We start from the raw sequence: 72,089 nt of genomic DNA, 5'->3' as shown, positions 1-72,089 counted from the left end.
GTCTTTTCAATAAATACTGTGCTATTGGGACACCTGGGTTGCTCAGTTGGTTAAACTTCTGACTTCAGCTCAGCTCACGATCTCATAGTTTGTCAGTTCAGGCCCCGTATTGGGTTCTGTGCTGATAGCTCAGAGCCTGGAGCCTGCTTCAGATTGTGTCTCCCTCTCTCTGCCCTTTCCCTGCTTGTGCTCTCTCTCTCTCAAAAATAACATTTAAAAAAAATAAATCCTATGTTATTTAATAGGGCTCTTGGCTATAGTAAAGGAGTCCAATCTGAACCAGTTTAAGTGAAAAGAGGAGTTCATCAAAAAGACTCATGGTGAGAAGGGAAGGGGGGAAAAATAGTTACAAACAGAGAGGGAGGGAGGCAAACCACAAGAGACTCTTAAATACAGAAAACAAACTGAGGGTAGGTGAAGGAGTGAGGGAGAGGGGAAAAAGGGTGATGGGCATTGAGGGCACCTGTTGGGATAAGCACAGGGTGTTGTATGTAAGCCAATTTGGCAATAAATTATATTAAGAAAGAAAGAAAATAAAGAAAAGAAAGAAAAGACCCATGGTGTTTCACAAAAGTCAAAGATAGAAACATGGCCCCCAGAACGGAGAAGCAGCCTGGACCCCTATAGGAACCTGGAAGTCTCTCCACATCACTCCCTGTTTTCCCTGTGCATCTGCTCTCTTCTTCCCAGTCACCACAGACAAGCCTCCTCTACCCCTCTAGCTGGAAGATGACATGTGGCTACCCTGCTCCCAGGATATATACATTCCAGCTCATGCACCCAACAAGAAGCCCATCTCATGCTCTTACTCCCAAAACTAAAATTTCAAGGAAAGGACTGATTGACCAGCTTGGGTAAAATGCTCCAGCCGAGAAAATGTGGGAGGGTCAGGATCATCTAGAAATGGCAACTGCTACTGTAATCACGTTAGATGGATGAGGGAAGAAGAAACCAGTGGAAAAAAAAGATGGTGGACAACAATTTGATGGGTATCCACCACATGGCCTAACTTAAGCAATCCTTTGGCCATAGTGAAAAGCATCAGCTTTGGAGCTAAAAGGACCAGCTCTACTATCTACCAGCTGATGCTGGGCCAGCCTCTGCTTTCTCATTTGCAAAGTAAGGGTAATACTATCTACCTCACGGTGTCACTGAGAGAATTAAGCAGGGAAGAGAGAATATGTCAAGTACCTCGTACCCTGCCTGACACACTCAAGTATAGATTATTTCTAATTTTATTTTGAAATCAAAACAATCATAGGAGGAGAGTGCCTTGCACATACTGAATTGTTTTTGCTCAAGTGGAGATTTTCCTATCGTATGCAGTTTGCTAATGTACGGCATTTCACTGGGTTATCTCATGCTTTTGAAAATTTGTTTTGAAAAAATGCATATAAGTTACCTTGTCACAAAAAAGTGAAAGGCAAGAGGGTAACACGCTGCAGGTACCCGGGCTAATCCCTCCCTGTGAAGCAGACAGCAGCAAACTGTGTCCTTAGGATGCTTGTATTTGCTAAGGATGAGCACTAAGTGTGGACATTTATCAGTGAGAAGCTATAAATAAGAAACTTCTAAAGAGGCCAAAAAGCTGATGGGACTGTGGCAGGAGGGGAACTTTCTAGCTGTCAGGGAAGGCAGGTGGGAAGTTCCTCTGTTTTTTTCTTTCCACAGAGCAAAGAGAACAATGTACTATTTGAGGAAATACTGGCTATCTTAAACATACATCCTTCCGGGACTGATTTAACACCTTAAACTTCATGTTATCAGTATCAAGATGGTATTTTCAAAACACAAACAACAGATACTGACTTTGATCACTATGTCAAGGCTTTGTGAAAGTGTCTTGTTAAAAGAAAAGGCCAGTCTCTTGAAGTTTATCAGTTTGACCTATTATGGCTTAGGATTCCCAGCACAGTGAGCAACCGACTTCTGGCCCCCATGGGTATCCGAGAGAACTCCCGTTCCCTGCGGCTGAATAAAGAAGGCTGGAGAAAGTGCTCCATCTATAGTGCGTGCTGGAAATCAGCAAAGGTTGTGTAGAGTATTCAGATTTAGAGTAGGCTTTTGTTTATAAAAAGTTATAAACAATAACCCACATACAATTAACATCTTATATGGAGTAACTGTTTCTCAGTTATCTGAGAATTTATCTGCAACCTAAAATTTTACCCTACATTTTATGATATGAAAGGACTCAAGTCTTTAAATTAAACCACTTAAAATTGAAAAAGTTCTCTTTAGCAACATGAAAAATACAATGTGCTCACATGAGAATCATAGCAACCCTCCCAGCAGAGGAAACTCCTTACAACAGTCCTGCAAATGATCATCTGGCCTCTCAATACTTTGAGATGAGCTACTCACTAACGTAGGGGGTGTTCCTGCTATCATTTGTCCCGTTTACATTTACACTCATTGGTACTTAAGTACAATCTTATTAAGCTTTGAAAGAAAGCAACGTGAGCCTATCTTTCATACTTAAATACCCTTTCAAAGACAGGACAATGGTCATCATGCCCAACCTTACCTTCTTTATGCCCAGCTAAACTTTGGCAATACTCTAAACAAGATACTTTTTCCAGGTGCCTTCACCTCATGAACACCTTCCTCTAACTTGTTACCATGGTTCCTAAAACTGCATAATGGGAACTGGACAATGTGGCACAACATATGAAGGAAGTTTATGGTTGTATGATGTAGCCAATGGCTTCCAGCGTGGTATGAGCTTTCTTTAGAAACTGCATCGCATCATTACTATTGCTTTCAACACATCAGAAAATGAACTGCTTTCTGAAAGATGCTTTTCATTCGCAGTCTTATACATTATTTCCATTTTCCTTTAAAGCTGCACTTATTGAAGTAGTTATAGGCCAACACTGACCTTAAACTAAATCAACTGTAAAGGGACCAATTGCTGATGCTGGTCAGGAAATGGTTCTTTTGCTGGCAAGCAGAAAGGTCACTAGAGGGCCTTTATAGGAGTAAACTAAAGAAAATGTCTTTCAAATTGGGCATTCTCTCAGAGAAAGAGGGAAAAATGTGGGCAGCAATTTCCTACACTGGTGGAAGAATAATGAGCCATGAAGAAAGGGAAAGTCACAAAATTACATTTGTTGTGTTAATTAGGTGACACATCATGCGAAAGACTGGATAACATCCAAAAGAAGAAAATGCACCATGCCATTTCTGATGTTAACCCTCTGATTAAAGGTGGGGGCGGGGGCAGCCCAGTCACCCACTCACCCAGAGGATTTGCTGAAGGGAAGTTGCAGTTAGGCAGATGGGTTTTGTAATCAACCTCAGGACAATGTGACGGACACAATCCAGGGAGAATATATGGTGAGAAGCATGTTCCAGGAAATGGTCTCCAATTTTTAAAAAATCTCAAAACATTCTCATTCTTTTTTCTATTTCTGTTTGAATATATTTCAGCTGCAGTTGGTCAAATCGTAGGTAGAAGGATAAGAACTATGCTTCAAGAAGAATAACTGAGGACACACGAGCACAGGGCATGAAAATTACAAAGTCATGATGGTTGCTGAGTACTAGGCACTGATGATGTCACAGACTGAAAGTTTGTGACCCTCCCCCTGAAATTTCAGGTGCTGACATCCTAACCCCCAATATGACGATATTGGGAGGTGGGGCCTTTGAGAGGCAATGAGGTCATGAATGGGATTAGTGTCCTCATACAAGAGGCACCACAGAGCCTGCCTCTTCTGCCATGTGAAGATACAGAAAGAACTAACCCAGAAAGTGGGCCCTCACCAGACACAATCTGCCAGCACCCTGATGTTGGACTTCCAGCCTCCAGAGCTCTGAGAAATAAATGTTTGTTGTGTAAGCCATACAGTCTATGGTACTTTTGTTAGAGCAGCCCAAATTGACCAAGACAGATGGTAACCTAGTGTGCTGTGGACATTTCCCAGAAGAGAACCGTGAGGCATGTATTCTCACCACATCCACAGCCCTTAGAGATAAAGACGGTTTCTCTTGTATCATGAGGATAGATTCTGGTTAGCGTACCATCACGTGAATTCTCTTACCATTTGGGTAAATACCTTTGCCCTCTCCCCCACACACACTCAAAACCACCTTTTAACACTCCTGGGAATAATTACAGTCTAAGAAAAACATCTGTACCTGAGTGATTTCAAGAAGAATAACTACAAAGCCCCAAGTTTATGCTCTATATCCACTCTGAGAATTCATGGGCCATTGTGGTAGTTACCATCTTCTCTTATAATTTTCCCTCCCAAATATCACCACTCTGTCACTTGCCACCAACTTTCAGTCCCCTCCACTCTCCTCTGGGACCAATCTGGCTCTCTGCCTGAATCCCAGACCATTACCTGAAATTTTCTGTTTTCCCATATATCCTGTAATATTAAACACAGGTATCCATATACTTCTGAAGCCATGGATTTCAACCCCAGATGCACATCAGAATCACTTGGAAAGCTTTTTAGAAATACAAATGCTCAGAAACTCTAATATAATGGAGGGCACTGACATTGGTGATTCTTAAAAGCTTTTCAGGTGATTCTGCTGTGTAAGCCAAGGTTAAGAATTATAGTTCTAATGCTCCAACATACCCGGGAGCTGTGATACATGCCATCAGCAGTAGGTTCTCATAGCTGTGGTTATTTTGGGGGCAGAAGGGAAATTCCTAGAGATAGATAGCTTCTAACAAGAAGTCCTAGAATGCCTTCAGGAATAAAGAGAATCAAGCATTAAATGTCTGACAAAAGATAATCCTAAAATTCACAAGGAAAAATAAGAACACAAGAATGGGTAAGAAAACACGTGGAAAAGTTCTGAAGATTAGCCCAACCAGATATTAATACATATTGCAGAGCTTCTATAATTAAAGTAGTGTATTATTGGCATGCAAATAGACAAATCAAAAATAGACTGTAAACAGACACAATTACATAAAAATAAATCAAGCATATGATAAAAGTAGTCTCTCTCAAAGCATTAGAGCAAAGATCACCATTTGAGGTAAATGGTGTTAGGATAACTGAATAGCCATTTGGAAAAAAATTAAATCCATTTCTCCTACCATAGAACAGCCTAAACTACAAATGGATCAGAGATCTAAATGCAAAATATGACACTAGACGAGCATGAGGAGAAAATTAACTTTGGAGTACAAAAGGCTTTTCTAATTATGACTCAAAATTTAGAGGCAATAAAAGATTGACAAATTTAACTACATAAAGAAAAAATTAGAACTTTTACATGGTCAAAAATACCATAAGCAAAGTCAAAAGGCATGAAAAACTAGGAATAAGTTTTTGCAACATATTTCAAAGATAAAGGGTCAATTTCCCTTTTTTAAAAAAACCTTTAAAATTGAGGGGAAAATGACCAAAAGTTATAAATAAAATGAGCAAAACAACAAATAATTCACAATATAGATATAAAAATGAACTTTCTGGCACAAAAACAGACACACAGACCAATGGAATAGAATAGAAACCCCAGAACTAGACCCACAAACGTATGGCCAACTCATCTTTGACAAAGCAGGAAAGAACATCCAATGGAAAAAGACAGCCTCTTTAACAAATGGTGCTGGGAGAACTGGACAGCAACATGCAGAAGGTTGAAACTAGACCACTTTCTCACACCATTTACAAAAATAAACTCAAAATGGATAAAGGACCTAAATGTGAGACAGGAAACCATCAGAACCTTAGAGGAGAAAGCAGGAAAAGACCTCTCTGACCTCAGCCGTAGCAATCTCTTACTCGACACATCCCCAAAGGCAAGGGAATTAAAAGCAAAAGTGAATTACTGGGACCTTATGAAGATAAAACGCTTCTGCACAGCAAAGGAAACAACCAACAAAACTAAAAGGCAACCAACGGAATGGGAAAAGATATTTGCAAATGACATATCGGACAAAGGGCTAGTATCTAAAATCTATAAAGCACTCACCAAACTCCACACCTGAAAAACAAATAACCCAGTGAAGAAATGGGCAGAAAACATGAATAGACACTTCTCTAAAGAAGACATCCGGATGGCCAACAGGCACATGAAAAGATGTTCAGCGTCACTCCTTATCAGGGAAATACAAATCAAAACCACACTCAGATATCACCTCACGCCAGTCAGAGTGGCCAAAATGAACAAATCAGGAGACTATAGATGCTGGAGAGGATGTGGAGAAACGGGAACCCTCTTGCACTGTTGGTGGGAATGCAAATTGGTGCAGCCACTCTGGAAAGCAGTGTGGAGGTTCCTCAGAAAATTAAAAATAGACCTACCCTAAGACCCAGCAATAGCACTGCTAGGAATTTACCCAAGGGATACAGGAGTACTGATGCATAGGGGCACTTGTACCCCAATGTTTATAGCAGCACTCTCAACAATAGCCAAATCATGGAAAGAGCCTAAATGTCCATCAACTGATGAATGGATAAAGAAATTGTGGTATATATACACAATGGAATACTATGTGGCAATGAGAAAAAATGAAATATGGCCTTTTGTAGCAATGTGGATGGAACTGGAGAGTGTTATGCTAAGTGAAATAAGCCATACAGAGAAAGACAGATACCATATGGTTTCACTCTTATGTGGATCCTGAGAAACTTAGCAGGAACCCATGGGGGAGGGGAAGGAAAAAAAAAAAAAAGAGGTTAGAGTGGGAGAGAGCCAAAGCATAAGAGACTGTTAAAAACTGAGAACAAACTGAGGGTTGATGGGGGGTGGGAGGGAGGGGAGGGTGGGTGATGGGTATTGAGGAGGGCACCTTTTGGGATGAGCACTGGGTGTTGTATGGAAACCAATTTGTCAATAAATTTCATATATATAAAAAATAAAAAAAAAAATGAACTTTCAGCACATGAAAAAATGTTTAACTTCACTCATAATAAGTAAAATGCAAATTTAAACTTTATTGAGATAGCATTTGTCAAAAAAATCACAAAGTTGCAGTACACTCTGTTGTCAAGGCTGTAGGGAAACAAGCACTCCCATACTTTGCTGATGGGAATGCAAAATGGCATAGTCTCCGTGGAGGGGCATTTGGCAAGATCTAAGAAACTACATATACAGTTACTCTTAACCACTAATCCCATTTGTAGGAATGTATCCTAAAGACATACCTCCAGTAACACCAAAATATGTGTGCAAAAGATTATTCATTACAGCATTACTTTGTAACTGTGAAATATTTGAAATTTCCTAAATATCCAAACAAAGGGATTGGCTGCAAAAACTGTGGTATATACACACAAGAGTACCATGCAGCTCTAAGAAGAATGAGGAAGATTTCCTGAAAAGACACAAATACATGGAGGTTAAATAAAATGTTACTAAACAATGAATGGGCCAACTAGTAAATCAAGGAAGCAAAAACACATGGAAACAAATGAAAATGAAAACAAAATCATCCAAAACTTCTGGAATGCAGTAAAAGTGGACCTAAGAGGGATGTTTATAGTAATATAGGCACACCTCAAGAAGAAAAACCTCAAATAAACAATCTAACCTTACAGCTAAAGGAGCTAGAGAAAGAAAAACCTATGAAGCCTAATAAAGCCGGCAGAACAAAGGAAACAACAAAGATAAGAAAAAACTGATATAGAAACTAAGAAACAAAAAAACACAGTAGAGCATATCAATGAAACCAGGAGTTGGTTCTTTGAAAAAATTAATAAAATTGATAAATCTCTAGCCAGACATCAAAAGGAAAAAAAGAAAGGACCCAAATAAATAAAATCACAAATGAAAGAGAAGTAACAGCCATCACCACAAAACTACAAATAATCATAAGAGGATATTATGAAAACTAGATCCCAATAGATTGGACAACCTAGAAGAAATGGGTAAATTCCTAGAAAGAGATCAACTACCAAAACTGAAATAGGAAGAAACAGAAAATTTGAACAGACCTATAACCAGCAAAGAAATTGAATCAGTAATCAAAAAACTCCTAACAACAAAAGTCCAGGACCAGATGGTTTCACAGGTGAATTCTACCAAACATTTAAAGAGGAGTTTAAGGAATTTAAATATTCATTTAAAGAATACCTATTCCTCTCAAACTTTCCAAAAAAATGAGGATGGAAAACTTCTAAATTCTATGAAGCCAGCATTACCCTGATCCCAAAACCAGATAAAGACACCACTGACAAAGAGAACTACAGACCAATATCTCTGATGAACATCGATGCAAAAATCCTCAATAGAATACTAGGAAATGAGGGGGAAATGGGTGATGGGCATTACGGAGGGCATTTGTTGGGATGAGCACTGGGTAAGCCAATTTGACAATACATTATTTTCTTTAAAAAAATACTAGCAAATAGAATCCAACAATACATTTAAAAAATCATTCACCAAAATGAAGTGAGATTGATTCCTGTGTTGCAAAAGGGTGGTTCAATATTTGCAAATCAAGCAATGTGACACATCACATCAATAAGTGAAAGGATAAGATCCTTATGATAGTTTCAATAATGCAGAAGAAGCATTTGACAAAGTACAACATCCGTTCATGATAAAAACCCTCGGGGCGCCTGGGTGGCGCAGTCGGTTAAGCGTCCGACTTCAGCCAGGTCACGATCTCGCGGTCCGGGAGTTCGAGCCCCGCGTCAGGCTCTGGGCTGATGGCTCAGAGCCTGGAGCCTGTTTCCGATTCTGTGTCTCCCTCTCTCTCTGCCCCTCCCCCGTTCATGCTCTGTCTCTCTGTCCCAAAAATAAATAAACGTTGAAAAAAAAAAAAAAACAACCCTCAACAAAGTAGATTAGTGGGAATATATACCTGAACATAATAAAGGCCATATATGAAAAAACTACAGCAAATATCCTCAATGGGGAAAAACTGGGAGCTTTTCCTCTGTGGACAGAAACAAGACAGGGAGGTCCACCCACATCACTTCAATTTCACATAGTAATGGAAGTCCTAGCCACAGCAATCAGACAAGAAAAAGAAATCAAATGCATCCAAATCAGCAAGGAAGAAGTCAAACTTTCACTATTTGTAGATGACATGATACTGTATATAGAAAACCTGGAAAACTCTGCCAAAAAATTGTTAGAACTGATAAACAAATTCAGTAAAGTCACAGGATACAAAAATCAATATTCAGAAATCTGTTGTGTTTCTATACACCAATAATGTAGCAGAAGAGAAGTTAAGGGCTTAGTTCCACTTACAGTTGCACCAAAAATAATAAGATACCTAGGATTAAACCTAACTAAAGAGGTGAAATACCTATCCTCTGAAAACTAAAACCACTGAGGAAAGAAATTGAAGGTGACACAAGGAACAGAAAGACATTTCATGTTCTTGGATAGGAAGAAGAAATATTGTTAAAATGTCTATACTATCCAAAGCAATCTACACATTCAATTCAACCCCTATCAAAATACCACCAGCATTTTTCAAAGAGCTAGAACAAACAATCCTAAAATTTGTATGGAACCAAAAGACCCTGAATAGCCTAAGCAACCTTGAAAAAGAAAAGCAAAGCTGGAGGCATCACAATTCCGGAGTTAAAGTTATATTACAAGGCTTTAGTCATCAAGACAGTATGGTAATGGGATTAGACCAATAGAACTGGATAGAAAATCCAGAAATGAACCCACAATTACATGGTCAATTAATCTTTAACAAAGCAGGAAAGAATATCCAATGGCAAAAGGATAGCCTCTTTAACAAATGGTGTTGGGAAAACTGGACAGCAACATGCAAGAGAACGAAACTGAACCTCTCTCACACCATACACAAAAAATAAATTTAAAGTGGATTAAAGACCTGTGAGACCTGAAACCATAACAATCCTAGAAGAGAACAGAGGCAGGAATTTCTTTGACATCAGCCATAGCAACATCTTTCTAGATAGGTCTCCTGAGGCAAGGGAAATGAAAGCGAAAATAAACTATTGGGACTTCATCAAAAGTCTTCTTCACAGCAGAGGAAGCAATCAATAAAACTGAAAGGCAACCTAAGGAATGGGAGAAGATATTTGGAAATGACATATCCACAAAAAGGGTTAGTATCCAAAATCTATAAAGAATTTATAAAACTTAACACTCAAAAACAAATAACCCAATTTAAAAATGGCCAGAAGACACAGACATTTTTCCAAAGAAGACATCCAGATGGCCAACAGACACATAAAAAGATGCTCAGTATCGCTATCAGGGAAATGCAAATCAAAACTACAAGGAGATACCACCTCACACCTGTCAGAATGGCTAAAATCGACAACACAAAAAACAACAGGTGTTGGCAAGGATGTGGAGAAAGGGGAACCCCCTTGCACTGTTGGTGGGAATGCAAACTGCTGCAGCCACTCTGGAAAACAGTATGGAGGTTCCTCAAAAGGTTAAAAATAGAACTACCTTATGATCCAGCAGTTACACTACTGGGTACTTACCGAAAGAATACAAAAATACTATTTTTTTTTTTTAATGGTTCAATTTTGACTTTATTTTATATTCAAGAAATGGTTAAATATTCAAATCAAACCCTGAAGTGAATCCTATTAGAAGTTCAGTTGAAGAAAAAATATATAAAATAGAGGAAGAAAAAAAATCCCGCATCCCTTTGTAATTAAACAGTTCTAATCCAAGGAGAAGGGGGTGGGGGTGGGGGTGGGAAAGTAGGGTAGAAAGAATTAGAAGTTTAACTTCACACTTCTCAGGATTGGATTTCACAGGCATGCTTTATAGTCTTAGTCCTACCAGTCTTTACTGGTAGGTGGTAGTTGACATGCCATAAACTTTAATCCGGAAGAAGGATAGAGCACATGTCACATGATATAGCATCCTCAAAAGTGTATACATTAATGAAAATAAATTGGATTAACCATCTGTGTTCCCATAACTTCCTAGAGACATTTAACTGATGCATGTTTTAAGCAACATTTAATCATTAGTTTCTTGAAACAAATGTGAGAGGAGTATTGGCTTTCTCCCCATACTGTTTTATTTTTTTAATATAACTTACTGTCAAATTGGCTAACATACAGTGTGTGAAGTGTGCTCTTGGTTTTGGGGGTAGATTCCCATGGTTCATCACTCATATACAACACCCAATACTCTTCCCAACAAGTGCCCTCCTCAATGTCCATCACCCATTTTCCCCTCTCCGACACGGAGGACAGATTCCATATGTTTTCACTCCTATGTGGATCCTGAGAAACATCAGAAGACCATGGGGAAGGGGAAGGGAAAAAAAATGGTTAGAGAGGGAGGGAGCCAAAACATAAGAGACTCCTAAAAACTGAGAACAAACTGAGGGTTTATAGGGGGGGAGGGTGGGTGGGTGATGGGTATTGAGGAGGGCACCTGTTGGGATGAGCACTGGGTGTTGTATGGAAACCAATTTGACAATAAATTTCATAAATAAATAAATAAATAAATAAATAAATAAATAAATAAATAAAATCATCAAAAAAATAAAAGAATGAGGACAATTTCTATAAAATGATATGAAGTGATTTCCAGGAGGCACGGTTAAAACAACAACAACAACAACAACAACACTGAACCAAACTGCAAATACAAGACTCACGCTTCTGAGAATAACTTTTTGTATAGTTTTGACTTCTGAAAGCATATTGATGTCTTGTTCAAAAAAAAAACATTGAATCAATAAGAATGGGAAGGAAAAAAAATCCCTGAAATTGAAAGCAAACTGAAACAAATAAATCTAATTGTATTTCAAATGAAAAATACAGCCACACTGAAGGGGGAAAAATAAACAACGAATGCAGGTGGTTTATGAACACAGTCTGGCAAAGTCTTTGTTATAGTCCCTCAGTCTGAGGCAGGTTAAGGTTAAGATACCCGGTGAGGAAAAACTGCAAACAAATTCTCCACTTTTTTTTCAATGTTTATTTATTTTCGAGAAAGAGAGACAGAGCATGAGCAGAGGAGGGGCAAAGAGAGAGGGAGACACAGAATCCGAAGCAGGCTCCAGGCTCTGAGCTGTCAGCACGGAGCCCAATATGGGGCTCGAACTCACAAACTGCAAGATCATGACCTGAGCTGAAGTCGGAGGCTTAACTGACTGAGCCACCCAGGTGCCCTGAAATCCTCCACTTTTTTTTTTGTAGATTTTCTTATGGTAGTGGTGAGGGCAAGACACTACTGAAACAGTTTTGGATGTATTATCCGACTCCTCAAAAGACTAAGTATGTTCATATTGTTGAAATACAGGATCCTCATTGTGGAAGGAAGGACATACAAATATTGATTTGGAACCAAAACAGGACTCTGAGGACACCTGAGTGGCTCAGTCGGTTAAGCATCTGGCTCTTGATTTCGGTTCAGGTCGTGATCTCACAGTTCAGTGAGATGGGATTCTGTGCTGACAGTGCGGAGCCTATTTGGGACTTTCTCTCCCTCCCCCACTCTCTCTGCCTCTCCTCTCTCTCTCTCTCTCTCTCTCTCTCTCTCAAAATAAATAAACTTTTAAAAAATGCTCAAAAAAGCGTTCTGTGAAATGGTGACCATTCATTCCTTTCTGTTGTCACCTTGAAGAGGTACATTTTGTTGGGCCACTTATGCTTTTCATGGGTCACTTTACATCTATGTCACCGTTCAACTTAGAAAATCTAAAGCTTAAATCGAAACCTACACCTTTCCTGATGTCCCCAGGGCATCTGCCCACCTCACCACACCGTGCCCTAACCATAGCCTCATCCATGTGGAAACCACATTCTAGTAGAAGTAGAGACTTTTCCTCCCCTTTTCCCCTCTCAGCTCTTAAAATGGCAGAGATCTTGGTCCTGCTTGTATCCCCAGTTCCCACGAAAGAATCTAGAACTTGACAAACATTGGTTCGCTTAAACCGTACTGCACGTCTTTTGCCGTAGGCCACCAAAATCCTTCTGTGGGATTATAAGTCTGAAATATGAAATTCATTAGGCAGTAGGTCTACCTCTCAAGAAAAGGAATAATCCTTGCAAATGCCCTTTGGTGAATCTGAGGTGGCACGGTAGAAACTAAGGGAGGGATCTCTAGCCGGTAATGAACTAGCTGCTCTGACTTGTGGGAAATAAACCTCAGGTGCTGTCTTTCAGGGTGACTGAGATTTTCATGGGAGAAAAAGCAGCCAATTATTGGCTGCTTAATTATAAGCACAGTCTTGTTGAGAAACAGAAAAAAGCAGCATATTGAGCTATGTTGACCTAATGTGACAGCTTCCAGGAATATTAAAGCAAATTTTAAACACAAATCAGATTCTCTGTAAGTTATTTACTACCGAAACTTGTGTTCTTTGCTGATTAAGGGCACAGCAGCAATGAACTGAACTGCTGGAGTTACTTCCAGCGAAAGACAGAAGACATCTCTTATCCTTGCAAATTCATGCGGAGATGCTCATTTGATTCTGCCACCTGTGAGGGGTTCCTGCCTCCTTCCTTCTCACAAGTTCTGATGTTCTTCCTACTTCTATGAGGTGCTGGCAGCTTTGGGGGGAATGTGATTATAAAAGCACTACCCAATGATACATTTGGTGTCGGAGTCCTTAGCCAGTATTCCAGCTTTGCTAGAGCTTACCACGCAGCATATTTTCCTTTGCACGAGTTGTTCTCACCACCTCCTACCTCGGGGCATAAAATCTACTGCTGGAGCAAATACATTTCAGTTTGGAGGCTTGAGGAGCACGCTCATCATCGTGGCTCCTCTGCAGATTCAGACATACTTTGAGTCTGCCCTCGGCTCCTGCCAACGTCAGTGAATGCTTGAGGTCTCAAGTCACAGAGCTTTCCACTCTGGGAGGTTAAAGCCTGTGCATCAGCAGAGAAGAGCAAAGAGAAAGTTAAAGAATAGAGAGGAAAGGTAGGCCACTGGAAGAAAAGAGGGGAAGGAGACGTGTCCCAGGAGCTGCCCCTGCCCAAATCCTCCTGGAGAGGGGACACTTCTGAACTGAGTTTAGGGTTCTTCCAGAAACTATTATCAAATGACAGAATATTCTAAAGCCTAACATCACTTCCACTTTAAGGTCAGCAAGGTATACAGAAGGTATGTACAAGTGTGGTATGAATAACACAGGTTTGAATTACAAGACCCAGTTCAAGAAACCCATGGGGGAGGGGAAGGAAAAAAAAGAGAGAGGTTAGAGTGGGAGAGAGCCAAAGCATAAAAGACTCTTAAAAATTGAGAACAAACTGAGGGTTGATGGGGGGTGGAAGGGAGGGGAGGGTGGGTGATGAGTATTGAGGAGGGCACATTTTGGGATGAGCACTGTGTGTTGAATGGAAACCAATTTGACAATAAACTTCATATATTGAAAAATTAAAAAAAAAATTAAAAAAAAAAAGAAGAAGACCCAGTTCAGGGAATAGGACTCCGACACCTTACTTAGGCCACTCGGCCTTCTTTGCATCTCCTTATCTGCTCATTGTCCTCATCTGCTAAATGGGGACAACACCTGCCAGTGACATTGTAGTGAGCACCGGACAACGATACACATGAAAGAATTCTGGAGACTGATGTATCAAGCAAGGGTAAGTTTTCATTTCAACCATGGGTGGAGGGCTGGTTAACAGCCTTCTACTTCAGGGATTCTGAGAACTAAAGAACAAATACACATGACAAGCACAATCAAGATCCCACTGATTTACATTGTTAACTTACATCCACACTCTCATGGATCTATGCATATTTCTCACATCGAATAACAAAATGGGGAGCCTTAAAAGGAACGTGAGCAGTTTTCAAATATTTGAAGGGCTGCCATGTGAAAGAGGGTTTAGATGTATCTAGAGTGGCTCAGAGATAGACCCTCAGACTGGCAGAAAAAAGCTATAGAGAAACAGATTAGGATCAATACATTTCAAATATTTAGGACTGATTGAAAACGGGATGGTTCCCAGTAAGGGAACGAGCTCCCTGATGTTGAAAATGTTTAAGTTGAAAGGAACATAAGTGAACTCATATCTGCTTTGTTGGCTTATGTCCCTCCTGTGTCCAGAACAGCGTCTGGCATGAAGAAATCACCCAGATATGTTGCACAAAGGCATGAGCATACCCTGTGATCACTTTGACTCAAAGACTACGATTTTGTGATAGATGTTCAATAATAATTCTCCATTCTGCCTAGTCTATGTCGGTTCAGCAGCTCAGCTGGGAGTTTCAAAAGTCATAATCATTTAAAGATTTTCTTCAGGTCAAATTCACAAACCCAGAAGGGCAGCTCTGTATCTTCAGACAAATGGGTACCAAAAGGCCTGAGCTCATTGTTACACCAAGAGTATGGGATGGAAAACAGATAAAATAATCAGGCCTACACAAATCTACCAACAAAATCAAATGAGATTAAGGAGAGGGAGAGGCTGCTCTTCAGGTACAGTTCCAAGAAACTCTGCAGTCAGGAACATTCTCCTGCCCATCTCTGTATCTCTAATACTCCGCACAGTGTCTGGGACAAAGTAGGCACTTAAAAACCATCTGCTGCATTCAGTTGAACTGGAATTTATATCTGACCATCATTAAACTCTTTGTCGTCTCTTTTCACATTAGATTCACATTCAGTTCTATGTTTATTCATATGCTTATTTTTATTTCATTGTATAATGTCTTTCTCCCCAGCTACATTATGAATACCATGAGGGATGAGGCCTTTTATTTATCGCTGTAGGCCGGTGTAACCTTGATACATTGTATGACACATAGGAGGTGCTCTATTATTATCTGTTGAAGGAACTGAATGAATACTGGAAGTAGATCCCTGAAATAATTGTGTACATGAAAGAATTCTAGAATCACAGAATCTTTCCATTAGAAGAGACCATGGCAATCCTTTCAGTTACTTATTATCAAGTATTCCCATTTAGGCCGAACAATTTAAGAAATGAAACAATTTAATCTATGTAAAGTAACACTTAATGCAATAGTAATTAATATCAAGGATACTTCTTCTTTTTAAAAAAAAAAAAATTTAACATTTATTTATTTTTGAGAGACAGAGACAGAGCATGAGCAGGGGAGGCGCAGAGAGAGAGGGAGACACAGAATCCGAAGCAGGCTCCAGGCTCCAAGCTATCAGCACAGAGCCCAATGTGGGGCTCGAACTCACAAACCTTGAGATCATGATCTAAGCCAAAGTCAGACTCTTAACCGAGTGAGCCACCCAGGCGCCCCTCAAGGATATTTCTTCTATAATGACGTTCAAAAGTATTCATTAGAGTCCCAGCAAAAACTCAGCTTCAAAGTTCCTTGAGGGAAACATTTGACTCGTCTACACTTCCATCCTCAGATTTCAGTCAATCCAGGAGTTGCAGATTAACTAAGTTAGTCCTCTTCTCTGGGCAACATATTTTGGTTTTCTCTTCTCATTGCCACCTCCACTGGAGGACAGACTACGCAGGGAAAAGAAACCAAGCCAATCACCGGGCATGAGTTTCGGCAGCTTTTATAAAAGCCACTGGTGAAGCAGTGTTGGTATTTGGTTCCTCTGCGGTTGTCTCTTGGGAGCTTTTCCACTCAGAGTCTTATCTCTTCACTCAGAGTGGTTTGTTTTTACCCCCACAAGGTTCAAATGTCTATTAAGGCAGCGCTACTCAAAGTATGGTCCCTGAATCCATTTGTTACCAGCAGGTGACAAGTTAAGAACTTACACCAGCTCATAAATCAAAACACTGAAACTTCCTTCATTGGAAAAATATTGCTGCCAAGACAAAAATATTTATCAGGAGAACTAGACTGTGTGTGTAGTGACATAATTGACTTAAAATCCTGGCAGAAGATCCTTACCTGGTTGCAAATCAGTAACAAATAGCTCAGAGACTGGCACTTTCAATAGCATTATGGTAGGCATCAAATGATGGCTTTTTCCTGGGGTATCTAAAGGACAATAGGAAACTTCAAACCAAAAGGGACAATTCCCTAGGTATGGGTCCTAACACACACATATATTATTTCTAGACTGGGTGAACAGTATTTGAGGTTTGGGAGGGAACCACCGAAATGAGGTATCCTGGCATGACCAAGTCTGGTACACAGTAGGTGCATAAAACAGTATCAACTCATCTTCTCCTATCCCTGCCCCAATCCATTGTTTTTCAAAGGACCACCTGCATTAGAATCACCTAAGGAATTTATTAAACCTGCATGTTGCCAGGTCTCCTGCATTAGAATCTCTGGTTAGGAGACCTAGGAAACCACCTGCTTAACAGGCATCCGAAAGATTTTTTTACGTACACCAAAACCTGGGAACCACTGGACGAGGTCAGCTGAGACTGCAAAAAAGACCTTATTGTTCACATGATTTTACAGCTGCCAAAAAAACAAAAGCCAAAAGTAAGCATTAAGAACTTTCTGTCCTTGCCGCGTTTTCAGAAAGTATATAACCACAGTGTAGCTGATCAACTAAAGCCAATACTGCTCATACAATAAACAGGCTTTGCCCTCCAGTCTGTCTGTCATTTACTGCTGAAGCAACCCAGTGTGTGGTGTAGGGAAGGATAAATTCTTCCTCTATCCTTCAAGGTCTTCCAGCTGGACTGAGAATTAAATTTACATGAGACAGACTAACAGAAATAATAATAATTAAAAAAAAAGCTTTATTGCATGTGTGTGGAGCCCTAATAATGAAATTGAAACCTCAAGAAATGACCAAGGCATGCAGTTTTTATACTTTTTAGACAAAGAGACGATAAATTTGTGAGGAACTGACCTGATAAAGAAAACAGGTGTTTGGGAGCTTTAATTAGTAAGAAATTCTAAGCAGAATTTGGGCTGTAGATTAGTTAAAAAAAAAAAAAAAAAAGTAGCAAGGTTTGTTTCTACAGCTTTCTTGGCTTTAAAGTTCCTGTCTCTGGGGGCGCCTGGGTGGCGCAGTCGGTTAAGCGTCCGACTTCAGCCAGGTCACGATCTCGCGGTCCGTGAGTTCGAGCCCCGCGTCAGGCTCTGGGCTGATGGCCCAGAGCCTGGAGCCTGTTTCCGATTCTGTGTCTCCCTCTCTCTCTGCCCCTCCCCCGTTCATGCTCTGTCTCTCTCTGTCCCAAAAATAAATAAACGTTGAAAAAAAAAAATTTTTTAAAGTTCCTGTCTCTGGCAATAAGGATGTCTTTTTTACCACTTCGTTCAGGGAGGGTACATTTCATATGGAAAATTGATTTTTGCTTTCAGGGGAACAAAAGAGGATCTAAGGGTCTCTGCATGGACGGTTTCTTAACTTTCATTTACAGTAATCAATCAATATGCCAAGGTGGCACATTTTGGGGCAGCCTGCCCTTGGCCCCTGTTTAACTGCCATTAACCTCATAGGATTCTTGCCTGTGGGTAGCCCATTGCTCAGTACAATACTGGATTTTCAATTATGTTGACTTGAGGAACAATGGGTCCTTCGGTTTTGATTTCTTATTTTAACAGAACTTCCTCATCTTAGAAATAGCCGGGATTTCAATCAACATTTTTCTCAGTGAGGAAATTTCAACATAATGGACTTCCTTCAAATGGCATTTCTCTCACAATCCCATAACTGACTGGCATGCCAGAGCCTGCTCAAGTAAGCAGGTTCGGGGACATGGCTAGAAGTTAAATCACCTGGCACTGCAGTGACAAAGTAAAATGGGCTATCAGTTTTGAAAATCCCCTCACTACAGTGCCTTAACAACGGTACCTCTAGGGGCACCTGGGTGGCTCAGTCGGTTAAGCCTCTGACTCTGGATTTCAGCTCAGGTCATGATCTCACGGTTCGTGGGATGGAGCCCTGAATCCAGCTCTGTGCCTACAGTGCAGAGCCTCCTTGGGATTCTCCCTCTCCCCCTATCTCTGCCCCTCCCCTGCTCATGCTCTCTCTCTAAATAAATAAATAAACATTTAAAACACAAACAAACAATGATACCTCTGTAAGATGGGCACTAGGCCAAGTGCCATACCGTAAAAATTACATTTGCCTGTTGTGGCATTAATGCTCAGCCAAGCAACTGATCTCAGTACACAGTCAAGTACACCAAAACAGGCATCAAGAGCAGAATCTAAACCACAGGGTGAACACCAAGGAGGCAGAATAGGCACCACAGGTCAGGAACGCTGGGTCTGTCAGTGGAGAGGAGTCGGCTACAGCCTCTTACCTGTTCAGCGGTCTCCGCAAGGGTGAATGTTTCACACTGACGTATGATACCAAACACATGAGAACCGACAGCCTGGGCAAGTGAAGTCTCTGGTTTTTAAAAAGTTGACTCATAATGAAAAAGCTCTCACAAGCTGAAAACATGGTCCATATCAGTTGAATCACACTTTTGAAGAAAGCCATGACCCACTTGTTTATACCGGTCCTTTGGCCATCACTCTTCAGTATCCTTCCCAGAGTAAATGGTGGATCACAAACTGACTCCCAAACACAGAGGGACAGGAGAGCCTGAAGAAAGGGACAGGCCACTCCAGACTGGTAGGAGGCTGTCTCAATAAGCAAGGGGACTTACTTACGAGGTTTATCTTGGGCAAACGAGAGATGTTCACACCTGCCCACCATAATCTTAAGTTTATATAGAGGCCGGCGCTGGGTTCAGTCACATATTTAGTCCAGATGGTCTCAATTACATGTTACGCTTTCACGGCGGCGTCCTTGAAAATGGCTCCAGCTGAGGGAATGGCCAACAGGCAAAAGGTATCTTTCAAAGATGGGGAGCAGGTGAGGAGCCTCTGATGGCTTAGATCTAGTTCAGAGATCAACCAGTGGTCATGTCCTTTCGTTGACCTCCTCCAGCAGTAGGAAAAGATCAGATAAAAAGACTCAGATCTATGCCTTCTCACTTCACAAGAGTTATGCCACGCCAGACACAAAGTGGATCAACACTCAGACCAATTATTTCCACTTCTTCCTTATCAGCCCCCACTGTCTTATACATCTGATGTACCGTAGCTTAGTTTTCCTCCAGTGGAATCTGAATCATCAGAATGAGGAAATTTCAATTTTTCACACACAAACGCCATTAGCTTTGATAGCTAAATGACTGAAGGGGGAAACGGGCTTCCCCTGCCACACCCTGTTATGGTTTCAACACTTTCCTACCTCCTAGCCCAAGTAAAAGTTAAATAAAAAGTGTCCCTGCAAATGCTAACTTCATATACACCTAGGAACACACAAGAAATTGGTACCTGAAAAAGATGGCACTCCAAAACTGGTAGGGAATGGGTGAAATAGCAAACAGTGTTTGGGAAACTGGCCAGCCATGTAGGGAGAATTAAAATCCGCATTCCCATAACTCAAGCTCAGAACTAATACCAAAATAAGTGCAGCCTTTTAAAGTATATCATGAAAACCATAAACCATAAATGTTGGTACATTTGATTGCATTAAAGATGACATGTGTGAAGGATAAATGCTATATGATTCCACTTAAATGAGGTATCTAAAATAGTCAAAGTCATAGAAACAGAGATTGGAATGGTGGTTGGCAGGGGCTGGAGGGGAGGGGAAAACAAGGAATTGCTGCTCAATGGGTGTAAATTTCAGTTATGCAAGATGAGTAAGTTCTAGACATCTGCTGTACAACCCTGTCCTGTAGTAAACGATGCTGTATGTGCACTTAAAAATCTGTTAAGAGGCTAGATCTCATGTTAAGTGTTCTTACCACAATTTGTAAATATCACATATGATAAGACATGTAATATATAATAGGCAAATGGTTAATCTCAAATATGCAAAAAGTTCTTAAATATCAGTAAGAATGAACAGCCAATAGAAAAATATTTGAGGTGGGCGCCTGGGTGGCTCAGTCGGTTGGGCATCCGACTTCGGTTCAGGTCATGATCTCACGGTCTGTGGGTTGGAGCCCTACATCAGGCTCTGTGCTGATAGCTCGGAGCCTGGAGCCTGCTTCGGATTCTGTGTCTCCCTCTCTCTGCCCCTCCCCTGCTCATGCTCTGTATCTATCTCTCAATAATGAATAAATATTAAAAAAAAAAACTCGAGGAACGTGAAATGGAAGTTACACACACACACACACACACACACACATATGCTCCTGCACAAATGACTAGTAAACAGATGAAAGCCTCATCAACATTAAACAGGAAAGACCTGTCTTTTGCCCATTGGAATTAGCAACGCACTGTCGTCAAAGATGCGGAAAAACTGTTATGCACTGTGAATGGGAGAGTAACCAGTACAGATTTCTTGCAAAGCAGTTCAGCTACTGCCATGAAAATGGTAAGTAGAGTTATGCTTTTACACAGCTAACCCACTTAGGGGTTTTTATCCAAAGGACAGTTTATGCACCAGAACCTTCACCTCTTTCATTCAGAACGTTAAAAATGTGGAAAACAAATTTCAACAGTGCGAGACTGGGTAAGTAAAACAATGGTACACGCATTCTGTTGTGTGTGCGGTCATGAAAAATGATGTAGACCTCTATTGGACGTGACGGAAAGATGTCTAAGTGTTTACTGAAGAAAAGCACGTGGTATAGAATTTGATCCTATTTATGTAAAAGTACATTCATATATCTGTGCACATATGTTCACATGTAGAGAAGACCAGAATATTTACCAAACTGCTAACAGTTGTTATCTCTGGGTTCTGGTGTTGTGACTGAACTTACTTGTCTTTGTACTTTATGTATCAGTGGGGTTTTTGTTTTTACAATGACTGTGTGTCATTTTCACTGAAACGATGGTCTCTTTTTCCAAAACGAGGCTGGTTTCATCACACACATATATCAGAAACAGAATAAAAAGATGCTTTTCTGCTTTTAGAACTGAGCATAGGAAAAATTCTAAACCATTTAAGGTTTGTCTCTAGTTCCCAGATGATGAAATGTCCATCCCATCACCCTGGAACTATCACTCTGAAATGCATGACTGCAAGGTCTGAAGTGGTGGTCGGTCAATTCCTCCCAAAGACAGTGACCATGTTACTGTTCAAATTAGCAACATACAACCCAGACATGAAGCTCAGGCCACCCTTTCATTGTATACCCCAACTTGCCCAACTGATCTTCTGTATTGGCATTGACTAAACGCACCAGGGCACATAGCCGTCTGTGGCTTTTTTGACTGATGGCAATTGCTTCACAAATTTACAAAGCTGTGAGTACTATCGTATTGACTAGAAACTATTCAATGCTGAGCCTCTCAACCCTAGATGTGTTTACATCCTCCTTCCAATTCGAATGTTTACATCCTCACAACTGGATGTGAGGGAGCTTTTCTCAGTCCTACTCAAAATGTAATCCGTGGACTGATGCTGATCTGATCCACAAACAGTTCAGAAATCTGCAAGAGAAAAGCGGTTAAGACTAAACACTTGGACACTTTTTAGCAATTTGAAGTTTTATGCTATCAAATAAAAGCAAAGAATTGGGGCTCATGTTTTGTATGTAAAAAATTCATTTCTTCTAGTAATTGATTTTATTTTATAAAAGGATCAGTACATGACAGATTAGAAAAATTTAAATTTCTAATTTTTACAAAATGGCCCTTCACCTCAGTTTGAGAAGAGTTCTCTTTTATAACTAATATGTACTAGTATGAATAGGTTAGCATATTAAGTTTCCTACTGCTGCTATAACAAATTACCACCAATTTAGCAGCCTAAAACAACACATATTTATTATCTCACAGTTCTGTAGCTCAGAAGTCCAGATAGGCTTTGCCTGGTTTCTCTGTTCAGTCTCACAAAATCAAAATCAAAGTGTCAGCCAGCTCAGCTGTCATAAGGAGGCTCTGGAAAGAAGCCACGTCCAAATGCATTACAATTGTTAGCAAAATCAAGTTCCTTTTAGCTGTAGGACTGAGATCCTCATTTCCTTGCTGGCTGTCGGCTGAGGGCTGCCCTCAGCTGCAGGCCTCTCTGTGGTCCTTGCACATGGATTCCTACATCTCAGAAGCAGCAATAGTATCCTGAATTCTCCTCATGTTGGAATCTCTCAACGTCCCCTTTGGCCACACCTGTCTTGCCTCCAGCTGGAGAATGTTCTCTGCTTTTAAGGACTAGCAATAAGATTGGGCCTTGCTATAGACTGAATATTTGTCCCTCCAAAATTCCTACGTTGAAACTTGGATATTATGGGGATGTGGGACCTTTGGGAGACGCTCAGATCATGAGGGTGGAGCCCTGAATGGTATTAGTGCTCTTTTAAGAGACCCCATGGAGTTCCCTAGCCCTTTCCTTCTACCATGTGAGGATATAGTGAGAAGGCATCGCCTATCAACTAGGAAGCACGCTCTCACCAATCACCAAATCTGCCAGTGCCTGGAGATCTTAGACTTCCCAGTGTCCAGAAGTGTGAGAAATAAGTTTCTGTTGCTTATAAGCCACCAGTCTCTGGTATTTTGTTGTAGAAGCCCAAACAGACTAAAACAAGCCTACAGGGATAATCCAGGATAATCTCCCTATTTTAAGGTCCACAGCCTTAATCACAGCTGCAAAATCCCTTTGCCATACAATGTAACGTACACATTGTTTCCGGGGGTTAGGGTGTGGATAACTGTGAAGGGACTGTTATTCTGTCTAATGGACAGGGTCAGGTGAAGTCCAGGAGTCCTCACATATTTGCTTGTTCGTGTAGGTAAAGCCTAAAGCCAGAGGAATGAAAGCAGTAACAATGGATGACACAGGAGGTGATGTGGAAGTTTGCCGCTGACTGCACCATCAGTGAGAAGGTCAAGAGAAGGAAGGGAAATGGGGGTGGCTTGCACGGCAGTTACCCCTCCCCACTAAACATGTAGGGGAGGCAATACACAGGAAAGCCACCGCGTACACACAAGATTGAAAGACACGAAAAAGAGAAACGGCTGGTTACTGGGGAAGAAACAGAAGTTGTTCATAGTCATCTCCTTCTGAGGCCAGGTCATGAATAACAAAGACCCTCAAATTTCCTCAAAGTGGAAAAGGAAGCTGACAGAGCTAGATTTTTTTTTTTAAAGGAGAACAGAGACTGCCCTAGAGTCCATCCTGAGAACACTCAAGCAGGTAGGGGCGGTGGGGGGAGGGAGAGGAGGAGGGCATAAAATGCTGGTGCCCCGGGATGCCTGGCTTTATTACCTCAAGTCCCTCCCGTGCCCAGTCCTCTCCTCGGGCCGTCACTTGGGATACCAACTTTTAAATAATTATTATTTTATCCCTTCACCTTCACCTCTTTGTTTTAAATCAAACTTTAGACAACTGAATTACCAACCTTTTGTTCTTTCCTCATTTTACAGTGCAGACCTCTAAATCTTTAGATTTTCTACTACCACCCAATAAATCACACAAATCTGGTAACTGATTTTTCCACAGGTCTTATCTCACCCGCTTCCTTGTGTTTCAACAGGACAAAAGAGCATGATAGTAATTACAGTACACTTGCCCCCTAGCCTGCTAACATTTACGCCCATGCTCTTAACATTTCTTTAAACAGAATTCTTTCTGAGTGCCTGGGTGGTTCAGTCAGTTAAGCAGCTGACTTCGGCTCAGGTCATGATCTTACAGCTCGAAGGCTTAGGAGTTTGAGACCCACATTGGGCTCTGTGCTGACAGCTCACAGCCTGTGTCTCCCTCTCTCTCTGCCCCTCCCCTGCTCATGTTCTGTATCTCTCTCTCTCAAAAATAAATAAACATTTTTAAAAATTTTTAAATAGGGGGGCGCCTGGGTGGCGCAGTCGGTTAAGCGTCCGACTTCAGCCAGGTCACGATCTCGCGGTCCGGGAGTTCGAGCCCCGCGTCAGGCTCTGGGCTGATGGCTCAGAGCCTGGAGCCTGTTTCCCATTCTGTGTCTCCCTCTCTCTCTGCCCCTCCCCCGTTCATGCTCTGTCTCTCTCTGTCCCAAAAATAAATAAACGTTGAAAAAAAAAATTTAAAAAAAAATTTTCTAAATAAAATTCTTAGCCAGGCAGAAACGACTCACCAAAATATTTTTTAAAAATTAAAAACTTCAATGTCCTGCTAAGGTTGTTGGGGTTGTACTGTTTGCCTGCCTTCCTTTTTCTTTTTCTTTCTTCCCTCCTTCCCTTTGTTTTTATTGTAACATGTCCCCCTCCCCCCCCCCTTAATGTGTGGATTTCTAAAATCCCATCTGCTACAAAGTATGAATATCTATCAGGCTTGGTATCCTAGGTTCTGCTGTAAGGCTGATATCATAGTCAAAATTGGTTATATTCTTTGTAGAAAGTAGTCGTTTATATGGATTTACTCAACTGTAACAGAAAGAATTCACATGTTAAAGTAGGCTTTTTTTCATGCGAAGCAGGTAGGGCTGTAGAGACAGAAGTATCAAGCCTGTAAAAAGAATATTCAAGGGTGAAGTGACGCTTCGGGGAAGCAGTGGGAGGGTGTCCAAGTAGCTACCAGGTAGTTGTTTCAACTCCCACATCCTCCACACCATTACACTGCAGTCATTCTTACCAAGCTGTCACATCCTGTTTCAGTTCCACTAGATACTGTTTCAATTCCACAGACTTCTTGGCTGTATTTGCCACCGTTGATCACTCTATCCTAGAAACAGTTCATTCCTTGCCTTCCCTGATAAACGTTCCTGTGGTTCTCCTGGGACCACCACTGAGGCAGGGTTTCCCCATGCCAGCCAAGGCACTCTCCTTATCAGGGCCGCAAGCGCCAGAAGCCTTCCCAGCTCCCAGATTCTCCTCACTACCTCAGTCTTAGCTCCAAGTTAACTCAGCAACCAACCTGCTCTTTCAGGTTCCCAGCGTTAAGTGGTGATGGCTTTAAAATATGTTGATAAACTCTTTGATACTTCTCCCTTCAAGAATGGAGCTGAATTCCCCTCCTCTTGTGGACTGGACTCAGTGACTCATTTCTAACAAAGAGGGTGGCAGAAGTGACAATGAAATGAGAACACAAAAGGGGGACACCTTGGTGGCTCAGTTGGTTAAGCAGCCAACTTTGGCTCAGGTCATGATCTCCCGGTCTGTGGGCTGGAGCCCCGCATCAGGCTCTGTGCTGACAGCTCAGAGCCTGGAGCCTGCTTCGGAATCTGCGTCTCCCTCTCTCTCTATCCCTCTCCTACTCATGCTCTGTCTCTCTCGCTCTCAAAAATAAACAAACACAAAAAAATTTTTAAAAAGAACACAAAAGGCATCGTGGCTTCCAACCCTTGTTCACTTGGATCACTTGCTCTGGGTGAAGCCAGCTGCCATGTCACAAGGATGTTAAAGCAGCCTTGTCAACAGGCCCATATGGGGAGAAACTGAGGCCTTTGGCCAACAGCCATGTGAGTGAGCCATCTTGTAAGTAGGTCCTCTAACCCTAGTCAAGCCTTCAAATGACTATGGCAGCAAAACCACCTAAACTGCTTCCAAATCACGGACCCACTGAAACTATGAGGTAAGTGTTGGCTGAAAATCACTACATTTTAGGGCCATCTATCATGCAAGTCTAGATAACTGAAACACTAGTATTACCCACAGCCTATGTTATATCCTCTCCAAAATACCAAGCATTGTTTTAAATTCCTGACTAGACCCCAACTAATACAAAATGCCAATCTCTTCTCATCATTGGCTAGCATTCTTTGGAATATTTTTTTTTTAATTAAAAGCCAAAGTTTTGGACTTTTAATTATGACTTTATCACAACTTTCAATAGTTTTATGGCTCTAATTTAGTCTCTTAATATATGAGCAAGAAAGACTAATAGATAATGATATATGTATAGTTACCTATTCTCTTTATATAATTTTTCTCCTTTCTCCTTCCCCCTCCACCACCCATTGTCCTTTCTAACCAGGATGAGAAAGGAGCTAAGGAAACTGAGATACACTGAAATTTAAAAACTTGTCCAAAGTCTTATAGGTAGTAAATAAGGGAGCCAAGATTCAAACCAGACAGACTGCTTTCAAATTCTGTGCTCATAATCACTATGCTATGCAGTCTCTCATAGTGTGTGTGTGTAATGATCACATATTAAGAACATCAAAATAGGTAGAAGTCCTTATATTCACCAGTATGGTTACATAGTCATTGCTGGACTGATTTTTCCTTCCATGGTATCTACACAGTTAATCACATGATATGAACACTGTTAACAGTTAAATATCAACTGTTCTAAGCAATGAACAAAAGCCTGATACATACACACACAAGGACACAAAGGAAAAAACATGTTTGTGTTTTTTTTTAAAGAAAGTACTAGATGATTCACACATAAATATCAGAATTCAAGGGAAATATTTGTAGGTAGCTCCATAATATGTAATGTCATGCCCCAGTACGTGATCTACAAATCAGTTCCTTGGAGATGTTTAGTGCAATGATGAACACATCACCATCTACTGTGTTTACTTAGAAAAGGAAAAAGAAAAAAAAAACATTAATCCGAGTTACACTGAGAGATTTTTATTAACTTAAACTGACATTATTAATTTTGTCTGCCAAGTCCTTAGTGAATATACCTTTTATTTGATATAAACCTACAGGTTCTTATCAATACCACAGGATCATGAAAACATACAGTAATCAGTGTTTTGTAATGGTTAAAACAATGTTCAAATAACAAGTTACTTCACTGAAATACTTAAAAAGAATATTTTGGGGAGTGTTTGAAGGCTCTGTTTATAAATAGTAATTGATATATTTAGATAGGTATTTGGTTCTGAAGATAAACACTTCTTATATAAAACATTGTTTTAATACATTGCTCTACTAATGAGGCTAAATTACATATATTTCTAGAGCTAAAGAATAAAGCTTTATCTTCATATTTATTTTATTCATAGGACTCTTATCACTGAAGAATGTTGTATCTAACAATAAACTGGCATACTGCGAGTGACATTCCATAGAAGTAAAAAAGAAGGTTGCAACAAAAAAAAGAGATCACTGCGTTACACATTCTTTATACAAAGAGCCCACTCTGAACAGAGAATTAAATGCAGAGCAAATGCTTTTAAAAGTTTTTGTGCCGAGCTGGCAATTACAATCTCCACACAATCAAGAGAAAAGGAACAATAATAATACAGAACACAGTATTTTTAACGATTATATCACATTTAAAACCTTCAGCCATCCTCTGGGTTCTCAGATCAGATTGGCAACTGAAATTTCACATCCACTTGGGCTTGCTTGGCTAAGGTCACTATTTCAGAGAGCTTTACAACCTGAAAGGAAAACACAAAGCATCTTTTATCTCTTCACGAAACCATAAAATGAGAACTACTAATGAATGTGAAATTAATGCACATTAAGTCTTTTTCATTTAAAACATCTGGGCTATTCTGACATTGTTATAAATCACTTCACACTCTTACAAGCATTTGCCACTCTTGAAGGATAGTCAAATCTGACACGATTCACAACTCATGCCTCAGTTCAATACTTACTGATTTTATATATATTCTGATTGAAGATGTATATATATTTTATACATATTCCAATTGAATATATATGTGTGATATATGTATATAAATCTTTTTTACTGCTTAAATTTTTTTCTCTTTTAAAGATAGAAACTGTAATTGTCTTAGCTGGATGCCACACAGTGCAAAGCACATCTCAATAAAAATCTGTTTAAATAATATGTACACACCTTAACTTGCAATATTGGGATAGGAGGTTGGGTTTAGGGAGTTACATAGTATTTTACTTTTCATCAAGCTGAATTGCAATGTTGTCTCTATAATCTAAGACTAACCAGCTGGTACCATACAAAACATTACACAAAATAAACATGTCAAAAAACAAACAACAAATTCAGCTTCTCTCCTGCCCAAGAGTAGTAAAGAGAAGGTTTTGAAGTTAGGCCCCTTGGGTTCAGATCCCATTCCAGTACGTATGATGTGATCTTGATGAATAATTTATTTAGCCTCTGTTTCCACATCTATAAAACCAGAAATTATATAACCACATTTGTAATGAGATAATACCTGTAGAGGAAGCTTAGCATTGCATGCACAAAAAGCAGTAAATGGCAGCAGCTGCTACTATCATCATCATCACCATATTATCATCTATACTATTATAACCTCCATAATCTCATAGTCAGAAGAAAAACACTAGTCACAAATTAAACCACCTGCTCACTTTTATCTGTCAGGGGTCTATTTAATCAAGATTCTATTGATTCTTCTACTTTCTTTCCATGTCCACAAAGCTTTCTGGAACACCTTCTGTCTACCACTTCTTTGCTCAAAATCTTAAACTCAAGATTAAGTGTAAGTCCCTGTGTCACTAAAGTGCAATTGATTTTTATTTACCAGTGAGTACTTTCCCAAAGTATGTCCCAAAGAAGGACAAAAGACCTTTATTATTTTTACAAAATTGTAACATACTAACTTAGCAAATCTCAAAAGCCTATTGCTGATTAAACCATATAGCCCCAGAGTATTCCGTAAAATGTCTATAAACAAAGGTAGGAAAGAATCAAAAGTTCTCATTTTCAAAACACCTTTATGTCTACTATGGAGTGTGCTTCAAGATAGGTTATTAAGTAAAAAAAGTGAGGTAAAATACATATTACCATCAAATAATGTGAGAAATGTAGACAGACAGATAAACACACACAGATACACACACACACACACACATATACACACACATTATTTGCTTATCATTTTAAAAATTGGAAGGATGAACTAAAGATCTCTTTTAAAAAGTGGTTATGTGCGGGGAAAGAAGAAACAGGGAATGAGTATAAAAGCTAGATTCTCTGAATATACCTTGTTTTATAGTCTTGACTTTAGAACCACGCAATATCTATATAATATAAAACAAAAAATCCTTTAAAAATAAATTAATTATGGGTGCCTGGGTGGTTCAGTTAAGCATCCAACTCGACTTCAGCTCAGGTCATGAACCAGTGCTGTGGGATTGAGCCCTGGGCTGGCTGAGGCTCAGTGCTGAGCATGGTGCCTGTTTAAGACTCTCTCTCTCGAGCCAAAGCATAAGAGACTGTTAAAAACTGAGAACAAACTGAGGGTTGATGGGGGGTGGGAGGGAGGGGAGGGTGGGTGATGGGTATTGAGGAGGGCACCTTTTGGGATGAGCACTGGGTGTTGTATGGAAACCAATTTGTCAATAAATTTCATATATATATATAAAAAAAAAAAAAAAAAGACTCTCTCTCTCCTGCTCCCTCTACCCCTCCCCTCCCCCACCTTCCACGTGCATATATGTGCGCACTCTCTGTCAAATAAATAAATAAATAAATAAATAAATAAATAAATAAAACTTAGATTCTAAAACGAACAGGCTAATATGGCTAATAATGAGTGTTTTAGCTGCATATTAGGAGCACTGGACCCCTTACACCTATCATCCATCTTACACACTTCGCAAATCTGTCCCTAGATTATCATAGCCTGCTTACCATTTTAGCAGCTTCATCCAAGTCATCACAAGCAAGAATTTTAAGTCCACTGTCTGTTATCAGGGCCTTAGCATCATCAACTCTTGTACCTGGAAATGATTTATGCAAATATAAAGATGTTTTAAATATTTACACAAAATCATTTAAAATGTCTGTCACAATATGAAATTTCAACATAGGAGTACTTCGATTATTTAATATAAATGCTTCTAAAATCAAAGAAAATACTGTAAAATTCCAGAGTTACCTCATGAAATATCTTGGTTTACCATGTCAATGGTAACTCAGGAAGTCAGAATTCAAAACAAAGCACAACGAATAAATCATGTGCCAAATTATACCAAGCAAAACTATAAATATTTTTGCCCCAATGTCAGAATTTTTTTTAAACCCACATTTAAAAAAATTCCTATTACATAACATTTTTATTTGAAAGACATAGCTATTTGAAAACTGTATTTTAAATGAACTGAACTCCTTGGAATTAGGAACTTTTAAACAATTCGAGTTCAAGGAACAACTGCAAGATATCTTTTACACTCACCTTGTAACCGTACCACAATTGGTATTTTAATTTCCAAATCCTTTACTGCCATAACGATACCCTGTGCAATAACATCACACCGCATGATTCCTCCAAAAATGTTAACCAGAATAGCCAGTACCTGTGAATAAAATGCTTTTTGTAGATTAAAACTTAAAAACCAAGGAGTAGGTATCCTTCCTTCCCAAGAAAATACTAGTGTCTGTGCCTTAGGATACAAATTAATTCCATGGTAACATTTTCAGATCAAACCATCATACTCTCCGTACTCTCATCACTAAAATTTATGCAGCCCACCACCCACCAGAACTTATTCTCCCCAAGCTGGGTAATTTCAACGCCTGGCTCATATTCTCTAGTCTCCTCCCATACGACAAAGACTTCCGGACTGCATTTACTCGTTTTCTATTAAGCATAGCCATACACCACACCAACAAGACTGCCCCAGATCATGATTTAAGATAATGTCACATGGGGCGCCTGGGTGGCGCAGTCGGTTAAGTGTCCGACTTCAGCCAGGTCACGATCTCGCGGTCCGGGAGTTCGAGCCCCGCGTCGGGCTCTGGGCTGATGGCTCAGAGCCTAGAGCCTGTTTCCGATTCTGTGTCTCCCTCTCTCTCTGCCCCTCGCCCGTTCATGCTCTGTCTCTCTCTGTCCCAAAAATAAATAAACGTTGAAAAAAAAAAAATTAAAAAAAAAAAAAAAAAAATAATGTCACATGCAAGATCTCCAATTTAGTGTTCACTACCTGACTATCATTTGTTCTTCATTTATCCCCATCAACTCAACCAATTTCTCACACAAAGCAGAACCTCAAAATCACTCAACTTCTTCTGAATACCTACTCCTGGCTACACTTCACATCCAAACCTCAAGGCCCGTTTGGATCAGCATTCTTTCATCATCACTGATAAGTCTGAATCACTGTTCTTTGATCATTTCCTCCCCCCAAATCTTTTTTATTTCTCAAAGAGTCTTAGTTCAGGAATACCTGGGTGGCTCAGTTGATTGAGTGCCAGACTCTTGGTTTCAGCTGAGGTCACGATCTCACAGTTCATGAGTTCAAGCCCCCCATCGGGCTCGCTGCTGTCAGCATGGAGCCTGCTTCAGATCCCGTGTCCCCTCTCTCTCTACCCCTCTCCCACCCATGTTCTCTCTCTCTCTCTCAAAAATAAAACATTAGAGGGGCGCCTGGGTGGCGCAGTCGGTTAAGCGTCCGACTTCAGCCAGGTCACGATCTCACGGTCCGTGAGTTCGAGCCCCGCGTCAGGCTCTGGGCTGATGGCTCAGAGCCTAGAGCCTGTTTCCGATTCTGTGTCTCCCTCTCTCTCTGCCCCTCCCCCGTTCATGCTCTGTCTCTCTCTGTCCCAAAAATAAATAAACGTTGAAAAAAAATAAAAATAAAAAATAAAATAAAACATTAGAAAAACAAACAAAAAAAAAGCCTTCATTCACCTATACCAGAGCTTCCAACTAGTGAGCTACAAATGATACAAATGGGTTACAGACATACCAAGATATTGTTCCCCCTCTACCCTTTGGGCAGCTAGGAAGGTTCTGGGACAGCTAGTGCCTCTGGGCCAGTGGTCTCTGACTATAAGCAACCTTCTCTATTTATCGCCTATACCCCTTTGAAATATCATCTTCTGTGAATGACAGGACATTAAAAAGATTGAAAAACACTGAACAATGCTATCCATTCCTTAACTTTACCACTCTTATTTCTAGACCTTTAAGAAATGAAGAAACAGACTAGAATTCATAATGACCTTGGCACCCTCTTATCTCCCTCCCTCCCACCTCATCCTGCATAGCTTCAATGCATACCACAAGCATCATCTAACACTCTGGACTTAAAGTTACTAGATCTCTACCATGTCACTTTTACCTCCAGTCCATTTCAACTAATTACCACCAAAGCCAAATCCCTGACTTGACCAGAATGAATGTTTCTAGAATATCAGCTATGTAAATCACATTCTGCTTAACCTCCTCTCCTTGTGCCTATTATCTCGAACTCCATCAAAACCCAGTCTTTTCCTCTTAAAGGCCTCTACTCCCTGAACCTTGTTCTAATTCCCAGACTCTCAGCAGATCTGACTTTTTTAAACACTACCGAGCCCAGAACCTGTGGCTGAGCAATCCAATGATACTGTCAGCTGCATGCTTAATTCCTCCATACCCTACCTCTGTCAAGACCAGTATGCCTCTGCCATCCCTTCAAAGAGTGCACCATTGGATGATTTCAACCAATCAGTTTACTCATTCCAACTTCAAGGAAAAGCAAAAAAATGAGAACAACAACAACAACCCTGATACACTAGCATAACCTGAAGGGCGGCACAATAATGACTCTTCATCAGCAACCCTTTCTCTAGTGGTCTGTCTCATACATCTCACTTCCCTCATAAGTCTCCTATCCCACTTCAAGGACTCTAATTTTTAACATGTGATCTTCCTTTCTCCAATGACACCTCAAGGAGAGAGTTGAAAACTAATCTCATCCCCTAATTACTGTGTTGTATCTCCCCAGGCCTTTACTCTGTTGACTATACTCACTCTCTTCTTCATCCTCAAATCTCTTCTCTCTCCAGCTAGAAACAGCTCATCTTCCTGGTCTTCTAAACAAACAAGCAAACAAACACACACTAAATAGCTCTCCTCGACCCCACCTCCATTCAACTGCTAACACTATGTTCTTCTGTGCCTTCAGAAAAAGTACCCTGAAAACGTAATTTCGCCTGGATGTCTCCATTCCCTCAATTCCTGATCACAGTTCAACCCATTACAACCTGGTCTCTGCCCCCTTCTCCCCTACTGTTCTTGTTAGGGTTCCCAATCATCAGTTCAATCCTTACTCTGGTGCCCATCCCTTACTTCTCAAAACCCTCCACCTTGCCCTTGGATGTCACCGCTTTCTCCTGATCAGCAACTATCTGTCGGTTTCTTTTTTCTCTTTTATTGGGTCTTCCTTCTCTATTCAATCCTTCATCCGGGAGAGTGGGGAGGGGAGGAGAAGGGGAGAAGGTTCCATTCTTGGTTTCCTCATCTCACTCACATGGGTCATGTTACCAACTCCTAACACTTCAACTTTTCTCACAGTGCTGAGGACTGTCAAATATACATCCAACCATTATAGGAAGTATAGTATCCTTACCACTGCCTGCTAGATACAGTCACCACAACCCAAACTTAACACATTCATTCAGAAACACCTATTTCTCTACTTTGCCTCTGACAGCACAAAAGGTATCACCACCCAATGATTCCCTCCAACCAAGAGTCCTAAAGTTAACCTAACCAACCCTTCTCCATGGCCTCCCAACACAAAAAGGGGGAAAAATGAATTTAATGATTCTATTTCAGAAATGCCTCTAAATCAGGTTTCTTTGCTTTATTCTTACTGACACTGCCTTTGTCCAGGACTTCTTAATATTTTTGAACAAGTAGGTATAACAACCAAATTGATCTCTCCTGACAGTGCCTCTCTTCTCTCCATTTCACCCTATAGTAGCAGAGTTACTTTCTTTTAAACATATATTAATATTACATGTTTAATATAATTATTATATATTATATAACCATAACATATAATATATAATAATTATATAATTATAATTAAATATATATTAAGTCATATATACAATTAATAAATAAAGAGGAAGGGGATGGAGATATATACATACACGCACACACACACATATATATATGATATATATATGATATATATGGACTAGGGTAAGGGGGTTAAAATCCAAATTCCCTAACTACAGATAACAGAGATCTTTACAGTGTGGTCTCAATTGCCAACATTAATCATTCATTCCAATAATGCTATATTCTTATGCATAAGCATCTTCCCATTCCATAAACACAGTGGTCTTCTTTGGACTCTACATGCCTTTGTATATTCTTCCTCTTGCCTAACTCATTCAATTTCTCAAGACAGCTCAAGGAATCATTCATTCAGTGAAGGCCACCCTGATTCTCCCAGTTACCGGCTCAGTCTTCTGTTCTTCCACAGCACTACACTCACTTTATCACCCCAGTCAGACTATAAATGCCTTGAGCAAAGTAACCATGTATTCCCAAATGCCAAGTACAGTGTCCAACACAAAGAGACATGGTAAGTATACAGCTACTTCAATGCTATCTACATTGTCTCCCTAGGTTCCTGGCCTGTTTCCAACTCCAATGCCCTTCCTGTCAGCCCACAACACTGGAAGTCTTCATATGCTTTATTCTTGTCCCTAGGCCCTAAAAGCCATACCTAGAAAAGTAATTAGAATTTTAGTTCACGTTAGTAAGTATTCAACAGTTAAATAATTAGATAATACTCTGCTTTTTAGAGTTTATGCCAAAAGAAGCTACAGATATATAGTTCTAATAAGATTTGTTTACTTTTTTGAACAGTTATTAAACAAGGGAAATAAAGCACTTTTATTTCTCATTTTAGTTCAATGCTTTTTGTAAAACTAAATATGGCAAATAATTCTACAGGCTCAAAGAATGGTAAATTAAATTTTTAAAAACAATTCTAGAGTCTAACATCACAAGTAAAATGTACATTGTCGGCATCATCAATAACAAATATTTATCAATGACCTCTGTGTACTAAGCATTATTCCAGCCACAGGAAAAGGAAAGAGTAAGAAATTATCCTTACCAATGAGGAATTCTCAGTTCTAAATTCAGTAAAACTAGTTCTAAGGTAGCCACTATCTTATTTTTCTATTAAGTCTTACAAAACCCACATTGGTCACATAGTAGATATACTTCTTTAAAAAATGATCGATAATATGTCTATCTTTTGGATCATGTTTCACATCTCTTGTGTTCTGATAATCATTTATAAAGTCAGAGTTCTAACTTATGCTATATCTACATATGACAGATTTATACAAACATTAAAATGAGTGTTTTACAAGCACACCATAGTAAATGGAAAAAGTGGCTCAAAATATGTTAGCCAAAAAATTCAAAGTATGTATTTTGAAAGATATATATGAATGAGTGAACTTGATGGCATGTGAATTATATCTTAATAAAGTTGTTTCTATAAAAATATATATGCAAATAAAGTTGTTTCTATAAAAATATATATGCAAACAGGAAGAGAGAGAAAGGAAAATAGGAAGTGTGTGTATGAGAAATTTTGTGTGTGTGTGTGTGTGTGTGTGTGCGTGCGCATGAGTGTGAAATATACAAGAACTAACAAGTCAAGAAAAAATGATCAAGTCAATAGTAACAAAAATTACCTGTGAATAGAATTTAAAATAATTTTAATTTTCTTGTTTGTAGCTTTGTAGATTTTTGAGATTTCTGGGCTTTTAGGGTCAACTAGCATCTCCAGAATTTTTCCACAGGAATGGCTTCTACACCAGATCACTACCATTTATAGTATTACCTAATACCATCTAATATATCTTCATCTTGTTTTCTAAATTAGAGTGGGAATCTTTATCTTTTTTTTTCTAGTTAACTTTTATTGCATTGATTTCAGGAGCTTTTTACAAACTAGTGATGTCTTTTTGAATTATAACGGTATACTCTTGTAATGACCACATCTACTAATTAATCAAGTTACTTCTCGTCATTCGAATTTTACCTTTTTATCTGAAGTGATGAGCTTAAATGCTTCTGTTACTTGATGGACTGTAGCACCACCACCAACATCAAGAAAGTTCGCTGGAGTCCCTCCATGAAGTTTTATTATATCCATTGTGGCCATAGCCAAACCAGCACCATTTACTATCAAGAGGGGAAAATGATTTGTATAAGCAACAGACCCAGAGAAAACAAACTAAGCTCAGCCAATCCAACTTTAACATAAAAACACACAGTACCTAGACAGCCTATATTTCCATCAAGGCCAATGTAGTTCAGATCTGCCTTAGCTGCATCTTTGTCCCTTTCGTCTTCCTGGGTCCAGTCCTGTAAGTCAAAGATTTTCTTCTGACGATAAGCTGAATTAGAATCAAAATTAATCTTTGCATCCATGCACAGCACTGTAAAAGGAAGAAAAAGAAAGTGATCTTAATTTCAAGACAGACACAATAAACTAACCAATAATAGTTCTTAGTTTAGGGGAAAATTAGGTTTTGTTATTTATTGAAAGTATTTCAATTTATGTTCACAATGCATTCAAACTGTTTATTAAAAAAGAATATTTGGGAATTAAAACTGCCCCATCAAAGTTAGTAGTTCCACACCCACCCTAGGCAGATGATAACAGATAAAAGAGAAAAAAAAGTCCACTTCAAAAACACTTAAAATTTGTTTTAAAATTGCCAAAAATTAACCATCCATGCACCTGGCTAACCCCGTCACTTGCACCCTGGACCCCACTCCCTCTCACTTACTCAGACACATTGTTCTGGCAATTCTACCTTTCCTGCATTATAAAGTGCCCCCCCCTTTACCTACTGGCTAAATCCCAACAACTTGCAAAAATGCTGTTATTTTTCCCACCTTAAAAAAGAAAGAAAAATATATTTTGCAACCTCTTCCCCCTTACCCTTCACTTCATGTACAGCAAAAGTCCTTTAACAAACTGTCTGTTTAAACCAAGGGTCAGCAAAAAAACAATATGGCCCATGGCCCAGATATGGCCTATGCCTATTTGGTATTGCCTGTAAGCAAAGAATGGGTTTCATATTTTTACATATTTTTAATGGGTTGTGAAGAACAAAGAAGGGAAAAGAAAGAAGGAGAAGAACAAAAATATGAAGAAAAGCACCATTCGTGGCCTACAAAACCTAAAATATTTACATGTGCCAGCCCCTTTGCCTAAACTCATTGTACAAATTTTTCTCCTGCAATCCTCCCTTAAACCCATTCTAATCAGGTTTTACTTCCAGCACTCTACCAAAATGACTCATATGAAGGTCAATTCTCCCAACTTCACCTTTCAGTGCTTTATCCCTTCCTCACCCCAATATAACTGCAACATTCTCCTTGCTGTACTTGATAAAAGGCTGAAAGAAGTGATCGGTTTCAGCCCAGAAGCCTGCCCAACATGAGACAAAGTTTCAAGTCCTACTAAGTTAACTACAAATAACAATAAAAATCAACATTCTTCCAGAGGAAAATAAAAGAATTTCATCTCTACACCATATTTTACAAAATTTCCAGTATGCAACTAAAAATTACTATATCCATGAAAGAAAAATAGGAAAATGTGACCAATGGTAAAGAGAAAAAGGAGACAAGAAAAACCAAACCCAACACGATCCAGATTTACAATCAGAGGACTGTGAAAGTTATTTTAAATATGCTTAAGGATTTAAAGAAAAATATGGCCATAATAAAGGACTAGATAGGTACCTCAGTAGCAAATAAAACTATAAAAAAAAAAATCTAGAACTAAAAAAGCACAACACCTAAAATGATAAATTCACTGGGTGGGCTTAACAACATATTTATTAGAGATGGGTCAATGGACTTTAAGATAGATAAACAGAAGTTATCCAATCTGGAGGTGGGGGGAAAAAGTGACCTGTTAAACAGTATCATGTTATCTAACATGTAATATTGGAAGTAGAAAGAAGAATGGGGCAGGAGAAAGTATTTGAAAGGACAAAAAAAGACAGATCAACCTAGATTTCTATGTCCAGTTTGTAGTAATTTGTTACAGCAACCACTGGGAACTAACACAGCTGCCAAAGGACATCAACAGAAACTTTGCAGTCTACTGAGGAAAATGTATGTCCGATGAACATGAAAAATTCTCAACATCACAAATAATCAAAGAATTGAAAAATAAGATACCATGTCCTGATTAGCAGTTTGACAGAGTTTAAAACCAAGATAACAGTCACTTCTGGCACAAGTAGGCATTGAAATGGACACTCTGTAAGTTAGAACAACTTTTCCAGACAACAATCTGGCAAAATACATCTCAAAATGTTATTATCCTGGCCCAATAATCAAACATGTTAAAATATCATTACTCTTCAATCCCAAAATTCTACTTCTAAGAATCTATGCGAAAGCTAATCAAGGCTGCAAAGACTTATATACAAATAATATACAAGCCTTTAAAAACTGAAAAATATTTAACATCAAAAATTTTATCATGTAGTCTTAAGTTTAAAAAGGGAAAGATATAAACTGAATAGACAATATGATCCCAATTACAGAACAGGCTGAAATGAACTAAAATATTAAAAAGGATGTTTGTGGCGGGGTGGGGGGGATCTGGGTGGCTCAGTCAGCTAAGCATCCAAGTCTTGATCCCGGCTCAGGCCATAAATTTCACAGTTCGTGAGATCAAGCCCTATGTCAGGCTCTGTGCTGACAGTGTGGAGCCTACTTGGGATTTTCTCTCCCTCTCTCTCTGTCCCTCCCTGCTTTCTCTACCTCTTGCTCCCAAAATAAATAATAAATAAACTTTAAGAAAAAAAAAAAAAAACGATGGTAGGTAACGAGGTTATAGGAAGTTTTTCCAACCTACCTATGTTTCTTGGTACTTTGCAAATTTTCTGTAAATACAATGCCCTTAATCAGAAAAGGAAAAAAGAAAAAAAAAAAAAAAACTCCTTCAAAATATATAGAAATGCATACAAAGAAAAGAAAAGATTAAAATACAAAGGGAAAAAAATTAGATTTTAAGAGAACAAAGACATTCCCTCACCAACAGAATATGGCTGTAGAATTTCACAGCTGAAAGTAATTCAGGAGTCTTGCTTTCAATGTTATTATTACAGAAGCAAAACAAAACAAAAAAACTTTTATACAAATAATTCTCCTTCACTGAACATTTCATTTTGAAAATGTGCATCAGCCTTTACTCTTTATAAAAAAATTTTTTAGTTTTATAAATGACCTCTATAATCACAAGAGAATTTACTCATTCTTCTTTACACAATCATATAAATGACCAACTAAAAATCCATTTCTATAATAAAGTATGTACCTAATTAAAAGTATACAAGTGAAAAGTGATCTATAAATGCTTAAGAGATTAAAATATCCAAAGTGACTTGAAACAAAATCAAGTAATACAGTTAATATAAAGTATCAAGAAAAATTAAGGCTACAATAATGCAACTTATATTTTTAAAATGGCTATACATGGAAGGTATGATCATTCAGAATCTGATTTTCCTTTAAATACATGCAAAAGGAAAAGGTGTCAAAGTGACAAGCTAATCTTACTTCTCTGTTGGATAGAAATATTAAAAGGAAGCAAGTACCAGACTCTACCCTTTGTATAATAAAGACCCATGACAACTCTAAAGTCTGAAACTTGTGGGAGACTAAGAGGGCTAGTTCCTCAAAACTACTGCCATTTACTCACTACCACACTAATTACTCTCATCAGCACTGCCCAAAAGAACTTTCTGCAATGATGGCAATATTCTGTATGTGTGCTATCTGATAAAGTAACCACATGTGGCTACTGAGCAGTTGCAATGTGACTAGTTCAACTGAGGAATATTCTAATAAATTTTAATTGCCACGTGTGGCTGGTAGCCCCCATACTGGACAGTGCAGCTTTAACCTCCCTGTGTGTACATAAATATACATTTTAAGTGTTTGTTTTAATAGGTATTTATCCTTCGTATTTGTTCACATTCAATTTATTATAAAGTAAGTTTCTACATAGGAAAGAGTTCACTTCCTTATGAATTCAACTTCCTTACTGAAGCGTACAATTGGTGGATAAATACGAATCAGTGTTTGATAAAAAGGAAAAGATCCCTTACCGGCTCCATCCGAATCCTCTACCATTGGATTTATTTCTACCATAGTTGCATCATATTTCAGGAAAAGGTTGTAAAGCTTGATCATATTTTCTGCTGCAGAGTCCACAATATTAGGTGGAAATCCCATCTTCTGTGCAAGCTGAAATCAATTTGTCTCTTTATTATACGTATGTTGCGTACGTCCAATCAACATTGTTACTGTAAATAAAAACCTTCTAGCTTATCACTTAAATAATAAGTATGAATTGTTTGTAGTCAAACATGAATGACTGAAATAGCAGCCACTACTACTAAATGGTTCAATAAAACTTTTTATTCAAAATTCCCACAAGACAAGTAGTATGGCCATTTTACAAATGAGAAAGATGCAGAGAAGTTAAGTCCTGACTAGATTCCAGTTCCAATGTTTATTCCATTGCCTTCATATTGCTTCTAAGCCTTATGGCAAACCTAAACTGAAAGAGGCTTATATTTTATTAAAAGACATATAAAAGGTGGACTGACAATCCCAATGGTCCAAATGACGGCAAAAATATTAAATCACTTGATTTTACCTTTTAAGTAATTTATGAACAGTGTCTACCAAGCAATTAGGACACATTCAGTCAAACCAGTATAACTGCATTCATTCAGAAATCTACTGAGTATCTAATATAAGACAGGCCCAAAAGATACAGTTACTTAAGCTTCTATTCTAATAGAGGGGTGTATAGTCTTGAGCAGAGATTCCTAACTAGATATATACCTGAAGAGCTTTTTAAAAAATACACATACCAAAGTTCCAAACTAGAAGTTCTGGTTTACAAGTCCTACAGTGGACCAAGCCTTTCATAATTTTTGAAGTTCCATAAGCAATTCTGGACCACTGATATAGAAGCTACATGTCTATATATTTATTCTAACTGCTGCAATTGCTCAAGAACACTATGAAGGAGGTTTTCCTCTTTTCTAACTACTATCTAAGGCTGCAATACATTTGAATTTTAATTACAGAAAATCTTAAATTCTTTAAGGGTGAATATGATTTTTGCAAGAAGTCAAATACCAGTAAGTAACGAGGATAATCAGCCAAAAAAAAATGGCATTTTCAATTAAGACTTATTTCATATAGAGAATAATATGAAATAAATGAGAAATAATTAAATATTATTTCATTAAGAAAGATTTTCACTAGGTTATAATCTACCATTTTAGATCTAAATATTTGAGAATTGCAACAGAATTCTGATCAACCCAGAAAGACATTAATTTGCCAAACACTGTGCTAGGTAGCATTTCTGCTCTTCACTCAAAAAGCTATAACCTGAGTAGATTATTCCTTCAAGTGTTATTCGAAATCAAGTATTCTTTCTCATCTAAATTTAACTGTGCAGTCATCATTCTCACATAACTACCTAATGAATCAAGTCTCTCTCTGTCCCCTTTAAACCTTTATACCATTATCTTGCTTCAATGACTTTACCAAGGTAATTTCGCTATCTCCTTTAAACTTTTGTGCTAGTCAAAAATTCTTGCTCTACTGTACTTCAATATCATAAGCTTATTTTGACAGTTTCCCACTAATACACATTAATTTCATTCAAACTTTAACATTCAAACTTTTCTTTTAAGATGGGTCACTTATTTTTCATATCCAAACTAAACAATTTAATAGCAGTATTCCAACCTTAACAGTCAACTCTCACAGGCTATGGTATTAAACTTCACGGTTGGGTTTTTTGTTTTTTTTTGTTTTTTTGGAGAAGGTGGTGGACAGAAAGTGGGGAATAAGCACACAAAAAAGGACAGTACAGAAGACTAAAGTATAGGCAAAAATTATTGTTTATGTGCAGACACTAAAAGCCCATAGCTTTCATCAGATTCTCAAAAGTATCCATCAACCACTTCCCTCCATAGGAATGTATAAGACAGTGTCCCTACCATTCCATACAATTTACAGGAAACAAAGGGGAGATTGGAACACATTAAATGCCACCATGGGTATGTAAAATCCAGGCTATGATAAACAATGAACCATAATCACCCCAGTTGCTTCAACAAACGAAAGAAGGATGAAGAGAGTGAGGGAAAGAAAACCTATAAATTAGAAAAAGACCTATGAGACAATAACCAATAGCAATGAAAGACCTTATATGGATCCCAACTCATACAAATTATAATTCTCATACAAATCTTAAATTCTTTAAGGGTGAATATGATTTTTGCAAAAAGTCAAATACCAATAAGTAGAGGATAATCCGCCTGAGAAATTATATACAAATTATAAAAGAAAAAAAAATGAAAAACTTGAGACAAGGGAATTTGAATGAATGGGTAGATAATGATTATAAAGAATTATTAATTTTACTAGGTATGACAATGGTATAGGGGCTAATTAAAATAATCCTTGCCTTTTAAAGACAAGTATTAAAATACTTAAGGAAAATATTGTAGGTACTTCTAAAAATTTTTTTTAACATTTCTTTATTTTTGAGACAGAGCATGAGTGGGGGAGGGGCAGAGAGAGAGAGGGAGACACAAAATCTGAAGCAGGCTCCAGGCTCTGAACTGTCAGCACAGAGCCCAATGCGGGGCTTGAACTCACAAACTGTGAGATCATGACCTGAGCAGAAGTTGGATGCTTAACTGACTGAGCCATCCAGGCACCCCTACTGTAGATACTTTAAAGGCTTCAATTCCATACAAGATATTAACATGCATTGACACTAAAAAAGTTTTTTAAAAAAGTTTTGTCAATCACTTAACTTATACAAAGTTAATTCTCTTTCTTTTTTTAAGTATTACAATTATCCAATAAAGCTAGCTAGAAATTCTTCAGAATACAACATACCCGGACAGCTTGTTCCTTTTTAATGCCTTCTACAATATCAATAGGTTCTTTAACTATGGCCTCAGGAGTCTCAGCAGCAACATCTTCAATGTTGACACCACCTTGAGAACTTCCTATTAATACAGGACCCTAGCAAGAGGGGAAACAGCCAAAACATCTAGATTTTATTTTTGGACCCATCAATAAAATTTTAAAACCTATTTATGCACACTATCAGATTTATGTATCTATCACTCCCCACTCCTATCTTCAAACTTCCTTGAGAATTTATCCTTACATCTCCTGCACAATACTCCTTTATAAATGTTCAACTGAAATAATGGAAAAGAAGCGAAAAAGTAGAGGAAGACAAGAGCTCACCTGTGAGACAAAAAGATTAAAAATATACACAAAACTTATACCAAATTAAGTTAATATAAATATGTACATATAAAATATAACCTACAAATTTTTCCTAAGAACTGAAGGACAACTATTGTTTAAAGGACATTTTTAAAAATCACTTAAAAAGATACTGATATTTTTAAAAAGTCTAATAAATAAAAGTCAATTTTGTAAGCTCTAGACCTACTGCAAGTCAGTAAAAATTACTTACCTTGAAACAATAGTTCTGACTATGATCATGAATAAAATAAAAATAATAAATAATTAACTTTTAAGTCTCTTAAAATCAATCAAGAAAAAAACCTTAAAGCAAAATAATCTAATAGATTTGTTAATTTATGCACAAAACTGGAAACATGCAAAAACAAGGAAATGGTAAAACTATATTACTGAAGATTATTTAAGGTATAGGAAAATGATCTCAGTAGTGTTATACAGGAAAAAATGATATAAAACTCTAGATTCTATTCTCAACTGTGTGAGTTTTTTTTTTCCTAGTAGATTTACATTTTGAGAGGTTTTATGTAAATCTTTTTTATTTATTTTTTTTTATTTTATTTTTTATTTTTAAAAATTTACATCCAAATTAGTTAGCATGTAGTGCAACAATGATTTCAGGAGTAGATTCCTTAGTTCCCCCTTACCCATTTAGCCCATCCGCCCCCCCCCACAACCCCTCCAGTAACCCTCAGTTTGTTCTCCATATTTATGAGTCTCTTCTGTTTTGTTCCCCTCCCTGTTTTTATATTATTTTTGTTTCCCTTCCTTTATGTTCATCTGTTTTGTATCTGAAAAGTCCTCATATGAGTGAAGTCATATGATTTTTGTCTTTCTCTAACTAATTTCACTTAGCGTAATACCCTCCAGTTCCATCCATGCAGTTGCAAATGGCATGATTTCATTCTTTTTGATTGCCAAGTAATACTCCATTGTATATATATATACCACATCTTCCTTATCCATTCATCCATCGAAGGACATTTGGGCTCTTTCCATACTTTGGCTATTGTTGATAGTGCTGCTATAAACATGGGGGTGCATGTGTCCTTTCAAAACAGCACACCTGTATCCCATGGATAAATGCCTAGTAGTGCAATTGCTAGATCGTAGGGTAGTTCTATTTTTAGTTTTTTGAGGAACCTCCATACTGTTTTCCAAAACTATGTGAAGTTTTTTAACATAAAGTATGTTTAAATGTGCAACCACTCACTAATCACACAAACTGCAAAAAAAGATGGGAAAACATTAAATGGTAAGACTTTTGTTACCCTATGTGTCACTATTCTCCCCCCTCAATTTTTTTTACAATGAACATAGTATTCTTAATCCAGGAGAAAAGAAAGCATGACTTTCATGGGGAAAAAAACAAAAGCAAAAGATTATTTTCACTTTTCTATCCCAGGAACTAGTGTGTTTCAGTAACAAACTCATTTCAAGATTTAAAGTAAAGGATTCATTCATATAAATGTATTCATTACTGTTTGGAGAACAAAATAGTCCTTCAAATCCTCAAAATAAGCAATAGCCAAAGGGTGGAAAAACCTACTACTTTTTATGGGAATTAACTGTTACTTAGGTGAAAAAAAATGATTTAAAAAATAGTACCAGCCTCCATGGAGAAAAACTGGGGGGCTGAGAAACAGGGGTGGGTGGAAGACTGATATTTCCTTGTACATCTTCGCACCCTTTAAATTTTACATTATGTGATTAGATTTCAATATGCATGTGTAATAAAGAATTTGGCTGGCCTTTATCCCCAATGTCTGAAAAGCACCTTTAAACCATCCAGTACAACTTAGAGTTTATGCTAATGAGGTGACTCATGGTAGGCCCAAGTTAATACAAAGGAGATGACTCAGGTAGGCAGAAGGCATGCAAAGGACAGAAAGGCAAACACTGTGATTAGAGGTTTGGAGCTTTGAGCCACATGATATCAGCCCAACCTTCTGGAAGGAAAGGGGTCCTGGAGTTTAAGCTCAACAAAGTGGTCAATGATTTAATCCACCATACCTATTTACTAAAGCACCCCCAAAAAACTGTGGACATCAGATTGACCAAGATGGTAGAACAGGAAGCCCTAGACTCGTTCTCCCACAGAAACACTAACTTAATATTATATGATCTGAATTTTTTATTCCTTTTTAGGAGAGTAAATCTCTTTATAGGAATGCCAGAAACCAGTTAGGAAACTGTAGTACCTTAGGTTCAACTGCAATGAAACAGGTTAAAAAAAAAAAAAAAAAGCCATTTCATTTCATCCAAGTCAGCCCCTCCCCTAGATTGATTGACACAGCTTAAGATCAAGAGAAATAGCCCAATGCTGTGCTTCTCCCTTGGGAAGGAAAAGGGAAAGTCGAATATGCATCCAACATTCTTGCTTTTCAGGGGACTACTGAAGGAACTGATTTCTGTCTTACCTAACTTAGAAAACTGACTGGGAAAAGCATATTGTAATTGCCTGTGAGAGCTCAGCAGTTAGGGCACCACCACAGAACATATAACACTGAAGAAAGAAGCCAACATAGCTCTCACAAATTGGGGAAAAGCAGCCAGCTCATGGATTTTTTTTTTAATAACTCAAGGAACTAGAAAAAGAACAAACTAAACCCGAAGTTAGCAGAAAGAGAGAAATAATAAAGATTAGAGCAGAAATAAATAAAAGAAAATAGAACAGAAATAACTAATAAAACTAAAATCTGGTTTGTTGAAGAGATCAACAAAATTTACAAACCCTTAGGTAAACTAAGAAAAGAAAAAACACAGTAACAAAAATTAGAAGTGAAAAAGAAGACATTACAAATGGATGCCACAGAAACAAAAAGGATAAGAGACTACTATGAATAATTACATGCCAACCAATTGGATAACCTAGAAGAAATGGATAAATTCCTAGACACACAAAATAGACCAAAAATGAGTACTGAAGAAAAAAAAAATCTGGATATATTACAAGGAGATTAAATGAGTAATTAAAAACTTCCCAACAAAGAAAAGCCCAGTACCAAATGACCTCACTAAAGAATTTCACCAAATATTTAAAGAACTAATAGCAATCCTTCTCAAATTTTTCCAAAAAATTAAAGAGGGAGGAACACTTCCAAATTCATTCAGCGAGGTCAGCATTGATACCAAAACCAGACAAAGATACCACAAGAAAACTACTAACCAACATCCCTGATGAATATTGATGCAAAAACTCTCAACAAAACACTAGTAACCAATTTCAGTAACACACTGACAGGATTATATATCATGAGCAAATGGGATTTATTCCTGGAAAGCAATGATGTTTCAACCTATAAAAATCAAAATAATTCACCACATTAACAGAATCAAATTCAAAAACCACATGATCATCTCCACTGATGCAGAAAAAGCATTTCAAAAACGTCAACATCCTTTTATAAAAACACTCAACAAACTAGGAATACAAAGAATTACCTCAACATAATAAAGGCCATATATAAACAACCCACAACCAACATAATCAATGGCAAACAACTAACTGAAAGCTGCCTTCTAAGATCAGGAAAAAGGCAAAGATGCTCATTCTTGTCACTTTATTCACTATGATATTTGGAAGTCTTGGCCAGAGCAATCAGGCAAGAAAAAGAAATAAAAGGTATCCAAACAGGGAAGGAAGAAGTAAAATTACCTCTGTTTACAATGTGGTCTTGGATACAGAAACTCTAAAGAACCTCCAAAAAAGTGTTTAAGAACTAATAAATGAGATCAGCAAAGTCACAGGATACAAAATCAATATACAAATATATCTTGCATGTCTATACACTAACAATGAACAATCTGAAAAGGAAATTAAGAAAACAATCCCGGGGCTCCTGGGTGGCTCAGTCAGTTGGGCATCCAACTTCGGCCCAGGTCATGATCTCACAGTTTGTGAGTTCGAGCCCTGCGTCGGGCTCTGTGCTGACAGCTCAGGGCATGGAGCCTGCTTCAGATTCTGTTCCTCCCCCTCTCTCTGCCCCTCACATGCTCATGCTCTGTCTCTTAATAATAAATAAACGTTAAAAAAAAATTTTTTTTTAAAGAAAATGATCCCATTTACAATAGCATCAAAAAGAATAAAATAGTATAAATTTAATCAGAAAGATAAAAGACTTGTACAAGGAAAACTGTATCACAGTGCTGAATGAAACTAAACAGGACACAATAAACAGAAAGACACTGACTGGAAGACTTAATATTATTAAAATGTTCAATACTACCCATGGCAATCTACAGATTAAATGCAATCCCTACTAGCACTTTCTCCCAATACGGTATTTTTCCATTGTCCCTTGTTTGAAAAAATAGAAAGAAAAAAAAAAAAAAAAAGAAAAAAAAGAAAGGAAAGAAACTTAAAATTCATATGAACTCTCTGAGGATCCTGAATAACCAAAATAATCTTGAAAAAGAAAAACAAAGCTGGAGCCTCATAATTCCCAGTTTCAAACACATAACAAAGCTATAGTAATCAAAACAGTATGGTTCTGGCATAAAGACAGACATATAAACCAATGAAACAGAAACACAGAAATAAATCCTCATATATAGTCAAACGGTCTCTGACAAATGTGCCACAGCTACACATGGGGAAAGGATAGTCTCTTCAACAATGGTGTTGGAGAAATTGAATATCCACGTGCAAATTAATGAAGATGATCCTTACTTTACACTATAAACAAAAATTAACTCAAAATGGATTAAAGACCAAAATGGAAGATCTAAAACAGCAAAACTCCTAGAAGAAAACAGGGGGAAGACTTCATGACATTAGATTTGGCAATAATTTCTTGGATAAGACATCAAATCACAAGCAATAAAATCAGAAAGAGACAAACTGGACTAAATCAAACTCAAAACTTCAACACTGTAAAAGAAACAATCAAGAGAGTGAAAAGGCAACCTACAGAGCGGGAGAATATCTGCAATCCATATGCACGATAAGAGATTAATATTCAGGATATATAAAGAACCACAATTCAATTACTAAAACCCAAACAATCCAATTTAAAAATGTGCAAAGGACTTGAATAGACATTTCTTCAGAGAAATGCAGATCTTCATCAGCTTATGGTAGCATAACAAAGTACAGTAAACTGGGTGATTTAAACAACAGGCATTTATTTCTCACAGTTCATGGTTCATACTCATACTAATCTCCTTATCAAATGGTTTTTCAGCCACATCCTTCATATTCTTTTCCAAATAGCTTTCTTAGTTTTTGGAGTTTAGGCAGGCTGAGAATTTTCCAAATCTTTAAATTCTGATATCTTTTTGCTTCGCTTAACAATCCCTTGTTCAATTTGTTTCTCTCTTCCCAAAGTTTACTGTAAGTAGTCAGAAGGAACCAAGCTGCTTCCTCAATACGATGCTTAAAAATCTCCTCAGCTAAACATTCATCCCTCCCAAGTTCTACCTTCCACAAAACGCTAGAACATAAACACAATTCAGCCAAGTTCTTTGCCACATTGTGAGAAGGATCACCTTTTTTCCATCATTCATCATTTCAGTCTGAGACCGCAAAAGAATGATCTTTCCATATCTATATCTACCCATATTTCTACCAACATTCTATTCGTGACTATTTATATATTCTCTAAGAAGATGGAGGTTTTCTCTACAGCTCTTTTCTTTCTGAGTCCTCACCAGAATCACCTTCAAAAGTCCCTCCACAATAACCCCAGCTTTTTCTACCACATACCTCAAGACTCTTTCAGTTTCCATCCATTACCCAGTTCCAAAGCCACTTCAGCATTTTTATCGATTTGTTATAGCAGCATTCCACCTCATAGTCGCAACATGACCTCACATAAACCTAATTACCAAAGGCTCACTTCCATATATCATCACATTAGGGCTTAGGGCTTCAAAATATGAATTGGGGTGGGGGGGATAAACAGTCAGTTCATAACAATATACAAATGGCCAACAAGTATATGAAAGGGTGCTCATTATCAGTCATCATTAAAGAAATGCAAATCAAAACCACAGTGAGATATTACTTCACACCCGTTAGAATAACTTCTGTCAAAAAAAAAAAAAAAAGCATTTAGTGAGGATGTGGAAAAATTGAACTCCTGTGCCCTGTTGGTAGAAATGTACAATAGTAGAACCACTGTGAAAAACAGTATCAAGGTTCCTCAAAAAATTAAACACCATATTACCATATGATCCAGCAATCCCACTTTGAGGTATATATCCAATGGAACTGAAAATGGTATCTCAATAGACATCTGCATACCTACATTAACTGCAACATTATTCACAATAGTCAGGACGAAGAAACCTGAATGTCCATCAAGAGATGAAAAATAAAGAAAATAAGAAAAACTATACATATGCACATACAATGGAATACATTCAGCCTTTAAAAAAATAGAAATCGTGAGGCACCTAGGTGTCTCAGTCAGTTAAGTATCCTGACTCTTGATTTCAGCTCTGGTCATGATATCAGCAGTTCATGGGACTGAGCCCCACATCAGGCTTGGCACTGACAGCATGAAGCCCACTTGGGATTCTCTCTCTCCTCTCTCTCTGCCCCTTCCCCACTCACACATGTACTCTTTTTTTTTTTTTAATTTTTTTTTTAATCTTTACTTATTTTTGAGAGAGAGACAGCATGTGAGCAGGAGAAGAGCAGAGAGAGAGGGAAATACAGAATCCGAAGCAGGATCCAGGCTCCGAGCTGTCAGCACAGAGCCTGACGTGAGGCTCGAACTCACAAACTGAGATCATGATCTGAGCCGAAGTCGGACACTCAACCGACTGAGCCACCCAGGTGCCCCACATGTGTACTCTTTCAAAATAAACTTGAAAAATATAAAAAATAAAAATAGATAAATAAAATTTTAAAAAGGAAATCCTGACACATGCTGCAACATGGATGAACCTTGAAGACATTACACTAAGTAAAATTAACAAGTCACAAAAAAGACAAATACTGCATGATTCCACTTACATGAGGTTTGACTATATCTACAACAGTCAAACTCTTAAAAACAGAAAGTAGATCTCTAGCCAGCTAGTGGGCATTAAGAGTAACCCAAGGAACCCAAAACTTGAGGCTGGTGTCTGAAGAGAACACAGGCATGTGGAGGACTATACCCTTAACCTGTGAGGTTTGGCCCAATTCTGGGTACTTGGTGTCAGAACTCACTACAACATATACAGCAGACAAATTTTTAATGAAAGAATTAATTGTGCCTTCTCAGCCTCAAGAAAAGTAGTAAGCTTAAGTAAAGAAAAATGTTTGAAATTATACTCTAATTTTTAGTTCTTCTATAAGCTTCAAATGAAAAGGTATTCTTCATATCCTCTCTAGCAAGGCTAGAGCTTTTACAAAGATCTAAAGTGGGAGGGGGGAGGCGACTCATTTATGAAGAGCTTGTTCAACTAATACCAAACTAACAGCATGCTACTGAAGTAGAATATAGGTAAATTTAACTATAGATAACCCTAAAATGTAATTTTTTTCAACAAAAGAGGTAGAAACCAACAAACATTTAAAATATTTGAACACTTTATTTTAGTTTTACTTTTCTTTAATATATACTGATAAGAGAAATAAAAAGCCACATAAAAGTCTGAGGGAAAAAGATAATATTAAATCCTCATTGAAGTAATGATTAGGTCTCCAAGAGTTAGCTGTAAGTTGGGGGGCGGCGGGGGGAAGGCTAAAAAAAAACCATATGAAATAATAACATAAAATAAAGTGAACAGCCCTTCTCTGTACTAATTCCCAACCAATTAGAAAGAAACCCCCAAACTGTAGACAGCTGGTCAGAAGAAAGCTTACAAAAGTAAATATAAATCAGTTAAAATAATGACTATAGTTTTGCATTTGGTCGTGACTGCTGAATGAATGTTGTTTGTTTAAGTGATTTGGTTTTAACTTTTAAATTTTAGTAATAAACGTTCAGAATAATTAAATTCTAGCAAATACCTGTAATTTCAAATAAATGAATAATGCTATTTTCTCCTTCTTAACCTAAATTCCTCTTCTCATTAGTACCACAAAAAAAAATTTGCCTTAAAATAGGTCTGAATTTTAAATAAGTCACTTAATAAAATAAAGACCTTTTTTAAAAACAATATAAGTATGGGAAATAAAATTTGGAATTCTTGTGGCACATTTTATATCTATTCCAAGGAAAGTAAAAACAACTTGACATAGTTAAATGTGCCATTCATTTACAGCAGATTCCAATATCTTACTAGAAAAATAAATGAAAATATTTTGCAAATGTGATTTGTTAAATTAGATTTGTCTCAGCCCAAAAGTACCCAACAGGCACTGGGTAAATGCTAAGAAATCTAATTTTTAACAAGTGCCAAAACAGAGGAGCTACTTAAATTGATTTTTTGGCATACCAAATCTGGTAAATATGATATATATCTGCCCAAGCTTCCTGATTTCACACATACTAAAGAAGACCAATAAAGCCTATGACTCACTCCTAAAAACAGATAAGGAACAAAATCAATATTTTATGATCAGTTGACTCCTATACACAGAATTTTAATTCAATCAAAAATGCTCTTCTCTTTTCAGTTTAAATAGCTGATTTTTTGTTATTTAATAGAGATTCCCCCAAGAGCTTGTCATAACCCAAAAAGTAACACCAGCCAACTCTTACACTGGTCTAACATGACAGCATCAAAGCACATCTGACCAAATGGTTTTATTGGTACTATCAAATTTTTAATCTGAATTATTACAACTATGTAATATAAATGAAAACATCTTTCTGAATGAGACTCAAATAATTCTCTAAAAATTCAAGTTCTTAAAATGAATTCAAATTTGGTTCTTTTCCCCAATGCTATATCTTTAATAAAATATAGTCAGTGTATTATATTTAGATCTTTAATAACACATATTCAGTTTGCTATATTTACTCCAATCAAAATGAGGTACTCTGAATGTGCAACGTTATAGGACTCCTATCTCTATAACAAAAAGTAAAAACAAAATAACAAAATGAAAGATGTTGATATAAAACATCAATGGAAAAGAAAATGTAATGAAAACAACTGAATTTATAAAAGTGTAATTTTTGTTAATGTGTAAAATATATTAGGTTATTGTCATGAGATTTCTAAAATAACTTACAAATCTAAATTCTACCATATAGAGAAACCTATAATGGTAAACATATTACTTACAAATAAAACAATGTCTTTTATCTTATATCCTGAGTGGGTTTTTACTACCATCTAGTGTTATACCTTAAGAAATACTTTCTTGTAAAAATTAAGTTATGAAAGACACTTTATAATATCACTCAAACATTACCAGAACATGTAATTAACTGTAAGAAAAAAAAATCACAGTATGGAAAATAGCTTTTTAAAAAGATGTTTTATATACAAAAACTAATTGCATTATTCTTAAAATTTTTGTTGTATTACTCATTGTGTGATTGTGTAATTTACATCAAATCCTTACTAGGACTTCCAAATACGTACTCAACTTGCCTGGAAAAACAAGGTATACAGCACAAAGATTCAGCCCATTTAGTGTAACTAATGTACTCAAAAAGCCAAATAATTAGAGTATAAAATGATTATCAATGCTCTCTCCATGGCAACGGGTCTATGAAAGGTCTTCTTCTTCCCCGGGTGCCTTAAATGCTAGCATTTTAGGTTCCATAAAGAGAGGAGAGCAGAGCTAGGGTTATGCTCCCTAGAATCATATTGTTTGCTAGTGAATGTCACCCTTCAACTTGCCAAATACCAAATCAGCTAGTGAAATAAACCCCAAACTGTAAAAAAACACCAAAAGGTTGAAAAAGAAGATGAAGCCATGGAAACACATTCTTTTAATGGGTTCAGAAACTGTCTTTATTAGATTTTACTCTGCTAGAAATTATTTTCTCAGTCTAGGGAATCTGGAGAGGAATCCGAGAGCATTTAAGTTGCTCTTAGCAAATTAACAATTTAGAAGTCCTGTGGATTCTATTTCAGCAAAGTTTTGCCTATAGCTTTTATTACCACAATATTATATATTAAATTTTATGGCATTAACCATGCTTTTTTTTTAATGACACAAAAATAAAAATTGTGCTCATGACACATACAAATAGATTATGGATACCTTTTTTAATCCTTCCCATAGAAATAGCAAAAATCAACTTTTGAAACTGAATGTAATAAAATCATCCTAAAGTATCATGTCTACAATTACTCACTTGAAATGACCTTTCCATGGTTATTGCAAAGTAGTATTCTCTCCGGGGATATCTTCGCTCACAAACCAACACTTGATTGCATATTCTGCCCTTTTCTCCCGTTTGCTTGGTAAACAACTTCTTCCCAATCATTTGTGAGGAAACAGCTTTTGCTTCTTCCGGACTGAAATAAGAAAAAGAACTCAAATTCTTTTCCCCTCCAACTGAGGAAAACAAAAGCACATGACAGCCAAAATTTTATCTCATTTAATATTTAAATTTCAGCATTTTCATCAGTTCAATAATAAGGGGCAATTTTTACAATATATCTTTTTCTTTAATAATGATTTTGCTTTAAAAAACATGACTTACGAGAAAACTATCTTCACTCCTCCTTTGAGGCCACTCTCAAATGTTCCTTTTCCTCTACCACCAGCTAAAACCTGTGCCTTTATCACAACATCTTTTGAACCTAGAAGAAAAACACTTCTGTTAGATAAGCAGCACGTAACAGCATTCAAGACAGTATTTTGTTATTAAGCATACATATTAAGTGATATTATCAAATGTAGTAGTCTCATTTACCCACAGTGTCAAAAAATGAAGTATTCCACATGTATAAATTTTCTAGATTAGAACATTAAAACATCCATCATCTAAAGATCCACAACTTAAACTAGCCACTCATATGACACCATTCCTTAAAGTACACTGAAAATAATTTTCCTTTTCTATAACACTTTAAGTATCCAGTGCTTTGGAAGATATTAAAAGTACAAAATTGAGACTCAAATGTCTTCCCAACATTTCCTTCCCTTTCTATTCACATGTAAAATTGCTATTCTGTGAACATTTGAGTTAAAAATGCTACTTCGTGCAGAAATACACCATGACTTAAGGGGTGAGTGCCAATATTGATACCACACTGTTCCTCTAACAGAGAGACCTATTAATATACACATTCTTGAGCTATACTATTATGAGGAGTATTATCAGGAATTAAATTATATTTATCAAAAGATTCAGGGGTGTTATGTTTATAACATTAAAAAAATAAATAATCTTTTAAATAAATACTGTGAATTTTTCTTAACAGGTAGATTGATTTCTCTTCTATCTTCCTCTTTCTAAAGTGCTGAAGAAAATCAGCAAACCAGCTGTTCAGCCTAGGTACCACACTCATCATTCATGATCCAGAGCTATAGCTTTTGGAGGGGCATTCTGAGTCTCCCTCAGAATGAGGGAGAATTTCAGAACCTGCTCATTTTCCCTCTTACAGCATTTTGCCTATACTAGCAGTGAAACACTAGTATTACATTATGGCAAAATAAGCCTTGAGGTCAGGGTTAGGGACACTTTTATCCTTATTCCTTATAAGCCCAAAGCAGTCTCTGGGATATAACTACCAATCCATGCCCACACCATGCAGAATGAGAGGGGACTCCCACCTAATCAGATAAAGCAACCAAATCAAAGAGGTAACAAATGCAGTTTGTGATAAAACCAGTAAGAAATGACTTAAAGTTTACACTTAAACTATTACAAAAGAATATTTAGAAAATTAATGATGTAAATGAGTGTACATTTAGAAGCCAGAAGATGGCTCTTTGAGTCAGTCAAGGCAGTATTTAAAAGAACCCTCTTTCTCACACTCCATATCCATTCAGTCAGGAAATCATACTGATTCTATCTTCAAAATTTATCCAGAATCTTGACCACTCCTCATCACCTCATTTGGATCCTGGTCCCAGCCACCATTATATCTCACCTACATTACCCTTGTCCCTGACAGAGCATTCTCAAAGCAGCAAAGTGAGCACATCACTCCTCTATTTAAAACCTTGCAATGTCCTTTTTACTCAGAGTAAAATTCACACTCCTTACAATGGCCTAAAGGCCCTATAGAATCTCCCAGTACTCTTCCTATAACCTCCTCATTGCTCACTCCACTCCAGCAACACTAGTCTCTGCTGTTTCCAGGCATGTTCCTGCCTACAGGACTTGGCTCTAATGCTCCTGCCACCTGGAATATTGGTCATCCAAGTACAAGAATCCCCTGTTTTTCAAAAGTTCGCATTACATCACTTTGCTTTTACAAAAGACCTACATCAGTATGTTTTCACTAACCAAAAGAAATCCGAAAATGATTTTCACTTCTATAAGAACGTTCAGTGCTTGTTTTGCAGAGCCATTACAGAGGCAGCATGCACCCCGAACAGCAAGAGTGGCCCCACCAAGCTCCTTACCCAGGAACTAAATTCAGTGCCTCAGCATCAAGCCACCATAGCTTTGAACTGTGTCTCTGAGCGTCTGTGCTTTATCGACTTATTTTGTGCATCTCTGTTAGCAAGATGTGTTCTAAGGAATCAGAAAAGCCTAGGAGGGGTCATCTGTTGGGTCTGGGAATGCTTGAAAACATTTCCATATAAATTGTTGGTAGGTGCTCTTTTGCTTTATGCCATTTTGGCTTATAAAATGTTTCACAAGAATGCTCTACTTTCAGATACAAGAAGATACCTATATCCACTTGAGAAAGGTCCTCATTCCCTTCAAGTTTTTCTTCTTACATACCATTGTCCATGATGCTTACCCTGATCACTCTACTTGATACTACGAACTGCCTACCTGTGACCAATCCCCCTTACCCTGTCCTTTTTTTTCCCCATAGAATTCATCACCTTCAAACATAATACATAATTTCCTCATGTTTATCATTTATTGTTTTGCTCGCCCACTAGAATATAGACCAGAAGGGCAAAATCTTGATTGTGGTTATTGATGTTCTCAAGCTACTGGGCGGGTTCCTAGCATATATTTTCTGAGTGTTGAATAAAAGAACATTTAAAGATGGAATAAATTTGGGGCGCCTGGGTGGCTCAGTCAGTTAAGCATCCAACTTCAGCTCAGGTTCATGATCTCACAGTTCATGAGTTCAAGCCCTGCATGGGGCTCTCGGTTGTCAGCACAGAGCCTGTTTCTGATCCTCTCTCTCTCTCTCTCTCTCTGCTCCTCCCCCAACTGTGCTCATACTCTCTCAAAAATAAACAAAAAAAAAAAAAAAATGGGACGAATTCGTAAAAAATCTACATTTTCCACTGCTCTTTAAAAAACTCAAAACTGGGGGTGCCTTGGTGGCTCAGTCAGTTAAGTGACTGACTTTGGCTCAGGTCATGATCTCACAATTTTTGAGTTCAAGCCCCATATCAGGCTCTGTGCTGACAGCTCAGAGTCTAGAGCCTGCTTCAGATTCTATGTCTCCTTCTCTCTCTCTGCCCCTCCCCTGCTTGTGCTCTGTCTCTCATAAAATGAATAAACATTAAAAAATAAAAAAATAAAAAACTGAGAACTGGAAATACTGGGCCCTGCAACTAAAGCTGATTAGAAGTGCCTTGTTTACACAGATAGACCCTTTTCTATCTGCCATAGCCCCCAAGATAGACCCTTTTCTATCTGCCACAGTCCCCACCATCCCCAAGTGAAAACAATTTAATATTAGATAAAAAACTAGAGAAAACTTAAGAAATTTCCTTAAAACTAACAATAATTTTCCTACGGGAAGACAACAGGTAGCCTCAGGGACAAAGGCAAATTACAGAGTTCATGCCCAAACTAAAAGAAGCAGCCACTAGTCATTTTACCTTTTTCTGGTTACCTGCCAAGTCCTGGTTTTCTGGTACTTTAGAAATATTCATTTATATCCAAAGAGGATAAATGTAATCCCAACAGTGTAAATATCATGTAAAAATGGTCAAGAGTTAAACTGATGCTTTGCTGGGCTAAATTCAAATATTCACACATTAAACTGAGGATTTAAAATATTGACCTATTTGAGTAGTAAAGCTCTACTTTTTCAAAAATATTTTATAAGACAGAAGACTCTTCCCCCAAGTGCCAACTTCCTTTCTTCCTTGGGGGAAGAGCCCTCTGTCTTATAAAATTTATAAGAATATAAAGTCCTTAAGGGCAGAGATGATTCTTTAAAAGTTCCTTCTATAAAAGCCTTTCACAACAAAAGAAAAGCCAAAAAAAGTTAATGAATACAGTTTCATCAATTATCAAGAGAAGGAGAAGGATTACAAGAGACATCTGAGGACAATTGATTGAAACAAGATTTTATTCAATTCCATTAATTCATTTAAAAATTACATCTATATACCAGTTACTGTGCTGGAGTTGTAGACACAACAATGATCAAAAGGGACCTACCCTGCCCTTAGAGAGCTTACAGTCTTTATTTTATTAGATTTGGCCCTTTGCTCTATCTAGTCAGACAAGAGCTTTTATGGATTCCAAGATTTATTTAAAATATATTCACTATCCCTGCTAGCTTCAGTTATTCACAAACATTTTAAGCATTCTTCTATATAGTCATCCAATAAAACACTAGGAAGAAGAAAAAAGAAGGCAAAGCGCTATTGTCTGCCATTAGAAGTTTCCCTCCAGGCTGGCATTCATCAATTGGCAACCTTTGTACATGTTTATTCAACTAGACAGAAATTCCATCTTAATTATACTAGAATCCTAAACACTAGGACTAAGACATGGAGTGACTGAATAAAGTAAAAAACAAGACTCATGCATGCTGCAAGAGACTCACTTTTAGATGGAAGCAAACAGAGTGAAAGTGAAAAGATGAAAAAAGATATTCCACACAAACAGAAACCAAAAGAAAGCCAGAGTAGCTATACTTATTTCAGACAAAATCAACTTCGTAACAAAGACTATAATAAGAGACAAGAGTGTTAAATAATGATAGAGGCGTCAATCCAACAAGATGATATATCATTTGTAAACATTTATGCACCCAACATAGAAGCACCTAAATATATAAAGCAAATCTTAACAGACCAAAGGGGGAAAGAGACAGTAATAGAATAGTAGTAGGGGACTTTAACACTCACTTACATCAATGGATAGATCATCCAGACAGAAAATCAAAAAGCAAACATAGGCCTTAAATAACAAATTCAATCATGGTCTAAATATATATATAACATATATATATACATACATATTTAAATATATATGAATATATATATTGAATGACATCCCATCCAAAATCAACAATATATATTTTTCTCAAGTGCATATGGTACATACTCCAGGACAGATGATATGATAAATCACAAAACAAGTCTTAATAATTTAAGAGGACTGAAATCATATCAAGCATCTTTTCCAAACACAGTGGTATGAAACTAGAAACCAATTAAAGAAAGAAAACTGAAAAATTCACAAATACGTGGAGATTAAACAACATGCTACCAATGGGTCAAAGAAAAAAATCAAAAAAGAAATTAAAAAATATATTGAGACAAACAAAATGGAAATACGCCAAAATTTATGGGATGCAGAAAGAGCAGTTTGAATTCACAGTAATAAATGCCTATTTTAAGAAACAAGAAAAGTCTCAAACAAATTAACTATGCACCTCAAGGAACTAAGAAAGAACAAAGCCCAAAGTTAGTAGAAGGAAGGAAATAACGAGGTTAGAACAGAAATAAAAGAAAAACAATGGAAAAGATCAATGAAAATAAGAGCTGCTTCTTGAAAATGACAAACTTTCAGCTAGGCTCACCAAAAAAAGAAAAAAGAGTGGACTCAAATAAAATCAGACAAAAAGATATTACAACTGATAACTCAGAAATGCAAAACATAAGAGACTATTATGAGCAATTAATGACAACGAACTGGACAACCAAGAAGAAATGAATTCCTAAAAACATACGACCTACCAAGACTAGATCATGAACAAACAGAAAATCTGAACAGATTACTGGTAAGGATATTGAATCAGTAATCAAAAACCTTCCAATAAATTAAAGTCTAGGACCAGATGGCTTTATTGGTGAATTCTACCAACATTAAAAAAAGAATAGCAATCCTTCTCAAACTCTTTGAAAAAAAAAAAATAGAAGAGAACATTTGCAGTTCACTTTACAGGCACAGAATTACCCTGATACCCAAACCAGACAAGGATGCCAAAGGGAAAGAAAATTACAGGGTAATAACCCTGATCAACACACATGCAAACATCCTCAACAAAATATTAGGAAACTGCATGCAACAACACAGACAAGGATGCCAAAGGGAAAGAAAATTACAGGGTAATAACCCTGATCAACACACATGCAAACATCCTCAACAAAATATTAGGAAACTGCATGCAACAACACATTAAAAGAATCAATACCATAAAAAAAAAAAAAAATCATATACCAACATCAAATAGGATTTATTCCAGGAATCAAAGGCTACTTAAATATCCACAAATCAGTGAATGTGATATTAACAAAATGAAGGGTAAAAAAATCATATGATCATCTCAAAAAATGCAGAAAAAGCATATGGCAAAATTCAGCATCCAATTATGTAAAAAACTCCACAAAGCAGGTAGAGAAGGAACATATTTCAACATAATAAAGGCCATATATGATAAGCCCACAGTTAAGATCTTATTCAACAGTGAAAATTTGAAAGCTTTGGCCCTAAGATCAGCAAGACAAGGATGTCCACTCTTGCCACTTTAATTCAATATAGTTCTACCCACAGCAATTAGGCAAGAAAAAGAAATAAAAAGCATCCAAATTAAAAAGGAAGAAGTAAAACTCTCACTGTTTGCATCTAACATAGTGTTATATACAGAAAACCCTAAAGACTCCATCAAAAAACTCTTAGAACTAGGGACACCTGGGTGGCTCAGTCAGTTAAGCATGAGTTCAAGCTCTGTGGCCTGCTCTGTGCTGACAGCTCAGAGCCTAGAGACTGCTTCAGATTCTGTCTCCCTCCCTCCCTCCCCCCCATCCCTCCCCAACTTGTGCTTTCTCCCTCTCAAAAATAAAAAAATAAACTTAAAAAAAATTATTAGAATAAATGAATTCACTAATGCTGCAGGATATAAAATCAATACAAAAATTGATTACATTTATATACATTCATAACTATCCGAGAAATTTTTTAGAAATCCCATTTACAACTGCCTCAAAAAGAACAAAATTACCTACGAATAAATTTAACCAACGAGGTAAAAGACCTGTACACTGAACTATAAGGCACTGATTAAAGAAACTGAAGAAGACACAAACAAATGGAAAGATATTCTGGACTGTTATAATACAGTTAAAATGTCCATAGCAATCTAAAGATTCAATGCAATCCCAATCAAAATTCTAATGGCATTTTTCACAGAAATAGAAAAAACAATTCTAAACTTTGTATGAAAACACAAAAACAATGCCAAGTAGCCAAAGCAAACTTGCAAAGGAAGAAAAAAGCTGAAGGCATCACACTCCCATATTTCAAACTATATTACAAAGCTAAAGTAATCAAAATAGTATAGTACTGACATACAAGTAGACACATAAAACAATAGAACAAAACTGGGAGGCCAGAAATAATCCATGTATATATGGTTAATTTATCAAAAAGAAACCAAGAATATACAATGGGGAAAGGACAGTCTCTTCAATAAATGCTGTTGGAAAACCTGGACAGCCATGTGCACAAGCATGAAAGTTAACCACTATTTTATACCATACACAAAAATTAACTTGAAGTGCTTTAAAGATGTGAACATAAGACTTAAAAAACCATAAAACTCCTATTAGAAAACATAGGCGACAAGATCTTTGACAAAGGTCTTGGTGATGATTTTTTTAATGTGACACCAAAAGTAAAAGCAACAAAAGCAAAAATAAATAAGCAGGACTATATCAAATTGAAACACTTCTGCACAGCAAAGGAAACCTTTAACAAAATAAAAAGGCAACCTACTGAATGGGAGAAAATATTTGCAAACCATATATCTGATAAGGAGTTAATACCCAAAACATAAAGAACTCATAAAACTCAACTGTGAAAAAGAATCTGGTTAAACAAGCAGAAAATGTGAACACACATTTTTTCAAAGACATACAGATGGCCAATAAACACACAAAAAGACGCTCAAAATCACTATTCATCAGGGAAATGCAAATCAAAACCACAATGAGCTATCATCTCACACCTGTTAGAATGGCTATTAAAAAAAACAAGGAATAACAAGTGTTGGTGAGGATGGAAGAAAAGGGAATGCTCATGCACTGTTGGAAATATAAATTGGTGCAGCCACTAGGGAAAATAGTAAAGGCATTCCTCAAAAAAAAGTAAAAATAGAACTACCAGGGTCGCCTGGGTGGCTCAGTCAGTTAAACGCCTGACTTTGGCTCAGGTTGTGATCTCTCAGCTCATGAATTCGAGCCCGACGTCCAGCTCTGTACTGACAGCTCAGAGCCCGGAGCCTGTTTCAGATTCTGTGTCTCCTTCCCCTCATTCCTCTGCTTGTTCCTCTCTCTCTCTCAAAAATAAATAAATAAACATTTTAAAAAAATGAAATAATCTCGAAAAAAAAAAAAAAAAGAACTACTATATGATCCAGCAATTCCACTTCTGGGTATTTACCTGAAGAAAACACTAACTTGAAAAAATACATGTACCCCATGTTGATTGCAGCACTATTTACAATAACCAAGATATGGAAACAATCGAAGTATCCATTGATGGATAAATGGGTAAAGAAATTATGGTATATGCATGTACGTGTGTGTGTGTGTACTCAGCCATAAAAAAGAATGAAATTTTCCCATTTCCAACAACATGAATAGACCTGAAGGGCTAAGTGAAATAAGTCAAAGAAAGACATTCCATATGAACACTCTTATATATTAAATTAGAAAAAAAAACAAAAACAAAACAAAACAAAAACCTAAGCTCATAGATACATAGAACAGATTGGTAGCTGCCAGAGGCAGTGGGTGGGGGAGAGAAAAAAATGGATGAAAGGGGTGAAAATTAAAGAAAAAAAGAAAACAAATGGGACCTAAGACCCATTTCAAACTTCTAACCTCATTAAATGTAAGAATAAATTTATGTTTAAGCAATTAAAAAAATATGTAGCAGATATAAGTACTATTATCAATGAAATTAATTAAAGTATACTCTAAAAATGGTCAACAAAATATGCAACAAAAAGACTAGTCAGACAACATAAATTTCACTAGGTTGAACAATTTTCAAGCAGCAAAATAATTACATTGTAATCTCAAACATAGAAAGCCAATACAGATGCAATTCTATTTACAGTAATAGGGGAACTAAGATGTATTTGTATTTGAGCTATGTACTAGGGTTTCTGCTCTTAAAATTCTATGAAGCACAGCTTTTTTTTTTAAACATTTATTTATTTTCAAGAGACAGACACAGTGTGAACGGGGAGCTGCAGAGAGAGAGGGAGACAGAATCTGAAGCAGTCTTCAGATAATAGCTCAGAGCCTGACGTGGGGCTTGAACCCACTAACGGTGAGATCACGACCTGAGCTGAAGTCGGGCACTCAACCGACTGAGCCACCCAGGCACCCCTATGAAGCACAGCTTTTATAGTTCCTCTGAAAATTAGAACAAAAGGGAGAAACTTCCCAAGCCTAAAAGATATTATTCTTGGCAATACAGAACCATGAAATTAATGAGCTGTCTACCAAAGGCCTATCATTAAAAAAGGATATGAGAAAACCAGTCTACAAACAAACTAGAATTAGATTTCCTTCCAACCACACTTCCATCCCCAACTTCAATTATTCACAACAGGCAAAACTTGCCTCCAGAACAGGTGTTTCCAGCTTTTCTCATATCATGATGTACAAAGAAAATTATAGAACTTGAAGGGAACACTGGGGAAAGAGGCCAGGGCTATTTCAGGAGGAGTCACCAGCTTTAAGGCTCAGTGGCCCCAGTCCCCATGCCACCCACAGAACTGAGGGGAAGCAAGTTTAGCCCACCTGTAACGCATTTGTATTTCTCTATATTGGTTGGTGATTTAAGAGCTTTTTAATAAATGGAATTAATACTCTGTGAATTTTTCAGTAATGCAAAAAACAAAGTAGCCAAAATCAGCATTAGGAATTGCTAGCTAGATAGACAGAACCAGGTGTATTTCTAAGGCAATTAGATCCCATAATCAATACCTTTTGATATTAATGACTCCCAACAAAAGACAAAACTGCCCTCAACATCTTCATAGTAGTTACCAAACATATCTTTAAAAAGTAGCATTTCTGATCCTCTAAATTTAAAAGTCCTCATTAGTCACTAATCCCACTTCCACACTGTAATCATCATCTGCAGTGTTATTTGACAAAAACATACTTTCTAGACGAACAAGACACCTTCTGTTCCAATGGGCTCATAATCAGAGCTGCCTACCTGCTCCTTATTTCATAGAAGTCCTGGTCCCAGAGACCTTGCCAGGTCTCATAGTATATCAATACTCATAGTATATCCTACACATATTAACTATTTTTTCTTCTTTTAATCATTTAAGCGCCATTAAAGATTTTTACAAGGAATAAAGAAATCAAGAAACTGGCATCCAAATAAATCCTACTTGTTTTATGAAAAACTTTCTACATAGATTTTTTTTTTCTGACAAAACAACGAACTTTGACTAAATGAGAAAATATATGGAGAAGACAGAAAAACCAGTTATAATAATTTGGAAATAGAAAAATATAGCTTTTACTGACCTCATTATATATAAAACAGGCCTTACCAACACTGGCATGAAAAACATTTTATGGTTCAGCATTATTACAAATGAATGAATTGGTAAACAAAAAATCATCTCTCAAGAGATCAGACTAACAAAATTAAAAGAACGAAGTCAAACCGGTCTAAGTGTCATCCTTGAGAAGGGAACAGCAGAATAAGAAAACCTTATACTTTCTCAACTGCATTTCAAAGTCTTCCCTCCTACTTAGCTGGGTCTTCTTTAGAAATTAAAGTTTAGGTCATATAGATAAGATCAATTCTCAAGGGAGTAGTTATTAGAAAGAAGTCTTTCCAAGAAATATTACAGAAATAACAAAGTACAATCACAAGTTTTCTTTAAACTTGACCTTTAAGAGCCTCTAATATACATTGTTTTGAGGGTAAAATTGAGGCACATTTTTTATCATGCACAAGTTCAAAGTACAGGTCACCATTAATTAACAAAAATTTCACCAAAATTAATACCATTTTACACAAGGCTTTCAATAAATAAAAAGAAGTTCGCTTATAATCTGAATAAAAAGTATTTTTTTCTGATTAACAAAAAATTAAACTATAAAAAATCATGTTTCCAGGTCAACTTGTCAAAAACATAGCTTTAATATAGGATATATTTCTGAACTTGTCCATGCCCCCACTTTTAAAAGAAAAACCCATTCTAGAAACAAGTACAAAATGAGTAAACTTTAAAATTTTTAAACATTTTTAAATGCTCCATAGCCTTCTTAAAAAACTAATAAAACAAAGTCTTCATCAAAGCACATTTAAAGCTATATTAATCAAGCATACATACAGGAGAGATTGTGCTAATCTCCATAAAATTGCTGGGATCTTAAATACCACTAAAAATAAAATGCAGTGTACAGCTAGTACATGACTATTATGGCCCCATATTAAATCATTAAAAATGTAAAGTGAAGGATTTCTTCTAAAGTCAAAATTTATTTTTCAATTAAGAGATTAATATAAATTAACAGAATTTACATTAACAAAAGCTATTAAGGTTTCTCTTATCAATAAAAGAATCTATTAATAAACATGCACAAATATTTAGTTCATTTAAAATATAACAACAGTTATTGATTACCCACGTGCCAGGTACTCTCCTAAGAGTCTGGAATATATCAGTGGACAAAAGAAGACAAAGAAACCCTGCTCTCATGGAGCTTACAGTCTAGCGCTCAGCTTCTTTTTCCCTCCCTTTGGTTCCATACTTTTCCCATCAAACCATATAAACAGCTAAGATTTCCTTCACCATTTCCTTGAAGAATCATCACAAGCACCAATCTTTTCAGCTTCAGAATATTAAGCAGAACTTCCTTCCTCATAATTATATTCCAACTAAAAACAGGACTTTAGATTCCTAATGCCAATGTAATTGATTCTTAAGTTACTAGCACTATGGGAGCTCATAATAATCTCAATAATTTTAGAATGCCAACAATCATAAAGTTCCATCTTCTCTTTTAAGTAAATAAAATTTATTTTAAAAAAATAAAATAAAATAAAAACTGTAAGTTGCTATAAACCAAAAGTTCACATCTTATCAGAGTGCCCATGTCAAAGTGGCAAAAGTTTTTCTTAAGTTAGTACCTAATTTTTTGGCAACTGCATAAGCTTCATCTGGTGACTTTGCCACATGTCCTTTGGGAATGGAGACACCAGCTTCTTGCAACAATTCCATACTCATGTATTCATGTAGTGAGAGATTCCTTTTTTGCTGCTGCTGTATTTGGAGTCCATGGTTATTAAACAATCCAGAACTTCCCAGAACCTAGAGATATTGGAGACATATTATACATGATAGATATTTGGAAGTTATTATTAAAAACACCTTCTCAAAATACGTTTTTATATAGAATATTTGGTTCTTCATAACTATAATAAAACTGTTACATTAAATCATCAAAGTATAATATTCAGGCTACCTAAATTATAACCTAAGAGCTAACCTACCTGCTAAATATCAAACATTACCCTTTAGTTTTAACTATTTCCTCATCATGTCTAGTCCTTATCTTTTATTTGAGCTTTACCACCATATCTCTAATGACCTACAGATTTCTACCTCAGTGCCAAATTCAGCAGATCTAAAACCAACCGCATCCTTCCCTTTCTTGTCTCCACCATTCTTTAAGCACCTAACAAATTGCTTGGCACTAGATAGGCAGTAGTTGAATGATCTAGTACCATTACTCTTTCATACACTCGAGACTCAAAACCCTGGTTTCACCTGTAGTGGTCACTGTAGTGTGCTGCTCAGATTCTCCTTTCAGAGCCCCAACTGCTGGGAGTGTTGGCTGCTGATAGCTCTCAGCTGAGTTCTTTCATTAGCACTTCCTTGCCCAAAGTCACACCTTCACATTGCAGCCTACATCCGTGACTGGTCAATGGAGGTTAAGGTAAGGATATAAAGTCCTAGCACCTCACCCCAATTTGGGATAATTCTGAAGGACCATCTTAGTTCCAGATCTCCCACAGGAAAGGCAAAGGCTCCTACTGCAACCACATGACAGTTCTACTTCTCCCTCTACTCAACCCTCCTGCCTTCACTCTACCACAGGGGTTGATCCAGATGTCACTCTCCAGTTGACTTCCTCCATGAAACTCTTAATTTCACAGCCTGCAAATATCATTCAAATTCCTCAATCCTACCAACCTTATATGGCAATATGTAGAACAAATTAAGTGCTATGAAAGCTCTGAAAGAGTGAATTGAAATTACACATTTAATTATCACCCATACATTTCCATTCTCTATTCACAGAAGGCAGAATACTGAAATATGGTTCATATGAAACACACAATATCATAAGAATTGAAGTTAAAGGAATTGTATATAAACAGTCTACTTCTTAAAGGGGATTCATGAACTATTTGCATCAAAATGCAAATGTACCTGGGATGTGTCTAAAACTGCCGATTCTGGGGCCCCACTCACATCCGAAAAGTCAGAACCTCTGGAATGGGCCTCAGGAAAGCTGCATTCGTAACAAGTCATTCCCCTGATAGTTAAGCACCCTACAGTTTGAGAACCACTAGTCTAAAAAGCCAATCACATCTAGTAACCACTTATTTCTGATTCATCTGGTAAGCCAAAATCCTGGATAACATTTCACCAGGGTAGCTCAACTCCCTGATTTAGTGTCACTTCAATATTAAAACCCAGCAACATCCCAAACTGCTCAGCACACATCTACTTTCTGAAATCCCATTCCTGGGTATAAAGGCAACAGAAATTAGTGTTCAGTCTACCAAAAGGCAAATATATATTCAGGGACACCTGGGTGGCTCAGTTGGTTAAGCGTCCGACTCTTGATTTCGCCTCAGGTCATGATCTGATTCATGAGATACAGCCGTGCCTGGGGCTTTTGCACAAGAGCCTGCTTGGGATTTTCTTTTTCTCTCTCTCTGTCCCTCCCCTACCCACACTGGCGCTGTGGTGCTCATGCACACTCTCTCAAAATAATATTTTAAAAACTTAAAAAAAAAAAAAAAGAAAGCTCACAGCAGGCTTATTCATAATAAATAAAAAATGAAAACGACCCAAATGCCCATCAATAAGATAATAAAGTGTTATATTCATATACTAGGATACTACAGTGCAATTTTTTAAAAAAAAAAACCTATTGCTCACAATACAGGGCAGTAATCTCAAAAACACAACTTTGAGGAAAAGAAACCACACACAAGAACACATACTTGTATTTTTTATATAGTTCAAAACCAGTAAAAATTGGTGATAGAATTAGTGGTCACCTTCTGTTAGGGAGTATTAATAGGGAGAGAGGACATGGGTGTTTTGGAGGGCTGCAAATATGACATACCATGATCAGAATGGTGGCTACACAGATGTATACATACATAAAAATTAATCTAGCTACCCAAATTGTACACTTTATATAAATTATACCTCAAAATAATAATAAAAATAAGGGGGAAAGGGAGTTTTTAGCACAGCTTGGTAAATTAGTTATACAAACATTTTTTGAATGCCTATATACCAGCACTGTGCTAGGGATGCTAAAAGAATAAAGCCAACTTGGCGTCAGCTGCAGAATTCATGTAGTATATATGAACATATAAATGAACAACTATAGCACATATAACAGCATTAACAGACTCATTAGGCAGCACCTAATTAACTGAACAGACTAGAAAAAATGCTACAGAGGCGTGATCTCAGTTTAAAAAAAAAAAAACCTAACAGCTATAAGGAACACTTTGGGAACAACTGGGGAAATCTGAATCTAAATTTCCTAAGTATGAAAACTATAGGTTTCCTAAGTATATAATAACTATATTGTGGTTATTTAGGAGAATGTCCTCATTTTTAAAAGGCATATGCTAAAACATCTAGGGATAAAGTGCCATGCTACCTGCTACTTACTCTCAAATGGTTGAGCAAAAATAAATGGAATGGAATTTTATACACACACACACACACACACACACACACACACACACACACATGAATACAATTTTATAAAGATGAAGAAAATGTGGCAAAATGTTACATTTAGGTGAAGGCAATTACGTGCTCACTGTACTATTGCTGGCACATTTCTATCAGTTTGAAATTTTTCCCAAAGAAGTCCAAGGTAAACCAGTGAGTGACACAAAGCTCTGAGTATATTTTTACAGTTTCTTTCAAGTACCTATATTCACAAAGAATCAGTAGTATTCATAAAGTAATGCTGATTGCTTTTATACTACCTTAAAGGTTTTTTAATATCTACGGTATTGATAATCCTTTCCTTGCACCACTAGAAGTTATGACTTGAAATATCAGTTTTTAATCTCACTGGCAATACAAATCCCGGCATAATCACAACGATTCCCACATTTAAGTCTTTGTCTTTCCTGACATCATCACTCAGAAGATTCCTACTGCCAAAAGGCCACCAATTCCTGGCTAAATTCCTAACCCACCACCCATTCAATGATTTACCTAGTTTAAATAATATGTATTCAAAAGTGGGTAAATGTAGTTACTGGGGAATGTGATTCACGACAACTAAGAAAATATCTTAAATTAGTTCATCTGCTTATAACCTGAACTATTTTATCAGAAATATCCTGGGGCGCCTGGGTGGCGCAGTCGGTTAAGCGTCCGACTTCAGCCAGGTCACGATCTCGCGGTCCGTGAGTTCGAGCCCTGCGTCAGGCTCTGGGCTGATGGCTCAGAGCCTGGAGCCTGTTTCCGATTCTGTGTCTCCCTCTCTCTCTGACCCTCCCCCGTTCATGCTCTGTCTCTCTCTGTCCCAAAAATAAATAAACGTTGAAAAAAAAAAAATTAAAAAAAAAAAAAAAGAAATATCCTGATAAGGAAGATACAGAAACTAGAAGGGGTCAGAGAATTAAAATGTTTAAGAGCATTAGCTAAACTCAGTGTGTGACGGTGAACAAGTTTTCTAGGACGCTGCACCTCTGTGTTCTCATCTACAAAAGCAAGGGGTTAGACTAAGGGCCTTCCAAATTCTAAACCTGTATTATTTAATGTGAGAGTGGAAGAAAAGAGATATTAAGACAACATGCTAGGCATCTCCATATGGAGAGACAAAAGCTTTTAAAACAATTTCCAAAAGGATAAAAATTATGATGAAAACATATTTGTTCACCAAATCCTCATTTTCTGAAAACTAGACAGCACTTTTTAAGACTCATAAGAAGGAAGTTCAAGGCCAAAAAAAATCACTTCTCTTATTAAGAAGCATACTCATAGCATTTACCATCTCCAAGTTTTAAGTATGAACAGCTTCCAAAAAGAATAAAAGTCTAAATCAATTTATTTTTGTCATGTCTAAGGACTTAATTTCTGAACATAATCTAAAACACTGAAATTGACTTATGAAACCAATCATGCCCTTTCACAAGTATGTATCAACTTTGGAAAACACAGGCCAAGTTTTTCCGAAAAAAGCGAAGAAAAAAGTGAAGAGCAGATTCAAGCACACAAGCTTTGGAGCCAGCCAGTCTGGAATTAGGCCTTAGCTTTGACCTTACCTGCTTCCCGACCTGGCCCCAATTACTTGTTCTCTTAGCCACAGTTTCATCAATGATGAGTATATTAATGACGCCCTTAGAGCGTTCCTTAAAGCCTAACGAGACGTAAAATGCTTATTTAGCACAGTACCTGGAAACGGTAAACACTCCAAAACAAAACACCAACGAAACAAAAACCCGTGCTTATTATGCTATACTTTCTACAGAAATGAAGTGATCCAAAAGATAACTGTCTTCCCCAGTTGGTAAGCTAACAAACATCATCTTATTCCCACGGTTAACACCAACAGTACACAACTCCTTGGGAGAGGTGGGAAACTTCTTGCCTCGTCCCAAAAAAGGCCAGTCAGCAAGCTGGTCCTGTGAAGTCATTCCCACCTATGACAGCTCCCAAGGGACACGAAAGTTCATGTGAAGGGCATTTCCCCCTCCCCCTAGAAGGGCCGCAGAAGCCTCGGCCCACCTTGCGGGGCACAGAAAAAGGAGCAGAAACTGCCCAGGCACCTCCACCTCCACTTGGAAGCGCCCTCCACCCGCCTCCCTGCGGCCCCTCGGCAACTGGGTGAGCAGCCGCAGCCAGATGGCCCGGGAGCAGAGCAGCGCAAACATGGGCCCGCTCTCTGTCACGGCAGGCAGCACTCCAGGGCACGCCGCCCGCGGGCCCGGCTGGGCACCCCACGTCACGCAATGTCACCTACTGCGAAGTGACCCCGAGCCGGGCCTCAGATCCCCTCACACCTCGCCCACAGGAACCAGGTCTCCCACCTCGCCCTTTCTCCTGCCGGCCCTCCAAGCGAGAGCCGGCTGGGCCGCAATACCTGGGCAGCGGCCCGCAGCGCCGGCCGGGACCCGCAGCTTCTAAGGGCGGCTGTGGCCAATAGCCGGCTGTAGAACATGGAGGCCGCCATTTCTGAGCCCGACCCCGTCCCCTCGGCGCCGTGCGCAGGCGCAGAGGCGCAAGGCCGCCGGCGACCCAGCTGCTTGCGACGCGCACTCCACCCCTCGCCCCACCCTTCGCGGGCGGGACCTCGGTTAACTCTGCAGATGCGGACTTTCTTAGCAGGGATTACCAGCTCAAGCAAAGTTGGGTTTGGCGGGCACGGAGCAAACTTTGACCCTTAGAAGTCAGCACCGCAGCCTTAATAGCCAACCTGTGGCCAGAAGGCAACCTGAACACTTCCTAGTAAAGTGGTAAGATGTGGTATTGGAAAGACGACCATCGCCACCATCTGTGAGATCTTAACTTCTCTGGGCCTTAGTTACCTTATCTGTAGGATGGGGTTCATTTAAAAAATAAGTACTCTATGTCTGCGTTCATAGAGCAGTGAGGGGGGAAAAAGGCGATTCTGCCTTCAAAAAAAAAAAAAAAATCAGTCACTACTTACCAATCCAGATGGCACACCAGCATCACCTGGGAAGCTTTAGAAAATTTCCTTCACCAGGCCCATCTGAGGAGTAGAGTCTTATGTGTATCTCTTATGTGTATCTCTTAATGAGATACACACATTGACAATTGAAAACCCTGATGACGTGTGCCCCATCAAGAATTGACCATTGGACGGATGACTGGGCGCTTGTTCACTGGATATCTAGCTATAAAATGTGTCAAAGTTTTCAGTGTAAGATGTTAACCCAG

The 72,089-nt window shown here is 37.7% G+C and overlaps 1 protein-coding gene across 2 annotated transcripts; it reads right to left on the bottom strand.

Moving 5' to 3' along the window:
• Positions 1 to 27,236: 27,236 nt before the first annotated feature.
• On the bottom strand, positions 27,237 to 71,386 carry SUCLA2 (succinate-CoA ligase ADP-forming subunit beta). 2 transcript variants are annotated; one of them, XM_030310683.1, is made up of 11 exons: positions 71,272 to 71,386; positions 66,041 to 66,221; positions 54,239 to 54,338; positions 53,888 to 54,050; positions 43,311 to 43,439; positions 40,481 to 40,619; positions 36,617 to 36,778; positions 36,379 to 36,521; positions 30,771 to 30,891; positions 30,227 to 30,315; positions 27,237 to 28,019 (listed from the first exon to the last, which is right to left on the bottom strand). In XM_030310683.1, the coding sequence occupies exons 1-11, from the start codon at positions 71,359 to 71,361 to the stop codon at positions 27,945 to 27,947; spliced, it is 1,392 nt and encodes a 463-aa protein (XP_030166543.1). In that variant the 5' UTR covers positions 71,362 to 71,386; the 3' UTR covers positions 27,237 to 27,944. The 2 variants fall into 2 exon arrangements, with proteins under 2 accessions (XP_030166543.1, XP_032451287.1); XM_032595396.1 differs by having other exon boundaries at positions 71,152 to 71,285.
• Positions 71,387 to 72,089: the final 703 nt, after the last annotated feature.

This window comes from Lynx canadensis, chromosome A1 (genome assembly GCF_007474595.2).
Source record: "Lynx canadensis isolate LIC74 chromosome A1, mLynCan4.pri.v2, whole genome shotgun sequence".
In the NCBI taxonomy this organism is placed as follows: domain Eukaryota; kingdom Metazoa; phylum Chordata; class Mammalia; order Carnivora; family Felidae; genus Lynx; species Lynx canadensis.
Note: the sequence above shows the minus strand (reverse complement) of the source record. Positions and strands in the feature narration are given on the sequence as shown.

What these genes read in the sequence shown, in the direction of transcription:
- SUCLA2 (XM_030310683.1), bottom strand. Translation starts at nt 71,361, where the DNA reads ATGGCGGCCTCCATGTTCTACAGCCGGCTATTGGCCACAGCCGCCCTT. An exon ending in GGAGTGAAGATAGTTTTCTC is followed by an intron (nt 54,051 to 54,238) that starts GTAAGTCATGTT and finishes TTCTTATTTCAG; the next exon opens with TCCGGAAGAAGCAAAAGCTG. An exon ending in AAAAGGAACAAGCTGTCCGG is followed by an intron (nt 40,620 to 43,310) that starts GTATGTTGTATT and finishes AATTGATTTCAG; the next exon opens with CTTGCACAGAAGATGGGATT.